We start from the raw sequence: 72,089 nt of genomic DNA on the forward strand, positions 1-72,089 counted from the left end.
GCCGAGGTCTGATTGCGCCAGTAACTATCAAAGCTTATATCGCTGACAAGCATTCCTTGCAAGATACTCGACCATGTCATTGATTCACATTTATACCCAAGCAGCACAATGTACTGAAAATCCAGTGCAATAGGGGGTGGACGGTATGTGTCTTATCAACGTTCTTTAGTTTTAAGAGTCTGCTAAAGGCCTTCCACCTACCCTTCCACCCCTATTGCTCTGTACTTTCAATACATTGTGCTGCTTGGGTATCGAAGCATCTCGAAGACCACTCTTTCTTCTTTTCATGTAAGCATGGGTTCAGAAAGAATTTTTTTTCTGCGAACCGCAAGTGGTTTCTTTTATACATCACCCTCACCTGGTGCTAGATCGGGGATCTCGCACATTTTCAAAATCATTTCATAAGGTATCTTACCATCCTTTGCTTCGTGTGATGCGTAACTTACGGTATTGATAACAACACTCTTTCTTGGATCCATTCATTCCTTTCTTACAGCACTCAATATGTTTCGGTAGACGATAATCATTCTGATCTAGCGATGAAAGTCACTCAAAAGGTTGGCCAGCTGTAGGACTCGAACCCACATCTTCTGGATTACCGGTCGAGGGCTCTACGAATTGAGCTATGCGAACACACCTGCCTGTTCTTTCTGAGGTTCCACAAGGCTCTCTCCTTGGTCCACTGCCTTTTCTTATTTACGTTAACGACTTACCATGTAATCTCTCATCCAGCATTCGCCTTTACGCAGATGACTGAGTTATTTATCGGGAAATTAACGATTTCGACGTACATTTACTTCGCACCGATCTTGATGCTCTTTCCGAATGGTGTAATACATGGCAAATGGAGATTTATCTATCTCAATGCAAATGCATGACTGTCACGCCATCTAACACTGTCAATGTGACTTACTGTATTAATAACATTCATCTCGAACCAGTGTTACATTACCTGTTATATGTACCTTGGTGTCTTCATCGCCAGCAACGTCTCATGGAGAACACATATTGAGTACATATCTAACAATGCTTCCCGCACTTTAGGCTGTGTCCGGCGAAACTTCTCCTCCGTGCCTATGCATATCAAAAAGTCTAAGTCTAAGTTTTTTGTCCTCCCTAAACTAGAATACGCAACCTCCGGGTGGGACTCTAATCATGACATGCTCATCCGAACAGTTGAGTCAGTTCAGAAACGGGCTGCTCCATTTATCCTGGAAAATTACAACCGCACTGCCTGCTTGTAGTCGACAAAAAAAAGAAATACAGATTGCCCTTCCAGATCTGTCTGTTCGCAGCAAAATGACACGCTTGTGCTTGTTCCCGAATTTTCCGTACATACTAAGTGGCCTAGGAGGGTTAGTTGGCGGCAGCAAAGCGGCATTTCCCATGGTCGAGGGTGAGACCCGCACGGCGCATGCAGGACAAGACTTGCGGAAGGCGGCTGTTGGTGATCTTCGAGGGTTGAGGCAAACACGACAATGCCATCAATGTAAGAAAGACATGATGTCCAGGGACCGAGAACATTGTCAATCATGCGTTCGAATGTTGCTGTGCATTGCAGAGCCCAAAACGACATTACCCTGAATTGATAGTCCAGTGTTGTACCCGCTACCCGAAAAAGGTAGCGGAATATCGATACGCGCTACCCGAGCAAAATGTAACGAAGTCCCGATATCGTTACGCGTTCCTAAAAGTAGCGGAATACCGCTACCGTTACACATAAAAAGCAATGCGATACTTGGTGCGATACTTTTCAGGAAAGAAACGAACAGCATAGTTCATAACATACTTCAAACGTCTCAAAATAATATATAATAAAATAGAATAAAATATCTCGAAATAATAAATAATCAAATAAAATATCTTGAAATAATAACTTGACGTGCAATGGATGTTATACGTAGGTCACCTGAAGGCTACAATTTGGAAAACCGTTCTTACAGGTTTACTAGAAGCCGCTTTTGTCGATATTCCGCATATTTTTTTCTCTTTCTATAAAGCAAATAAAGCACAAAGCAAGCCTACTGCGAAAAGCTCTACAGCGTTGTTACAAAAAGAACTGACCTTGCCCGGAACGAGAGGTTAGTAAACATACCTTGATGTCAATGAAAAAATGGCTAGGAAGCAAGCGAGCTGGTGAAGATGATGCATAATGTAAAACCCCGAGACTAGGGAACACGAAAGGACAGACACAAACACGAAGTCTCAAACACAGCTGAAAATTTTACTTCACATACAAGAATCATATACAACCAGAGGGAAGGGAACAACCAGTTGAGGACAAAAAGGGTCAGTTCGGGGGAACAAGAAGTCTGATCCAGGCCGGACCGAGGATTACGAATGGGTTGCTGACACAGTTCCCACAAGAGGTTATGCATAGGGACTCTCTCAAAAGTCTTCTGTGGGGGTCCAATTCAGAAGCCTTTACAATTTGTTTCATCCCATAGAGGGAAGCAATCTGAGCATTCTTTCAAATGCTTGGCAATTTCGGAGTTTGAGGCTTTATTTTTTACTTTTAATGAATGCTCTCTCAAACCATCCCTCAAATCCTCGGTCCGGCCTTGAGCAGACTTCTTGTTCCCCCGAACTGACCCTTTTTGTCCTCAACTGGTTGTACCCTTCCCTCTGGTTTTATATAATTCCTGTATGTGAAGTAAAATTTTCAGCTGTCTTTGAGACGTCGTGTTTGTGTCTGTCCTTTCGTGTTCCCTAGTCTCGGGGTTTTACATTATGCATACCTTGATGTGCTTTCTCAAATTGGACGTCACAATAGACGATTCTAAAGGCTACCCTAATTTTTAAAAGATGCGCGCGCCACTAAGCGCGCGGCGCAAAGCAGCATGGGAACTTTGAGGGACAGTGGAACTTGGAACTCCTTCGGTTATGGTTTACCCAGGCTGACGCTGCTGCTGCGTACACCGGGATTGTTGTTCTTCTTCTTCAATCTCCGCCTCTGCAGTCTCGTAATACTTCAAGGCGCTCAAGTTCCCATGAGCCCTCACGTGCTGCAGGTGGCGCTTTCTTTTCTAAAAAGGTCTATTGTCCCATCCTACAGTTGGCGATACAAGGTCTATTGTCTCGCGATGTGAAGCCCCGAATTATTATTATTTTGGACGTTGACTTCCTTGACGCACAGATACGCTTTGCCACCGAGAGCGCATTGTACACATCTGAACAGCACGCTACCGTTTTATTTCTCCTCCTTATGCTAAAAGATGCTTGCTATAGCATGGCTTGGTCCCTCCATTGGAGCGAACAGGAAATGGCAGCGCTCAAACACCTAAGCGTGATGCAATATCATGTGGACCCAACCCTGTGTTAAAAGCAGAGGTCGGCATTTTGGCACGAAAGAACTCACGCTCACGATTATCTGATAAGGCGAGCGTGAGGATGATGCAGACCCACGCTCACGCTCGGGCTGATATGGTGCGTGATCGCTGTGCACCATGAGCGCGATACTGGATCGCACTCATCCCCTGGCCACTGTTTATCGCAATCAGAACGTCGAACGAATGAGTTAATCGCGCATGCTGCGATCACCATGAGGGTGATTGCATGAGTGCGATCACGATATCAGGCAAAGGCCGATTGTGTGATAGGCATTATGGCACTCACGCGATCACCATGTAGTTGCGCTGTTGGCATATGGCACCTTGCACACAGCAAAGGCAGGGAGGGCGTGAATTTCCTCTTGCGATTGTGCATTCGGGCCAAAAATAGGCAAATCAAATATCGCAATGGCAATAAAAAGCTGTTCGAGCCAGGGTGTGGGTCCCTTGGGCACTGGTTGTGCAGACAATAGGTGTTGCGCCACTGCTGCAGCGAAGAATCATGTCTGATCGCGTTGACGAGCTCCACACCATGGGTGAAAGATGAACGATGAAAGATGAAAGTCACTGAATTCTTCTTAGGCAATTTGAGGCTTTGTATGTATTTGTCCTTTCTATGTTTTTCCAGCCTCAGAACATCAGTTCTCTCATGACCATGGGACACTTTGCTGTCCCCGATTGGCTGCAGGACCACTTCAAATATATCGGCAGATCTAGTGATGGCGAGAAAACATTTATGCTGTGTCTCCACAGTAACACGCGAAAGATTGGAAATTGAAGAGCAGTGAGAAATTTCCAGCACGGTCAGAGCACGCTGTGGACCCTTCCACAGCCCTCGGCATCCACGGTGTCCTTGATACGGCGTTCCTGGTGCCTGAAGTTCGGCAGGCGTCTCAACTTGACGAGTACCTTGCGGAGGACTGTGACGAACAAGATGTCAGTACCTTTTGGAAACACAACACCAGTCGATATCATAAGATGGGTCGTCTAGCGGAGCAGCCTCAAGTGCCTAAGAAATTAATGATGAAAGATGGAAGTCACTGAAAAGTCCTACAGCTGACTAACCTTTTCAGTGACTTCCATCTTTCATCTAGCGGAGGTCTGCTTTGGCATACCGGCCACTGCCGGTGGCGTCGAACGCCTTTTTTCGGTGGCCGGTGCAATACAAAGGGCGCGACAATCGTTACTTCTCCCGACTACAGTGGAAAAAGTCATCCTCGAGGCGGAAGCGTGAATGGGGTCAAAAGGGCAGGAAGCCGGAGAAATTCCACGGCGCAGCCATTAAAAGCTCACTACCCTACACGTATTTCTCAAAGTCAATGTGAGGATGTTTCTTCCATCATGTATTTCCGCACGCTGAATAAATAATTGGTGTTAGAAGCACAATGGAGGCTACCGATTATGACAGATTCCCTTACTGACGGGTCATTAGCCCTCTCGTCACCAGTACGTCTACATGCCGAAGCAAAGTGGGGCAAGCAGAAAACGACACACACCACCACATGCGGACATTCCAAAATTCTAGCATCGTGACAACAGACATTTGGTCACCCGGCAAGAGGTTCACAACGACACAGTCATCGGGAGATACCAAAAATTAGAGATGTCGGAGCATGATAGCAACAGTTGAGAAAGCATCCAAAGACGAGCGCTATGCAAATATCGCCTGTTATACTTGAATTTTATGGGCAGGGGCATGTTGAGGGTAGACAGCAGTGAATGAAAACCATCAACCATAATATAAAACTAATCAGAATGGGACGGAACACACGGCGTTGCGAACGCGCCCAGAAAGTGCGCGCTTCCCTATACTTTGCGCTTTTGCAGAACATGATCGCCGTGATGAGCGCGATCACGCCATAATCGTGCTCAGGGAAAACAGCCTGATCGCAATCACATTGTAATTCCCGTGAGTGCCTGCAGAGACGCAGAGTCGTGATCGCAATACAGGAATCGCGAAATACAGATTACTGCCGTGAGCCCGATCGCGATCACCGCAGGTTTTCCTGGTGTTATTTCAACGCGCCGGGATAATCGCAAGGGCACTTGAATGACGATTGCAATCACAGCCACACTCATCCCTTTGGTGATCGTGATGGCGGTTAGTGTGGGTTATCGCGATCATGCCTGTTTTCGACGAGGTCTGGTTAAAAGCAGCAGCTCCATGACTCATAGCTATGGGGGGGGGGGGGGGGTGGCGACTCCACAATGCAGGTAGGAGTGACCTCTGTTTCCGGACAACTCGAACCATACACCAAATCTCCAAGAAGGTTAATCACAAATAGGAAACACGTTGACGGCACGGCTTCTTTGTAAGATAACGACCGTTGTGCCCTCCTTTTGGGCTTTTTGCCCGGTATTCGTAGAATGGACCGTAATATTGGTCAGCTTGTTCGAAGGCACGCCGAGTGGGGGCTTGATGATAGGTCGTATTCGAGTCGTCGCGAACTTGAGCTCGGAAAGTAGAGGTAGCGGTATCACTCACAGATTGCGTTACCGCAAATTTGTAACGGAAGTACTTCTTTCCTTACCGATTTAAGAAAGTAGAGCGGTGTCTCGTTCGCTACCGAAAGAAGTTACGGATACGGTAGCGCCACTACGTACAACACTGCAAATAGGGAACACGTTGAGGGCACAGCTTCTTTGTCAACGACCGCTCTGCCCTCCTTTTGGACTTCTTGCCCGGTCTTCGTAGAATGGGCCGTAATCTTGGTCACCTTGTTCGAAGGCAGGCAGAGTGGGGTCTTGATGATAGGTCGTATTGGAATTGTCACGAACTTGAGCTCGAAAAGTAGCGGTAGCGGTAACGCTCAAATGATTGCGCTACTGCAAATTTGTAACAGAAGTACTTCTTTCGTTAACAATTTAAAAAAGTAACGAGATCTCTACTCTGCTACCGAAAAACGTTACGTATACGGTAGCGCCGCTACTATAGTAGCTGCGTACAACACTGATTGATACAGCCCGTCGGGGTCACAAACGCGTTTTTTTCAGCATCCTTGGGGTGTCTACCTCGATTTCCCAGTATTCAGAACGCATATCGATGGGGCACCCTGGAGACAATCAAGGGCGTCGTCAATACATGGCACAGGGTAAGTGTCTGTTTGGTTCTCTTTTTGAGCTTCCGGAAGTCTATGCAAAAACGCCCGTGAACGTCGAATCAGTTATCATCCCTCACATTGCATGACAGTATTATTTACATTGCAACACACAAACCTTTTTATTTAGGTTTGTCAGCAGTCCGTTGTCGTTTCCAAAGTTGCACCAGCTCATGCAAACTCCGCCCTGGTATAACGTGTCTCCTTGCGTCAGCATGACGGCGTCTGCAAGGCAGGCGCTCACTCGGAAGCATCCCCTCCAAGTTTGGAGGAGAAGGGTTGATGCGGAAGAAAGTGCAGTTCATGAGAATTGAAGTGTTTTGTTTCGTGTTTCGTAATTTGAAGATATAATAATAATACAAATAAACAGTGATACTGGCTTTTATGCTTCCTTTTTGTCCAAGTAAAATAGGCAAGGTAGGTCACCAAAAATGACATTTATTCCCTGCAAATGTCACATCTTCCGCAATGTCAACAGCGATTTTGTAGCTAGCACTGCATACACGAGGTGGTCGAGCCTGCAGTTTGGGCTATTTCAGGGCTTTGATTGATCCGGAATAGTGAACGCACAAGTATTCTGAAATGTGGGGTTACTTGATCAGTCTCTACACCGTGGGCTCCACGCGTAGCATCATGGGTGGGTGCTGTAGCATCATGGTAGGGACCGTGGGTCCACGAATAGCGTTTTCTGGGTGCCTGCTGCCCTGCTCGACTTGGGTCAAAAGCACCCTGATAAGTCACACCGCCGCAGTCACAAACACAGACAAAAGGCACACACAAGACCGAACGAATTTCAACTCACGACTATTTTTACTGTTCAATACACACACACCCTTAAATACCAGCGCAGGTACACGTTCCCCAACCCATTTCGTACTTGTCGTTGTTGTTGTTGTTCGTACTTGTTGTTTCGTATTCTGCACTTGTCCGTATTTGTTCGTCCGTTTGTGTGCCTTTTGTGTGTGTTTGTGGCTGCGGCGGTGTGAACTTGTCATGTACCGACTTTCCCAACTTCGGACTCTCAGTGCATCTTGATACATTTATAACATCCATCTGAGAGGTTAGGCGGAATATTTAAACCGCGAAGCAACCTGTCAAAACAGGCATTTATAGAAATGCTTGCGCCGCGTTAACACGAGCGTAGGGGGCAGCTTACATACGGTGGCGATAGAGTTGCCCTGTCGAAAGGGAAGTCACCTTTTGTTCCAGGCAATTGGAGGCGTTGTACAAGCCACGCTCCATGTATGCTACACTCATGGGCGTACCAAGAAGGGGAGGGACGGGGGTGATGGGGCCGTATCCAGTCCTTGGAGCTTCAAGGTCACTTGTGAAGATCGTGCACTCTTCGTTCATATGTTACGATTTTTCTCAAATTTCATAATATGAACCTCTGAACGCCCGCACAGTCCGCGCATCCGTCTTGAGGAAAAGAAATGAGTGGGTTGCACACTTTGGCCCTCCTCTGGAACCACTTTCCCGCCCCACTTGGAAAACATCCTGGGAACGCCCGTGCCTACAGTCCCCCAAACACACGCTCGGAAATGGTTGCCCATCATCGTCGCCGGAACCTTGATGGCGTCAAAAAACATACATACATATAACCCTTACAGGGCACTTGGTGGTTGTGGTTTTGCCCCCACGTTGATCGCATTTCGCAATTTAGTTACATTAAGTTACCATTTTCTTTCCACTTTGCAACTGTATAGTGCTATATCAAATCACATCTGTCTATTGAAAATTATCGCGCTGTCCGAGGACGTTTCGCTATTGCGACAAGTACTAGTACTTCCAAACACCGATCCATACTCTTCCCGGTATGTCTTTACTTTTATTGCACGGTCAACAGTTCAACAGCAGAGCGATACCGCCCTGCACAAAACAGAAACATAGGACCAGGAAAAGATATATAACGGCCCCTTTATCATTACCAGTGAATGCTAAAGACGTAACAGCACTTTTATACCCCCCTACTCTCTTTGCCGTAGCTACGGGTGGTGGATGTTGGGTGTGGTCGCCAGTCGATGTTATGTTTATCAGTGAGCTTAACAGACATGTTGACGAGCTTCATGCCTTCCATCTCCAGAAGGAGGATGTTGTTTTCGTGCGGGTGAGGTCTCAAAAAGCAACCCGGAAGGTAAAGCGTCACCTAAAGAGAAACTTGTTATGAAACACATAGTCAGATTCAGTACTCATTGGCGGGTAGAATCCCCTTCGGTCCTCTAAGACACGCTCCAGCAATGTTCCCTAATGTCCTCCTACGTTGCCCCTGCCGACACCCTGCCTGGCTGACCTTTCCCTCGTTCCTTTTCTTTGTTATCATTAAACATATCCCCCCCCCCCTGTTTTCTGATACGTGCATGAGAAACAGGTACGGTACATACGTAAAAGATACCCATGTACTATGTTCGGGACAAACATGTGTCTATTTAGCTGTGTCAGGATAGCCGTGCTTAAGGAATCGTTATTCTGCAAAATTGCGCGTTCCTTGGGACCGCGAAAATGGTCGGCGATAAGTACTGAGTCATGATCCCATTTCTGTCTTTCTTTTTTTTTTTCTTCTTTTTCTGTTTTCGTGGAATGAATTGACGAATTTTGAAGGCTCCTGTGTTCCCTTGTTTTTGCTTTTAATAAACGTTTCATGATAGGCGTCCTTGAGCGATGCCCGCGTTTGTTTGTTTGTTTGTTTTTGCTTTTAATGAATGTTTTATGATGGTTTGTTTTTGCTTTTAATGAACGTTTTATAATGTCTTGATTCATCGCCTGTTAGGCGCGGACTTCGAATGGCGAGTTTGCTGCGTCCTTGAGCGATGCCCGCGTTTGTTTGCTTTATTAAATATATGGAACACGCGTTGTTAGAGTGATCTTGATAAGACGTCCGCGGAATCGTTGCGCCCGTGTTTGGGTGATAGTAGGGTGTTCTTTGGCGTGTGTGTGTGTGCCTTCCCTTTTATTGAGCATGTCATGCGATTCGTGTGCGATGCGCTGTGGACAGGGACACTGCCGGTGAGAAGTATACCCCGTTTTTGACCCCACATGAAGATCTGATGTTGAATGCGGGGATGCACCTGCTGTGACGGTAGAAAATGCGCGGGCGGCACTGAGAGCAGCTCTAGTATTTTTCGAGCAACAGAACAATATTTCGCAAGTTAATGTCATGAGCAAAGGTTTGCAAGAACTGAATGCGTGTATTGGAATGAAACAGATGACGATGGATAGTTTTCTGTTTAATGGTCAATAAAGATGTCCTTTTAGGATCACTCTGGGTTTTCGTGTTTCACTTATACGGTTCCCCCGCTATCCGGACATTTTCACAGGAAACGGAGCCGTCCGGATAAACGCGGGTCGACCTTACAATGTAGAAGTACTGCACTCATTTCATTCGTGAGCCCACAACACTCAGCAGAACTGTCGCGGCCTTGTTCTAAAGAAACACATACTCCTAAAATACAAGCTAGGGTACAACGCGTTGTGCTATAGTTATACTCTACGAGCAGGAAATAAATACCGGTTTCACCTACGAGTATTCGCTCGACAGGAAACAACATAATCGAGTGCAGACAGAAAAGTCTCCGTTGGGCATCACAGCTCGAGCTGCTTGTGCTGAAGCGTTACTAGTTTTGGTTTGCTGAGGGGAACCTATTAAATGCGGTGAAGAGCTTGCAGTTCACTCACGTAATTGTTAGTGCCCCAACGCGGCCCATTGAGTGAAGGCTGTCTTACAGTCCGACGCAAAGGTTCGTCAGTCGCCGCCACATTCCGCGCCGCCCGCGAGAGTCCGTCACGCCGCGCTTCGCCGTTGTCACTTGATCGTAGCCCGACGGGATAGAGCGAGGCGACGGCACAATGTCATTTAATTGTATACGTACATGTCCCGACAAATGTTTACGGAACAGACGAGCGGTGTATTTTCTCCTCGGTACGACCCCTTGCGGCAAGCGGAAGCTCGCGAAATCACGCCAGTTCACTACCTCAGAGGCGTAAACGACTGCGCTCTTGGCGACACACTGCGGTAGTTTCGGCGCCACTTCTCTTGAATGTGCCCTCGAAGTGAGTTGGATTTAACTGTTGTGCTCGCAAGCAACACTTGTCTCAACGATTGCGAAGACTGGAAGCTCGCCGCTATCGTCTTGCTAACAAAGATGAATCATGGTAGCAATAGTACTTTACGGTGAACTGCTTTTATTGGAAAACCGCGATACGTGGAGAAGTGAAAGAACGAAATCTTGTAAACAATTGCTTTGTTATGGAACTCAGTTGTGACCAGCTGATGAACAGTTGACGCTGACATTGATAATTGATTGATTGATAAACAATTGACGTTGAGTCACGTGCTGTTGGCGAGCGCAACAGTTAAATCCAACTCACTTCGCGGGCACATACAAGAGTAGTCATACCGAAATTACCGCAGTGTGTCGCTAAGAGCGCAGTCATCCACCCGACTGAAGACTGAGGCAGTCAACTGGCCTGATTTCGCCAGCTTCCGCTTGCCGTTAGAGTGTTGTCCCGTGGGGAAAATACTCAGCTCGCGTGGTCCGTAAACCTTTGTCGGGACCTGTAGCACTTTATCACTTTCTTTATTTATCAACACGTCCCCCGCCTTCAAATCTAACCTCTTCATCCAATACCTGTTGCATTCGTCGATTGATGATACGAAATATCGCTTGCCTTAAACAATAATTAATAATAATAATTTAATAATTGGGTGTTTACGTCGCGAGACAACTGAGCTTGCCTTAAACAGTGGCATAGGATAATCACCGTATTTGCAACGTAATTGAAGGTGGAGTCACAGAGCGCACGGCTCTGAAGTTCGCATTCTTCTGCACCTGTTCAATTTTTTAAATCCCTGTCATCCGCCCGACCTGTTTCGTGCAGTCTCTGATGATCATTTGCGGCTTCGAAAGACAAGCACAGTACATTGTAGTCGAAACTAGTACCGCGACGTCAGAAGTATAGAGACGTGCTCTACTCGTTGTGCGACGGCTGGCGCAGTCGCGCACCGCTGTCGTGGCACGTTTCGCTTCATACCGCCGAACTATCCCAGGTAACACATGGTGCGCTAGTATACGTCTAAAAATGGGCTAACTTGAGACTTTAGGGATACCGATAAATTTAGACGTCTACAAGCTGTTCATAACCCTATACATTATTTAGACGTCTAACAAGGGGTGGTCTACGAGGCATGGCAGAGATATTTCGCAGTAGACGTCTGCCGTTAGCCGCCTAAAAGCATGTCACATGTTGGACACATTTAGACTTGCATCACAAATTTATGCAACCATTTTCACAGGAGCTATAACACAACGTTCCCTCTGTGATCTGAGAAAGATTATCAAAGCAGTTTGTTTTTGCTGCTGTCATAACAGAGCGACTACAAACCGTGTGTCGTGCAACCGTGAGGCTCAACGTGATTAACTAAATTCAATTGTTATTTGCACTGACCCCGTGAACAACCTAGTCTGAATAAAGTTGCAAGCAGGCAAAAGAAAATGTGACTGCGCAAGAGTGCTGCAATGAGACGAAAACATAAGCGCGAAGAAGCCCGCGGCCCTCGGCGCGCCAGTTTGGAAACGGTGTCGGCAGAGGGCGCCGCCAACAGCGCTGCGCAACGGTCAGTGTCCAAACTTGTTCGCTCGCGTTCAGGTGGCTTCTGGAGCTCACGCTCGCTACTGAAGTGTTTCGAAGTTTAGTAAGTTTATTTCTTGCTCAGCGTCGCGCGTATGTTTTCTTGCAATCTGTGGGTCAACTGGACAGTTCCGGCATACTATCCTATGCAGTGAACGATATCGTTAAGCGAACAACGAGCGCTGCCTTTGCGGCGAGTCAACGTCCCTTTGTTCTCTGGACTTCAGGTTTCATGGGTGAGTTTTCTTTCTTTTTTGTCCTTCGCTTTCAGATTTGTTCCTGCTTGTGTTCACAATCGCATGCAGTAGAGCTCTGGAGCACAGCAGCTGAATATCGTTTTCTTTCCCTGCAGAATTATGTTGCGAATGAGTGACGAGCACAATGGAGATGTGGGACTGAGCTAAATGTGTTAACAAGATTGTCGTTTGGTTACGTTCAATGCTGTCTGTTCAGTGTGGTTGCGACGAACAATATGGAGATGTGGGACTGACCTATGTGTATGTTAAGATTCAATCGTTAGGATACTTTGTTGTCTCGGGTACCACTTGGATTCACGTCTTTATTATTTTTATAGGTGCTTACAGAGTCATGGAATGAAGATCACGATTACTACGCCTGGCCTGTGAGCCATTTGTTGGCCCTTCAGCTCAGCTCGAGCTACGATCACATTTTAGGTAAACAAAAACAGTTACCTTCAGATCTTACTTTCAGATCTGTTGTTTCCTTGTGTTCTATGTGCTCAGTAATGTGACGCTGTCTGCTCTTACTACTCTGTGCTGTTGTCACTAATCTGTGCTGACTGTGTTGCAGTGAAATATGGGTGCAGTGAACATTTTACCAGGGGCGACAAAGTTAAGATTGTTGCATTTGTTTTTAAAACAGTGCGTACGTTGAGCAGTTCTTTCATTTGATATCTGGCTGTGCAAAACCGCACTCATTATGTTGGCCCGCGTAGCTCATGCTTTCATGCCTTTATTATTTTTATAGGGGCTTCCCGACTCATGGGTTGAAGGTGACGAATACAACGCCTGTCCTACGATGATCCCATTTCAGGTAAGCAAAAACCGTTACCTTTTCAAATCTGACTGTGCTGTTGTTCAATATTGCTGGATTTCTATGTGCTCGCTAATCTGATGCTCGTGTGAGTCTCTTGTAAATACTTTGTTGCCAAAGAGCTTCAGTTCCAGTTGGAGTGTCTGAACTGCATCGGATTCATGTCATTGATGCCGTGTAAGTGCAGGCTGTCAGAATGATTATTTTTGAGATTCAGTCACACAATTTCCTTTTTAGCATGTGCGAATTTTGATTGGCAGAGTAGGATGTGTCACTTCACGATCGAGTTAGTAACCTCATCTTCCGTCTCTGAATTGTCAGCCGGGAATCAAACGGGTTCTGCACAAGCAAAATATGATCCGACGTGTATGGATAGGGAAATACTTGACACTTGCATAGTGCCTGAATAAAAAATATGTATAAATTTTAGTTCTGCAGTAAACAAGCTGCATCCAACATTTTTACATAGAGGCATTTATAGTGATATCACATAGTCTTTTCTATTTACAGTGTACCACGGAAACTTTCCTTCCGGCTTCTCACAGCCCTCTACCACCCACACGTGTGTAAAGTACTGGTTGCCTTTGGAGCACTCAAGCATGGACCCAAAGACAGAGGCAATGCTTGCAGCTACCAGTGATATAAGTGCTGCGATTTGTGTACATGTACATTACTATCTACTTTGGAAGAGAGCCTAGATTTGTTGGTATGTGATTGTGCACTGAGGTGAGGTGCTCACGATATTCGCTAACTTGTCCACGTGTTTGGAAGTCAATGTTTGCACGGTATGTTCATAGAAATAAATGTTTAACCAAATTCCATGCTGCCTTTGTAAGACATACTGTGCATGAACCACACTGCCAAAATTTAGGTATAAAATATGTATAATTTTAGACATGATGCCTAATACATGTCTATATGACGGCTCAGTGGATAGATAAGTACTGTCCCATTTTAGGCGTTTGGTCTAAAAAAGGTCTAAATCGATGCTACAATTATCCGGTTATTAGCTGTATTTTAGCGTAACGTTAGCTGGGCTAGGGAAAGGGGGACGGATACGGAGCAATAGGGCTACTTCGTGAGACGTCTAATAGACAGTCCCAAAGTCTACATTTAGATTTCTTTTAGACGTATACTAGCGCACCATGCGTTGCCTGGGATAGACTGAACGACGGCCGCTGTCGTCGCGTAGCGGTAGACTGTGCGTCATCCCGCCTAGTTCCATCGGACTGTAAAACAGTCTTGAGAACGGCTCCACAGTCATCAGTTGCCATGCTAAATAGCAGGTATACATTCACAATGAAAGGGAAAAAAAAACTACAGCAATGAGACATTCCGTATCCATTCAAACGGATCGTGCGGGGGGAGGCACCAGGGGAGAAGCGCGTACGCCGAGGAGGAGGAGGAGGAGGGGTGTCGTTGGGAGGAACCGAGAGGTCTGCCTGCCTGATTAAGCGGCATGTTTCTCGGGAAGGGAAAGGTGGTGGAGAGGAGGAGAGGAAAGGGTGAAGTGGAAGACCGAGCGGAATTCGCTCGGGGGGAGGATAGCTGCGTCCATGGGCCGACTTCAGGGGAACTGTGCCGGCATACGCCTATTACACATCTGAGGGAAACCCAGGAAAAACCCCAGACGGCACAGCCGGCCCGCGGATTCGAACCGCGGACCTCCCAGTCTCCAAGCGCACGCGTTACCGCTGGGCCACCGGAGCTGGTAGCGCGTACGCCACCCAGATTATTTGCAGCATTTCACTAACAAGATACAGGGTGTCCACGCTCTTTCATCCTCTCGTATTGGGGACGAAGGAAAGACGCGTCTCTAGAGATGCGCAATGAATAAAATAAAGAAAAAAATGGCGTTCCTTCACGAATTTTTTTGCGGACGGTCTATCGAACGGATATTTTGTTCTCAAAAAGGCTTTGGTATCTGGTGACCGAAGAGATCAGATGTTCTCATTGGAGCAACTTCGTAGCTTTTATAATTAAAAAGTTAATTATTGAAAGTTAATTAAGACATTGCCTTAGGAGCCTGTTAATGCACCCCTAGGGAGTGCCCTTCAGCATATCCTATATTGCAATTGATTACATCTCGGAAAAAGTGATTGATATATTTTTAGAAAATCTGTTCACACATAGCGTGGACACCCTGTATGTGCTCGCTACGCCTGTTCACTTCAGACCCTGTTTCAAGGGAAGCGTTTCGTGTACAAAATGACATTTTTATAATGGTCAACAATTTCCTATTATTCGAATTTGGGGGAATGTGTTGTGGTTCTCCAGCAGCAAGTGCAGTTCATATTTTAGACAGAGGCAACATTTCCTTCAGTCTGAGGAATGGAAAATTTTGAGGTGTGTTGTCGGCAGTGCAAAAGCTCGCAAATGGTGACAAAGGTGATAGAGATGACGTGGGCACTTACACGCTTAGCTCAGCTAATTGCGCTGACCGTAGACTCGTTGATTGGTATGTGCTTCATACTCATTTCTTAATCAGTATGAAGCACATACCAATCAATCGCCTATTGACTCTTCCGAAAAGTTTTCGTATATGCGTACCTGCGGTCCCCTAGCTGACCAGTACCTTCCCAAGTTGAAGCCGTTAATGAAAGCAACGCCCTTCGTCCAACCTGTAGGGTCTAGGAACGTGTCGAGAGTATCTTCGCCTTCTCGAAGCGTAAAGCGACCGCTGAAGAAACCAGGTGTTGTACAGTTATGTTCCCAGTTGTGCTCAGGGTTGTTGATGAACTTGATAAGTTCGTGCACCTGGGAGTCTATGGTGATGGGGACAGCTTCCATGACCCAGTGGGTCAGCATCTTGTCATCTAGTGTGACGTGATGCAGGATGCCCTGCAGAATGAGAGGAATAACTTAGAAGGGGAAGAGCTTGTATCAGGAGGCCAAGTGCTCATCGTAGTCTGCCGGCTTCTCATGGTGAAGTATATGGTCCCAGGAGAAGATAAGTGTATTCTCTAACCGCAACATGAATGAACATGATCTTTTTCCACGACAAGCCATTTGCACAATTGTACAACATGGGTGACACACCTAGAGCTCTGCACGGGCCGACTTCTACTGCCCGACCCGGCCCGGGTGCGTCGAGAAATGGCCCGGCCCTCGCTCTTTTTATGCGGCCCGGCCCGGTGGCCCAGTGAGTACAGCTCGGCCTGACAAGAGTGCAGGCCTGGCATCTCCAGTTGTGACTTACGCCTTAATAGAAATTGTGGTTTAACACGGCAACAGCGCAAGACCAAGGTCCAGAACGCGCGGAAGCACGGTATCGTCACCCTACAAGGTTTTGTGCAGGTAGATGATTGTAATAATAATTGTGAGTACATTAGGAATAATTGTAGGTAGATGATGTTGTGGACAGCTTCCTTCTTCAAATCCCTACCTCTCACCATGCTTTGAAAGTCTGATTGTGAAAGATGTGAGGAGTCATGAACACTGCGAAGTGGCCTTCTGAAGATTCTAGAGGGCCAAACCATACGCGTAATGCAGTGTCCCTTGTTTATACTTGCAAATATATGCACAGGGATGACGCAAGCACGTGATCATATAAACCAGGCTTGCGGAGTTGCCACTCCGGAGTTGGAATGTGTCATGGTTGTGGTCACTCGTGGGGAAAGAAGCAGCTCGTGGAAGAACGCAGAAGGTGTAAAGGTGTGACGTAACGGGCACGGACGGAGGTGCACGGGGGATTGTGTTCTGGAAGCGAAGCATTCCTGGCTGACGGTCGGCATCGTCTTGGGGTCCTACCGCCTGGCTCTGGGTTTGAAGGTCCACCTGGTCCTGGGTTCCTGGTTCTGGCTGCGGGTCTGCACTACCAAGTTCTGGCTGCTGGTGTGCTCCACCGGGTTCTTGCCTCTGGCTCTGGTTGCGTGGTTGCTGGCGTTGCGATGTCCGCCCCCGAGGGTTACCCATGCTCACAGTAAAGTTTCTTATTACAACCTTGTATGACTCTGTCTCATGCTGGCTTCTATCCGAACTACCCTGAGGGCTCTGGCGACCACGTAGGTTGACTCACAGTCTGCCGCATCACAGAATGATTCCGGGATCATTCCAGATTTATCAGAGCGTGGAAAGGAATTGGAATGGAATGACGGGAACCTTCCTGGGAATGGAATTGGGATGGAATGGTCTGGGTGCTCCGGTGGTATTTTTTATTTCAACCCACTGGTTTTTGCCCGCGCGCCCTTTGCACACTCGCCGCACCAGCACATGGTCAAGAGCGAAATAATATTTAGAAATAAATATTCAGCGAAAATATATTTAGCGAAATAATATATAGCTAATTAATATATTTAGACGGGCCTCCTTTTTCCTTCATTTCGAAAATAATAATACATGGAAGCTCTCCGCGGTCACCCAGCTTCAGCAAAAGTACAACGAGTATTTTCCACAACTTTGGATTATAATGACAGCACAGCGAAGTTGCTGTCTTATGTTATCAGGCACCTCTTTCCAGCCCCATGTTTGTGAACTGGAACACATGGTACCCCTGATCAGCAATATCAAGATTGCTCACATGTCCGAATTAAAAAAAAACAAAAGAAAAGGTTAACAACAAATAACTTTATTTTGGCTTTGGAGGGTGGGAAGGTTCATCGCCACGGGCGATACCTACCCCATTGCTGGTGGGAATGTGGGGAATAAAATAACGAGCCCCTTCACAATAACGATCGAAGTCCGATGGTGTGCAGAAACATCAGAAGGGCTTTGAGCGCAGAGCGTTGCTGTGCTGGATTAGGCCAGGGACCAAGCAATTTCGAGGGGCATTATTATCGAGGGGAAAAGGTTATCATCACAGTTGGTAGTGTATCGATGGTGTTGTGGTGTTAGGGTTCTTTCTGCACCTTGTCTTTGTGCTTTTTCCGTGCTGGGTATAATGCCAAATGCTGGGTACACTGCTGGGCTAGCCAGTACAGTTACATTTTTATTTATTTATTTTTTATTATTGATGCGATTAAAGGAAAGGAATGAGGTTGCCAAGCCATTCCAGGAGGAATTGTAAGGAATGATATTATCACAAATCTCCATTCCTCGGAATGGAATTGCAATGGAATTGGTGACCCCATTCCGCAACCCCGATATTAACTAATAGTCCCACATTGTAGGTAGTAATAGTAGGGGTAGAAACTACGGCAACATTAAACGCCGGCTCCCCCACCACCGTCGCGTCTGGTCCTTTCGCGTATTTTTTCCCGCTTATCGGCGGGGGAGAACAGCGCGCGCGCTTATCGTAGCGTATTTTTCAGCCTGGGCCGACTTCTTTCGCCATTTTCCCACCTGAGCCGACTTCACTCACATATTTTTTTCCCGCTACAACAGGTGTGCGGTGGGCGGCTTACATGCAAGCATAGACATGCAAAAAGGAGTCATACACAAAAAGTATAAGTTCAAATATAATTATTATTGCCAATTGTAATGCCAATAGTGCTGGGAATTGTAATGCCAATAGTGGTGCCAATTGTGATGCAAATCAGGTGAAGGAGAAAAACCCAGCCGAAAAGCCTTCACCACCTGCAACAGAAGAAATAAGACTGAAGACAGTACGTGTAAAGAATATACATAATTTATGCGCTATTATTATTTCAAGTCATCAGATTCTGAAAGAAAACATAACGTCAACATTCATCACATTGCTTACCAATTGTTCAATTACAGAGCCCCGCACCAACGACCTGAAAGATGACTTGTTATTATAGGAAACTACATTCGCATTCGATAATACATTCAATATTGCGGCCACACTGGATAATCTGAAAAAGACACATTTTAATATCAACAATAATACTTCCATTATAGCAACAATAATCTGAAAGAGAATCTCATTTGATATTCTACTTTCAATAATACATACATTGCAGCGGCAGTGGACCCCAATAATCTGAAAGAAAATCTCCTTTATTATCATATTCATACATCATTCATTCATTCATATATAATACATACAATACTGAGGCCACATTGGATAATCTGAAAAAGGTACATTTTAATATCAACAACCATACTTGAATCTATGGAAGACCATGGGACATGAACAACAAGAACGACATGAACACAAGAGGAAATAATATCTATAACACTACATTTAATCAAATAAGATATTCTTAACCAATACGACTACAAACAAAATTATTATAAAAGGTCTGAGACGTGACCAACATCATTGCGATTGCGGGATTATAACTACAAGTGCCGATAGATGTAATTAATTGTGAACAGCAGAGACCCTGGAAGACCAGGACACGAACGACAAGAATGACACGAACACAAGAGGAAACAAAATCTAAAACACCACATTTAACCAAAGAAGATATTCTTAATCAATACGATTACAATCAAAATTACAAGTTTTATTATAAAAAGTTTAATATTCCTATACGTGACCACCATAGTGGAGCTTTAATTACAAGTTCTGATAGATGTATGTAATTAATTGTGAACAGCAGAGACCTTGGAAGACCATGGGACACGAATGCAAGAGGAAATAAAATCGATAACATCACATTAAATCAAAGAAGATATTCTTAACCAAACAATAGAGGAGAATAATCTATCATTTTAACTATCCTAAAATCATCCTCATCACTTAATCTGATCGAACACCATACAATTTTCGTTCTAAGAGACACTACAAACCTTGCTTTGTTTTATGAATCCAGCACCGAAAATATGTAAATGAACTTCACCCCGTAGCACGCTCCTAGCCAACGATCAGCTCTAATAATATCTGCACTGACTTGTTGAAGACGGGAGGCGTACGCCTGTTTTGTGAGAGTTATGAACATTTCGAGCACAATAGGAAAGATAAGTCGATTATTCTAACAATACGCAACTTTTAATTAATCAATTTCCTATTAAGTGAATAGCATAGACATAAAGAAATAATGAGAAACATCACAATCAACAGCTAGCATTAATAGAGAGCCAAACCTGCAACTCCTAGCCAACACGTAAACAACAGATACATACAATAGCGAAACAATCTATCAAAACAAGAAACATGGCGAATTTAATACTGTGAATAGCACAGACTTATCGCTAAAGAACACAGGAACACTCTAAGCGGCGCCACGTAAACAACCGAGGAAATAATCTATCATTGAATCATCATAAAATCATCTTCGTGACTTAATCTAACCGAACACCATAGAGTTTTCATTCTACCGAACCCTACAAACCTTACTTTGATGGAGACATCCAACACCCAGGCACCATGACAAGATCTCAGTTTTTCTTCAAAGCTCAGAAACATATTATCTCTCTGTCTATACGGCCAAAGCACTGCGCATGCTTTTTCACTCAAAGGGTTGAGAGCTTCTTCCTTTTCCCTCCTCAGGCAAACAGGGTGCTCTGGAGGTCAGATAAGATAGTACAAAGGGGATATATTTTATTGTGCAGTGCAAATAGTTGTTGCCAATATTATTCGCGGGGATCACTACCTTTTTGCATCCTTTCTTTGAAACGGAAGTCTTTCGTCAAAGTGGATGACATAGTCGGCTGTGTTTGTACAGAGGTGATATTTTTTATTGAACATGTAGAGAAACTCCAAATTATTAAATGATAGCAACAATACTCAATCGAAAACAATGAGAAACAAATTTAATTTAATCAATTTTGTAATATTTTGAAAGTTCTATACAGATGAACCTGGGGCCATATTCCTTCTTCCAGCAAACAGGGTGCTCTCGAGGTCAGATAAGATAGTACAAAGGCGATACATTTTATTGTACAACGCAAATAGATGCCGATATTATTCGCGGGGACCACTATCTTTTCGTATCCTTTCCTTGAAACGGGAGTCTTTCGTCAAAGTGGACGACATAGTCGGCTAAGTTTGTACAGAGGCAATATTTTTTATTGAACATGTAGAGAAAGTGCAGATTATTATATGATAGCAACAACACCCAATCAGTCATAAACGAGAAACAAATTTAATTACATCAATTTTTGTAATATCTTGCAGCAGAAAGTTCTATATACTCGTAGACGAACCACACCGAAAAATCAAATGTGAAACACAACTGAGAAATGTGAGGCATTCCCAACTCAGATTATTTAGTAATTTCAATCGAGTGATCAATTGAAACAAATACAAGACAATAATTATTTCAGGCAGTAACTTTCTAAGTAAGCGAGAAATATTTAAAAGTTTTCCTATAGAGGAAATCGACAGACACAATTAATACATCATGCATGCATAATGCCCAACTCATAGAATATCAATCGAACCTGAAACAAAGTCAAAACAATAAATACAAATCATTTCTAAGCAAGCAGCGTGAATACACCACAGAATCTGAACAGAAACTTGTCATTTCAATGAATAAACAAGATGAACTAGTGGGTTCAGGCGATAAAGTGAGTGATGGATGAAAGCCGACGACCCCAGCACCAATATAAAGTTATGGAAGGGAGGGTTCTAGCATGGTCTTGTACAGATAATTATTGAAAGCACACATTTTTTGCTTACGCATCACATCTTTTTGTAAATCAATATCCATAACTCTCATGGCAGGTGATATTAATAATATTCGAAATAAAAAATGAATTCGAAATTTTTAATCGATAAAATGAGCATAGATATACTTTTAATTAAGTGTAGACGCGTACTTGAAAACAGAAGAGACAATCGCCCTACATTGAAGAGATGGACAGATTTTGTATTCGCTACCATAAGTCAAGGGAAGATGTGATAAAAACTTATTCGAAAAAGAAGAGCCGCGAAACGATTCCATTTTTGCTGCATTTCAATACGTCCTAGACATGGTCGTATTCGGAGATATGGTACAAACTACAGAATTGAAGGTGCAAGCTTTTATATGCCGCATCTACAATACTTATAAAAATATCTGCACATCAACGTCGGAAGGACCACTGGGATTGATGGCGGAGTTTTTTAGGCTTGCTAACGAATAATTGAAATACACTAGACCAGATGTAATTGTCATCATTGCAGTGGACATTGCATTCATCAAGAAAGCAGTGAGATCAAATTGTCATATACAAGCTGTCTATATCGCACGATTCATTACGGATTTGTTGAAATTACACATATCTCAGATGGAAAGTACATAAAATCTTATCACATGATATGTTTAACTACCACGGCAACGCAATTATTTTCTTCTACCAGTTCTTGCAACGATGTCGAATGAGCAGAAGTTCAATATTGTTGTGCAAGGTCTGATGTATCATCACTTATTGAAACTCAACGAACATATCAACTGAGGCGGACCACCAGACGATTTTCATCTAATACTGTCTTGTATGCCATTCAAGAATCTTTATACAAAGAAAGAAAACATCAAGAAGAGATTGTGCAAGTTCATCGCAACAAAGTGCAAGTTGCTGAAGCGATACAAATGCGGCGACAATGTATCGATTGCATTAATCAACGCTGGATTCAAGCGACCGATAATAAGACATCATTATGTAATACATTCCGAACTCATCAATCAAGAAAACAAACGAAAACTTCGAAGATTGAAATAGGACAATTGTAATTTATCGGAGTAAACAAGCATATAACTGAAATAATAAATGTAATCTTCGTCATCATTATAATGAATTGTACGCATCACAATGGCAAACACTTTGCATTTAGCATGCCTAGACTGAGAACAGTGATCGCTAAGGAAACGAATATTCCACACTGTGTGTAAGAATTCTCATATGGAAGCTGACCATCAAATAGGTTTTACCCGGCTACACTCTGTAGAAGTTCAACACCCGAAGGATAGAATTGCCGGAAAAGGATCAGTCATTGAAATTTAGAGGCATGATACATCAGTCTATGATTACAAAAAAGGATCACTAAACTTATCATATTTCATGCATAAAATTGCACAATGCATGTATATTTCTCAAACAGTTGGACTAGCCCTCTTATGCATGAGCAAATGACAAATGTATAATTCAAAGTATGTCTATAACAGCTTTTGACAATATATGTTGAAAGGAATCTACTATCAAATGCCGCGATGCAAATGGAGGATTTTACAAGCATGATGTCCTGGCGAAGTCTACATTTCTAATCAGTAATCTTCGTAACACACGGCACACAAACGATATGAAATAATTTCCAAGTGACAATCACATTTTGGGAGAAGCGGATTACACAACGGTCATCAGAAATGCTTAACCAATATACAATGAAGATGAGCATTATGCATAAACACAATGGAAAATATGTTATGTTAATTATAACAAGCAGATCAGCACAGGTCACACATAAACGTAGATCCAATTCACAAAATATACCCAAGGTTTCCCGTAGCCATACTGAAAAACTATCACCTTATTTTAGCGTCATAGCATCCGGGCACTACAAATAGAAAGGTCATACTTAAATTTTATAAGTTTTTAGCTCATAACGTGGTAAAACGTAAACTCCACACTAAAGATCATTTTCTTCTTTAAGTTTTCAAAATTTGCACGCTATTTGCTGCATTTTTTAAAGGTATAGATTAAAATGTTGTGCATATAGTCACACATACTATACAAGATATTTGATTGTGGCTTAAATGCTAAAATTTATCGATTCACATTCAGGAGAAGTGGAGACTACCACACATCAGTAAGAGTTCAATTAAAATTTGAACAGGTGTTGCGATTCACGATCAGTGTCGTAGAATGTGTAATTTCACAATACGCAAGCTTTAGCTCGCTCACTTTGACAAGCACTCTTTCATGATGACAGAGAATTTAATCGAATGGATTGATATTTTCTATATACACTATAACGTAATGCGAATTCTCTATGTCGTGGATATTAAAAGTTACGAATATTTTTCCAACGAAATTTACTTAAAACTCGGAGAAAGGGTCACCCGCGTCCTCGAAGATATTTCGGCAACACGCCCCCAACCACGTTTCCCCAACCCCGTACCCGAAACCGAATGCGATTCGGCGCCCGACGCATTGACGCGGTACCGCACGCGAGCGTGGTGCTTTTTCCGGAAACGGGTTCGTCGACGCGGGTGACCCTTTCTCCGAGTTTTACGTAAATTTCGTTCAAAAAATATTCGTAACTTTTAATATTCACGGCATAGAGAATTCGCATTACGTTATAGTGTATATAAAATATATCAATCCATTCGATTAAATTCTCTGTCGTCATGAAAGAGTGCGCGTCAAAGTGAGCGAGCCAAAGCTTGCGTATTGTGAAATTACACATTCTACGACACTGATCGTAAATCGCAACACCTGTTCAAATTTTAATTCAACTCTTACTGATGTGTGGTAGTCTCCACTTCTCCTGAATGTGAATCGATAAATTTTAGCATTTAAGCCACAATCAAATATCTTGTATAGTATGTGTGACTATATGCACATTTTAACCTATATCTTTAAAAAAATGCAAGAAATAGCGTGCACTTTTGACTTTGAAAATTTAAAGAAGAAAATGATTTTTAGTGTGGAGTTTACGTTTTACCACGTTATGAATTAAAAACTAAGTATGACCTTTCCATTTGTAGTGCCCGGATGCTATGACGCTAAAATAAGGTTTTTCAGTATGGTTACGGGAAACCTCGAGTATATTTTGTGAATTGGATCTACGTTTATGTGTGACCTGTGCTGATCTGCTTGTTAGAATTAACATAACATATCTTCCATTGTGTTTATGCATAACGCTCATCTTCATTGTATATTGGTTAAGCATTTCTGATGACCGTTGTGTAATCCGCTTCTCCCAAAATGTGATTGCTACTTGGAAATTATTTCATATCGTTTGTGTGCCGTGTGTTACGAAGATTACGTGATTAGAAATGTAGACTTCGCCAGGACATCATGCTTGTAAAATCCTCCTTTTGCATCGCGGCATTTGATAGTAGATTCCTTTCAACATATATTGTCAAAAGCTGTTATAGACATACTTTGAATTATACATTTGTCATTTGCTCATGCATAAGAGGGCTAGTCCAACTGTTTGAGAAATATACATGCATTGTGCAATTTTATGCATGAAATATGATAAGTTTTCACAAAAGATTAGTGATCCTTTTTTGTAATCATAGACTGATGTATCGTGCTTCTAAATTTCAATGACCGATCCTTCTCCGGCAATTCTGTCCTTCGGGTGTTGAACTTGTACAGAGTGTAGTCTGGTAAAACCTATTTGATGGTCAGCTCTGATTCCACATGAGAATTCTTACACACAGTGTGGAATATTTGTTTCCATAGCGATCACTGTTCTCAGTCAAGCCGTGGTAAATGCAAAGTGTTTTTCATTGTGATGCGTAGAATTGATTATAAAGATAATAAAGATTACATTTATTATTTCACATTTATTATTACATTTATATGTTTGTTTATTCCGATAAATTACAATTGCCCCATTCCAATTTTCGTTTGTTGTCTTGATTGATGAGTTCGGAATGTATTACATAATGATGTCTTATTATCGGTCACTTGAATCCAGCGTTGATTAATGCAATCGATACGTTGTCGCCGCATCGTTTCAGCAACTTGCACTTCGTTGCGATGAACTTGCACAATTTCTTACTGATGTTTTCTTTCTTTGTATGAATATTCTTGAAAGACGTACAAGACAGTATTAGATGAAAATCGTCCGGTGGTACACCGCAGTTGATATGTTCGTTGAGTTTCAATAAGTGATGATACATCAGAGCTTGCACGACAATATACAACTTCTGCTCATTCGACATCGTTGCAAGAACTGGCAGAAGAAAATAATTGCGTTGCCGTGGTGGTTGAACATATCATGTGATAAGGTTTTTTGTACTTTCCATCTGAGATATGAGTAATTTCAACAAATCCGTAATGAATCGTGCGATATAGACCGCTTGTATATGATTATTTGATCTCACTGCTTTCTTGATGAATGCAATGTCCACTGCAGTGATTACAATTACGTCTGGTCTAGTATATTTCAATTCTTCGTTAGCAAGCCTCAAAGACTCCGCCATCAATCCCAGTGGTCCTTCCGACGTTGATGTGCAGATATTTTTATAAGTATTGTAGATGCGACATATAAATTCTTGCACCTTCAATTCTGTAGTCTGTACCATATCTCCGAATACGACCATGTCTAGGACGTATTGAAATGCTGCGATTATGGAATTGTTTCGCGGCTCTTCTTTTTCGAAGCAGTTTTTATCACATCTTCCCATGACTTATGGTAGCGAGTACAAAATCTGTCCATCTCTTCAATGTAGAGCAATTGTCTCTACTTAATACTATACTTAACTACTATACTATACTGTCTATACTTAATTAAAAGCATATCTATGCTCATTTTATTGATTAAAATTTATTCATTTTTTGTTTCGAATATTATTATTATCCACCTGCTATGAGAATTATGGATATTGATTTACAAAAAGATGTGATGAGTAAGAAAAAATGTGTGCTTTCAATGATCCTATGTACAAGACCATGCTAGAACCCTCCCTTCCATAACTTGATGTTGGTGTTGGGGTCGTCGGCTTTCATCCATCACTCACTTTATCGCTTGAACCTACTAGTTGATCTTCTTTATTCATTGAAATGACAAGTTTCTGTTCAGATTCTGTGGTGTATCCACGCTCCTTGCTTACAAATGATTTGTCTGAATTATTGTTTTGACTTTGCTTCAGGTTCGATTGATATTCTATGAGTTGGGCATTATGTATGCATGATGTCATTATGGTGTCTGTCGATTTCCTCTATAGGAAAACTTTTAAATATTTCTGGCTTCCTTACAAAGTTACTGCCTGAAATAATTATTGTCTTGTATTTGTTTCAATTGATCACTCGACTGACATCAGTAAAAATAATCTGAGTTCGGAATGCCTCATATTTCTCAGTTGTGTTTCACATTTGATTTTTCTGTGTGGTTCACCTATATAGAACTTTCTGTTGCAAGATACTACAAAAATTGGTGTAATTAAATTTGTTTCTCATTTTTGATTGATTGAGTATTGTTGCTATCACTCAATAATTTGGACTTTCTCTACATGTTCAATAAAAAAAATATTGCCACTATGTCCTCCACTTTGACGAAAGACTTCCGTTTCAAGGAAAGGATACGATAAGATAGTGATCACCACGAATAATATCGGCATCTATTTGCGCTGCACAATAAAATATATCGCCTTTGTACTATCTTATCTGACCTCGAGAGCACCCTGTTTGCCTGAGGAAGGAAAAGGAAGATAGCTCTCAACCCTTTGAGTGATAAAGCATGCGTAGTGCTTTGGCCGTATAGACACAGAGATAATATGTCTCTGGGATTTGAAGAAAAACTGAGATCTAGTCATGGAGCCTGGGTGTTGGATGTCTCCATCAAAGTAAGGTTTGTAGCGTTCGTTAGAATGAAAACTGTATGGTGTTCGATTAGATTAAGTCACGAAGATGATTTTATGGTGGTTCAATGATAGGTTATTTCCTCTGTTGTTTACGTGGCGCCGCTTAGAGTGTTCCTGCGTTCTTTAGCTTTAAGTCTGTGCTATTCACAGTATTAAATTCGTCATGTTTCTTGTTTTGATAGATTGTTTCGCTATTGTATGTATCTGTTGTTTATGTGTTGGCTAGGAGTTGCAGGTTTGGCTCTCTATTAATGCTAGCTGTTGATTGTGATGTTTCTCACTATTTCTTTATGTCTATGCTATTCACTTAATAAGAAATTGATTAATTAAAAGTTGCGTATTGTTAGAATAATCGACTTATCTTTCCTATTGTGCTCGAAATGTTCATAACTCTCACAAAACAGGCGTACGCCTCCCGTATTCAACAAGTCAGTGCAGATATTATTAGAGCTGATCGTTGGCTAGGAGCGTGCTACGGGGTGAAGTTCATTTTTTACATATTTTCTGTGCTGGATTCATAAAACAAAGTAAGGTTTGTAGTGTCTCTTAGAACGAAAATTGTATGGTGTTCGATCATATTAAGTGATGATGATGATTGTTGTATAGTTAAAAGGTAGATTATTCTCCTGTGTTGTTTGGTTAAGAATATCTTCTTTCATTGAATGTGATGTTATAGATTTTATTTCCTCTTGCGTTCGTGTCCCATGGTCTTTCAGGGTCTCTGCTGTTCACAATTAATTAGATACATCTATCAGAACTTGTAATTAAAGCTCCACTATGGTGGTCACGTATAGGAATATTAGACTTTTTATGATAAAACTTGTAATTTTGATTGTAATCGTATTGATTAAGAATATCTTCTTTGATTATATGTGGTGTTTTAGATTTTATTTCCTCTTGTGTTCGTGTCGTTCTTGTCATTCGTGTCGTGGTCTTCCAGGGTCTCTGCTGTTCACGATTAATTACATACATCTATCGGCACTTGTAGTTATAATCCCGCAATCGCAATGATGTTGGTCACATCTCAGACCTTTTATAGTACAACTTGTAACTTTGATTGTAGTCGTATTGGTTAAGAATATCTTATTTGATTAAATGTAGTGTTATAGATATTATTTCCTCTTGTGTTCATGTCATTCTTGTCGTTCGTGTCCCATGGTCTTCCATAGATTCAAGTACGGCTGGTGATATTAAAATGTACCTTTTCAGATTATCCAATGTGGCCTCAGTATTGTATGTATTATATATGAATGAATGAATGATGTATGAATATGATAATAAAGGAGATTTTCTTTCAGATTATTGGGGTCCACCGCCGCTGCAATGTATGTATTATTGAAAGTAGAATATTAAATGAGATCTTCTTTCAGATTATTGTTGCTATAATGGAAGTATGATTGTTGATATTAAAATGTGTCTTTTTCCAGTGTGGCTGCAGCATTCAATGTATTATTGAATGCGAATGTAGTTTCCTATAATAGTAAGTCATTTTTCACGTCATTGGTGCGGGGCTCCGTAATTGAACAATTTGTGATGAATGTTGATGTTATGTTTTCTTTCAGAATCTGATGACTTGAAATATTAATAGCGAATAAATTATGTATATCCTTTACACGTACTGTCTTGAGTTTTATTTCTTCTGTTTCAGGTGGTCAAGGTATTTCGGCTGGGTTTTTCTCCTTCACCTGATTGGCATCACAATTGGCAATAATAAATATATTTCAACTTGTACTTTTTGTGCATGACTCCTCTTTGCATGTCTATGCTTGCATGTAAGCCGCCCACCGCACAACTGTTGTAGCGGAAAAGAAATTGTGAGTGAAGTCGGCCCAGGTGGGAAAATGGCGAAAGAAGTCGGCCCACGCTGAGAATACGGTACGATAAGCGCACGCAAAGTCCTCCCTCGCCGATAAGCGCGCGAACTATACTCCGCACACGCGCCGCCCGCCGATAAGCGTGAAAAAATACCAGACGTGGACCGGACCAGACGCGACGGTGGGAGGCTCCCGGCGTTTAATGTTGCCGTAGTTTCTACCCCTACTATTACTACTATTGTACGGAATTGGCTATGTGGCCCAGCTGGGCTCACGGAGACGGAGACACGTCTGTCGGCCAGACCCAGGCCCGGCCCGGGGGTGCTGGCATGTTCTGTCGACCCGGCCGGTGGCCCGTGCAGAGCTCTAGACACAACTCTCATTTTGGATGAGCTCAGACTTGAAATACCAGGCACGTGCAGAGAACCAGTGACGGGGAACGCTTGAAGTACCGAGTACCCAAGTACTATTATAGTGACTTCACTTGACTTTTACTTTAGGTACATTTCAAACTGTGTACTTTATACTGAACCGTATTTACACTACAATATTTCAACTGTAGTGCTTTGCCGTAGTGCTTTGTAGTGTATTGCGTGTTAGCGTCGCGAAGCAACTGTACCTATGAGGGCGTACAGACGTTGACAAATAGAGAGAGGACACCAAGCTGTAGGTGGCACGGCTTACTGTGCGTCCATGACCGACTTCACAGATAACTGTCAACATTTCGGCCAGGCCAGGCCAGGCCATTAAACCTGACTACTCTCTCCTCATATCAAGAAGAAGTAGCCTTCTGTTCATCGTGAACCACAGGTCATGATTTCACACAATCCACGTTTGGAGAGTGCCACACAGCCAATGTCTGCAATTTAACACAGCCCACGAAGGATCTCTGCGTTTTTTCCTCCAACTATATTCGGGACCACTCAGATGACTGTGGAATATCGGCGTCTCCACCGCAACGTAGGTTGTCAGAGCTTCACCTACTATCCGCTAAGACTAGAGAAAGCTCGACCTGCTGTACTGGTTAGTGTTTTGGAATTACGCGGCCGGGCCCGGTAACGCTTTGCGGATCTTTGCGGATCTTTGCGGACCTGGGCTGGACTTGGGCTTGACCATCACGGGCTCAGTTTCTGCCCGGGCCCGCACAGTGCCGGGCCTATGTCGGGCTTGAGCCAGTGGTACGCCACTGTTCGTGGTGTAACACAGGCTACGGGGACGACTACCCATACATTCGTCATTGATATGATTTGCGTTCTTTGTTCAGGAGCTGGTGTACTGATAGTTGTGGTCGAACTTGTCTGAAATGCAAGAGGGAGCCAATCCGTGTGCGTGGACTTTCGCTTTGATGTCAATGCATAGAAATCCGTCGTTCGTGAGGGCATCATAAAGTGTGAAATATCAAAAGTATTCATTTGAAAGGGGTTGCAATGGTTGACGATATAACATCGTAATCCGGTGGTCGAGTTCCGGCGGTCATGAATTTGATGGACGGGTCCTACTCCGATGGTTATGTTCCCTAGACTTGTCTGGGAACCTGACCATCAAACCCATGACAATTTATGATGTACCTAAAGACGGCTGAAAGACGTTTCCTTTACGTCATGACGTACGGCGCAACCGCCAGGTCCGTGCTTGCCAACAGTGCAGCTGCCGAAAAGCCAATTGATTCGCTGCTCGAACCCAAACTTCTGGTAAGTGTTACTTGCTGCATCTCGCGTTCCGACGACTTTCCAAGATCCTCAGTCGGAATGATGTGCTGCAACAGGTCGCTCAATCATCAGATTAGGTGGTCGTACTGATACTCCGCCCCTAGTTGTAATTTTAAAGTGTAACTAGATCTCCTGCTGCTCAATAATGTTATTTAATTGTACCAGTCCACTGACAACACGCGTAACCGCGCACGCTAGGAATTCACTCGCAGCAGCAGTAGCTCTAGTTTCTTCGCGACATTCGTTCCCGTACTGTTCTGTTGTAACGTGTTCTGTGGAGATTTCCGCCTGGACGAAGCGTTCCCGTCGGCAGCGCTCTTGGGCAGATTATTCCCGAAACACCACTGCGCTCTTTGGCATGTGGCAGTGGAGGATGACTATTATATTTTCACCTAGATTACCGTGGGCGGTTGTGTACAACATTGCCTGTGGCGATGAGGCACCCCAGTCGTCACTATCGAGAGGCGACCGTCTATATCCCACTGGTCGCGTGTTGTTGTCCCGCAACAACAAAGCTCGGCGTCGCCACTACGGCAAAATAAAAATAAAACATTCAGCGGAACACACTTTTGCCGAATCATATTTGTGTGTTTCCTTACCTTTTGCCCACCTATATTTTCACCGTGGTTGACCCTCCCAGCGTTTTCGACAGTGATGGTCAGTGTGTCTCCTTTCGACACTGAAATCGTTGCAGGCATGTCCCGCTGAGGTTCGAGGACGCGGGTTGAGCTTCCATAGGTGACGTAAGCTCGGTCACGAAACCGAGGAATGCTGAGCTTGGACGTTCGATTCGTCGTAAACGGAATCGTAGTAGTGTACATGACGTATCCGTAGTCCTGTCCCATTGCTTCAAACCCCATTGGCTGGACAGACTTAATCGATTTCAGCATGTTTATCCTTCTGAAATGCTTCATGGTGCTTATCAAAGAAGGCCCGCATGACATCTTCACACTTCCATAGTTGAGCTTGGCAGACGGCACTGGCAAATCCGTCGGACGACCTACGCCGTACCTGCGGTAGTTAGTGTCAGTTAGTGCGTCAGTCAAGTTAGCAGGCTATCGCCTATCTACTGAGTCTTCTGAGTAGATGTGTCAGTTAGTATGTACTCACCTTGAAATGACATCGACGATGTCAAAGTACAGATCGGTCGGATCCCCGGCTTCAGAGAGCGGGGCTGCATAGTCGTAACTAGTCGTTTGCGGTGGAGGATGGGCGCCATTGCTAAACCCGAAGTTGGTACCCCCGTGAAACATGTAGAATATGACAGATCCGTTCCGTTTGAGTATTTCTTCGAGCGTTCTGACAAATACAGCATTGTCAATTCTTGCATGTCTATCTCCCCAACGATCGAACCAACCGGTGTAGAACTCGCCAACTACAAATGGTCCTTTCCCATGATTTGCTTCTTGAGCAAGCTGCCATGCTTCTTGAACGTCAAAACCAGGTTTAAAGTCCACAGTCGCCAGAGCTCCCTTCACGGTGCCGTAGTTTAGTGCTTCCTTTTCCGCGCCGTCAGTTGTAAACAGCGGTACGTGAGGACCTAAATGCAACCTCCATACAGTGACGAGATGCTTCATGTAGGAAAAGTCATGTGCTAAAGAAGTTCCATACTCGTTTTCAATTTGAACCATGATAATCGGACCTCCATTGTGGTACAGAAGAGGGGCAATAAGTGGTCCTAAGACACCAAACCATTTGTCAACCGCAAAAATGTAAGGCTTGAGCGATCTCCGAAGTGTTCTCTTTGCATTCTTTCCCAGCAGCCAGTAAGGCAGACCACCGTTCTCTCGCTCTGCGCATATGTATGGGCCGGGCCGAAGTATGACTAGAAGGTCGAGTGACTGCGCTGTCTTGATGAAATCTTCAATGTCATACATGCCGACGAAGTTGTAAGATCCTGGTTGCGGTTCATGGCCGCTCCATTCCACGTATGTCTCAACCGCGTTCACACCGGCGGCTTTCATCTTGCGCAGGCGGTCCTTCCAGTAGGGTTTCGGTACTCTGAAGTAATGTATGGCACCGGCAATGATGCGGAAAGGTTCCCCGTCTTTGAGGAATACATTGTTTTGATAGTCGATGGTGAAATTTCGTTCTGGAAAGAAACGTGCTCATGATACGCGCTTGATACTGGATACTGGATACTGGATACGCGACGAGGCTACAAGCTGCTGCACAGGGTTTTATTGCACGTTAGACATTGGCAAAACGGTCTTCTACGTTCTAGTGCACACAGAGGTTGACCGTGGCATCGGCTAATCAGTGCCAAAGTCGTCTGTGCTAAATATGGCCTGTTGTTGTTTGCTTCAGCGAAACACCGCAGTCCATTCGAACGCAGTAGGACTGGCAACTAGAGGGACTACGCAGCTGAAAGCAGTTCATTTCCGTGACTCTAGCAACTGCATACAGTGTGTTTCGCTAACGATGTCAAACAATAATAAAGTAAGAAAAGCACGCATGATAAATATGTGCGGGCAACGTTGTTCGCTTGATATTCTTTTTACAACCTTTTCATTGTGTTATGTCGTTTTAGGTTAATTTTAACAGTTTTTGTGAAGTCAGGTCGGAAAAATTCCAAGTTAAGTGTACTTTTTTATTCTACTAATTAAAGCCCGTGTCGAATATAGTCCATTTCAGTCAAAGACAATTCATTGTTCAGAGAAAATCCCTGCGAAATTAATGGCGGAAAAGAAAGCAGTTCGACGGCTGCTGCTGACGCTGGCGGGGTCATAATTGGGTGTCTTAGTTTTTTGGTCCGACGAGACGAGGTTGACAGGCCCTCTAAACACTTCTTAGATACTACCAGGCTTGTGCGTTACGTGACACAACGTCAGCCATGTCACCACTGCACGGCCGACGCCGCTTCGAACAACTTTTTCGCTCTCAGCGAAAGCGTGCTGTTTCCCACGCTTGCATGCTTGCAAAAGACCTGTCAAGAGTATTACTTTGACATATTTATCCAAATCAACTCAAGGGCAGGCGTTGCTAGCTTCGGGTATTTTGCTGTAAGTTCGCTTAAAGGGTGCAGAAAGGTTGTACGCATAGAATTATCCTACAGAAGGTCGTCCCAGGGTATGCTTGTAAGTTATTATTTAAGTGTCGATGAACGCAGGGAACGTATAACACAATACAGCATCATGTAGATGAACGACAAATTGACATAACGTAGAATATTACATGGCATACATAATAGTTAAACCACGTACGTCGAGCTGCACCTCACTTATTGTTAACGTGCACTAAATTTCAATGCATTCGCAACAGCCATGTCGTTTCCTTCCTTGCATAACCTTCATAACGTTTAACACCCTTTTCATGTTGACTCACAAGTCATAGGGGTCTCCATGTACATAGTACACCAGTTCTTGAAGTCTTGGAGAGGTTTCAATTACGAAATGACTAGCTACATCCCTCCGATACTAGACTGCAGAAACAGTGCGGTATATTCCCATCGCAGTAGCTTACCAGCACTCGTATAATTGCAGCAGCTTAGTAGAACTCCAGTGTGCATTATGCTGTGCTAACTAGGGCCCGGAAAGTTATGCACAAAAGCAGTTGAAATCGGCAGGCAAATAGGCCATTAACAACAGCAACATAAGCAATAAAATACAAAAAATAGGCATGTTAATTTGGTACACTCTTTGGCTTTGTTGACGCTTCAAAAGGCTCCATCCAGGAAAAAGGGCTTCACTACCGTACAAGCTTTGACTTCTTGCACACGAATGCTGTGCCAGCCTGGAACCACGCGATATAGAATACTACTTTTAGTTCTCCGCCCTCGAAGATCTCTAACGGCTAAGAAAGGCAAAATCTTTTGATCAAATACACATGAACCCATAAATCGAGAAGTTGCCCGTCAAAAAGAACTTGTTACAGTGTGAAAAGTGAACTAAGTTAATAACGAAGTTCTTCGGCCTGAAATGTAACTCGCAGTTACGGGGTTACTTAAAAACAAAGAACGCGTTACTTCCAAGTTACTTCGGAGACAACATAGCACCACACAGGTGCAGCCCGCGTGAACAGTTGAGTTCGACCTTGAGATGCCTGCGGAGGAGTGCAACACGCTGAGATCGTTTGCGTTTATGTCTAATAATTCGAACGCTTTGCATCTTATTCCCTGTGGCCGCATAATGGTTCAGCTTCATTTCAATGGCAGCGGTTCTCACTTCCTGAATAGAATAATGTTATTGATTGAATATCACGTTTTATGTCATAAAATGCCATGAAAGAATCTGAGATAAAGCAAGAAAATAAGTGGACGTCAGTCAAAAGCGAATTAGAAGTAACTTGGAACTTAGCTTAAGTTGCTTTGGCAGAGTTACCTGAAAAAGAAAGGAGTTCCTCTGAAAGTTACCACGGCGCAAAAGTACCGAGTTAAGTTACAAGTTATCAAAAAAGGAACTTATTTACAGTAACGAGTTACCTCGAACTCTGCATGAACCCCTTCTAGCAAATCAACGAACTGGAGAAAACCAAACGAAAAAAAGGAAAGAATACATGGTGAATCCATCGGTGGATCCGACGGAAATGCGCCAGCATTAAAACCTGAAAACCCTTGGGAACTGCCCTTCACAAACGCTACACAACCCTTCACACAACCCTACACAACGCGAACGTATGGTCCTCTTGGACCAAAGTGCCCTCATGCTTCGAGAAGCTTCATGCTCACTATGCTTCCCGTAAACTCGCATTCGCAGCACGTCCCTCCCGTTGTGCTTTTCCTGCGGCATCCCGTAAAGCGGGATTCCTTTCCTGTCTCTTACGCTTGGCCTCTGCGTCTTTGGCTAACCGCTGTTGGCGCTCTTCGTCACTCTCTGTACTTCGCTTTCGTCGCTTTGCAGCAGCGCCCGTAGCGAAACGAGCTGTCTCCGACTCAGCTTGGCGGCGCCGCCTCGCAGCCTCAGCCTTCTTCCGCGGCCGCTCATCCAGCATAGCTTTCATGGAGGAAGGAAACACAGGAGCGGCCCCTCCGACACCTTTGCATCGGGACGCGCGTAGCCACGGTAGCCACAATCGCATTGCATTCTGGGATGCTCCTGTTTACCACGTGATCATTCAAATGGCCCCCGGGACAGCACGGCGCGACCAAAGCAGACGAGGCGAGCTGCAGTTGTGTCACAGTTCACATGGCAGTGTTATGTTGAACGCGTGTTCGGATGTTTACTCAACTATTAGAAGATCAGACACGGTGAGCAGAACGCAAAAGGAGTACGCAGGACTGGAAACATCACGTGTGGCAACGGTGACTTCCAACGTACGTACGTTTCTTGATTAAGTGATAAAGACTACTGTACCCAGAACACCTTCATGAGATTTGAACAACAGCAGGGGATATGAAATGAATCTCTGGCACAGTGTCGGGTCCCAAACGAACGATTCAAGATGACTGAAACACACACAGGCGACGACAACAACTGATCGTGTACTTCTGAATAAAACGTGTTCCCGTGACAGAGCTGCTTTCCGTTCAACGAGAGCCACAGCCGGGGCAGGTACACATTACCATACGTCGTTTCTATGACGGTGCTCACATTTTCAAAATAAATGACCTTCGAAAAGCAAAATCACATGGAGAACAGCGCGAGAAACAAAACCTTGCAAAACCGAAACTTTAGAGAGGATCACGTGGTGTAAGGACGTAATGGCGATGTTTGCTTAGGCGACCGCTAGAGGGTGGCTACGCTAGTCTGGATGGAAGAGCCACTCCTTGTGTTTCCCACCTCCATGATAGCTTTCATAATCCATGGCGCGCCCACGCAGACACGCCTGCAGCTGTCGACCACCACAGCTGAACTGGCGGTACGCCGCGTCGCGCTCTCCTAACGCCCTCTCCTCCTCTCGTGAAAAGAACGCATCGCAGAACGAGAGGACGTCGTGAGGTATCGTACTCTCCTGCACGTGACCAGCAGCACGTGACCATAAGCGGCGCGTGAGCTGCGCAGACAAAAATTGGAAAAACGATTTATGTAATTAATGAGGCGAAAATGCGTGAGCATTAAACATATTCTCTTACGTATTCTTTTGCGTTTTATACGTTGTGTTGCGTTTTATAAGTTTTCTTATCATATGTTGTCTAAATGTGTTCTCTTATGTAAGGAATGAATGAGACAGATACGTTATTAAAGGTTGATTGCGAAAATTTTTTGTGTCATTCATCTTTATTCCTTCGCATTGAGGCACGGGGATGAGGTCTGAAGACCAGTAGCCATCGATCTTAGACTGAGGCTGTAATCGTTCATGTAGTGTAACGACCATGGTTTTATGGTCGTAAGTAATTACTGATGTACTTGAAGTTCGCAGTAGCTCACTGATCATACAACGCCAAGTAAATGCATGTTTTGCGATCTCTGGACACAGATCGAGCAGGGATGGCCACGTGGATGCCCACCTTCTCGCTGACCAAGACAACGAATTTAGTGTTCTCCAGATCTTGATTAAAGCCCAGCCCTCAGCCGCCGCTTCTAAATGACGCTGCTTCTCTTCTTCAATCTCGAATTTTCGCTTCTGACGCATTGCCGCAGCATATGCTTGTCTGTGACGCTGAATGTCCACATTCCCAGAAAGCCGCTGTCGCTGTCTCCAAAGCCGCTGCTGCTCAACCTGACACGCTGGGCGGGCGTCTGCGTCGCTAGTCCAAGGCACACACTCCATCGTAGTACAGACGAGGCGTACGTCACCTTCCAGAATCAATTTGACACATCTCAGCGAACACAAGTGCAGCCACTTAGAACACCATCTGAGAGCGTTCAACACAAGTCCGACCTCTTCTAGCGGCGCAATTGACAATGGCCGCGCACAGGCTCTACAGCAGTCCAGTGCTACCAAGTTACTTCCGGCCGTCCCTCCAGCCGAAGCCAAAAAACCTCCAGATTTTGACCAAAGACCCCTGTTGATTGAATTTTTTTCAGAAGTCGATCGCATTATTATAACCATGCACTTACTTCTACGTTGACATACACACTTGCATGAGGCATAGTTGCGTGATAGGAACTGCTGCTGTGATAGGAAATTAAGTCTGCTGTAGCTGTGCCAAACACGAACATGACATGAACATTGTTTCAGAAGTTCGAGTGACATGGCGAAGAACTGCATTCACTGATCTGAGAGACTGATCTGCACAAGATCTGATTCACTGAGAACGAGTCTTCCCTCTACCAGTACGCATGCGCAGCATGCGGGTATGGGATGAGGAAGGGAGGAGAGCGGTTATCTCCGAGGCATACACATCCACCAGAAGGTTACGATTCTCGAACTTTGCGGTACAAATGCTAACGCATTAAAACGAAGACAAAAAAAGGCACGGAACCTTCTCCACGTCACGCGAGGATCGTGTCCGCGGCAGCTTTCTCCGACTGTTTTTAAAACACACCGCAAAGCGAAAGTATTTTGCATGATGACTCCTGGTGGACAGCTTCACAAACAAGGCAGGTTTTGGAGCCATGTTAAATGACACCTCATTGCTCCTTTATGATATCCATCCCCAAATGATCCGTAACTCAAAAAGCGCGTCTCAGGAGCGCATCACTTTCGACAACGGAGACCTATCTGGGAAGGAAGGCGGTTTATCTGGCACGCAGATCGGCACCTAGTCCAGTCATCTCCATCGGTCCAGGTCATGTGGCCCTCTGACGTGAATTGAGAGCTCTACCAACACCACCAAGATAGTGAAAGCCTGCTTACTCGTCGGCGTGACGTAGCAACTAAGAGTCAGCCAATCAGGATCGTGTGTTCAAACGGGGGTATAGCCAATGACGAATGTGCTTTCAGTGGTCGTAGCCATGGAGACGAAACACCGTCGTCTGCGATTAAATGTCCCCGCGTGCAAATTGCGAAAATAAAAATAAATAAATTGAAAATAAAGCGCAAAACGGTCCCATATCTTTCTCAATACTGATTTTCTGGAATTCGTGTTGCACTTTTTGACAACAGGCTCAGGTCTACAGGTTAGGAGCTTGCTGCGATCATATCAGAGTTCTTGAACTCACAAACAGAGAATCGCAGTAGGAGAGAATTCCGACTCTATATAACCACGTAGTGAAGTGGGGAGAGGAGCCAATAAGCAGGTCTTTTGTGTCGAGGTGGCGTTGGCTGTACTCCCTGCGTTCACGGTCGCCGCGGTTTCGGTTCATCTGCATATCAAAATCCGGGGATTGATATCTTAACACGCGTATCTATTTCATGAGTTTCTAAACGTGGAATGGCTTTCAACTACGATACTCTCTCATTCCGCTGTCTCGCTTTTGTCCGAAATCCCCTAATTAAAAAGTTGCTTAATGGATTTCTGGTAATTAGTCCCGTTGTAGTTGCATACTTTCTTCGAGAGGATGTTCGCCATCTATGCTCCTCTCGTACAAGCGCAGAAAGTTGGGCTAGTTGGTGAGACAGCATACTGCAGCTGTTGGGACGCACCCAACGGTCTTCCGCGTCCCAACAGCTGCAGTATACTCCTCTCGTAGCTTTTTTCGTAAAAGTTGTGCAAATGAAAAAAAGTGTATATCGAGGCTATAAACCTCAACCCAGCCAATGCGTTATCACAATTGTAATGCACACTGAAGTAGTTTTAAACAAAACTACTACAATGGGAAAATACCGCACTATTTCTGCAGTCACAGAATCAGAGGGATGTAGTTTGTTATTTCGTAACTGGAACCTCGCCAAGATATCAAGAACTGGTGCCCTGTGTACATGGAGGCCCCCATGATCTGTTAGTCAACAAAATAACAAAGTGTTGCACGTTATAAGCGTTGTGTTGATCAACTACTGCAAGGAGGAAAATGACGTGGCTTTGCAAATGCAAGGGAATTGAGAGCAAGTTACCAACCAGTGAGGTACAGGTAGACGTACATAGTTTTACTATTATATATGCCACGCATAGTTATTCTGTTTATCGTTCATCGATGTGATGTTGTCTAGTGTTATATGTTCCGTGCATTTGTCAATATCTAGATAATAAATGTCTCAGCCTCATCCTTGGGACGACCTTAATTTTCACGAACAACCTTCCTGCACCCTTGGAGCGGACTTATAGCAAAACGTACCTTAAGCTAACATCACCTGCCCTCGCGAAAAAGAAAACCTGTCCATGAAAGAGGTGTTCGGAGCAGCGTCTGTCGGGCAGTTCTGACGTTGCTGAGGTCACGCCACGTAACACACAAGCCTAGAAGTATTTAGGTTCTAAGACATGTTTGGTGGGCCTGTTACCCTCCTCTCGTCTCACCCGAAAACTAAGACTCCCAATCGTGATCCCGCCAGCGTCACAGTGGCGGTCCCAAGGGGAGGGGCGGTCCCCCCCCCCCCCAAAGTATGCGCTGGTCTAGTTTTCGTCTCTTTCCCTGTGACACTCTCATGGAGAGCGAGGAGGGCGCACCCCCAAACTTGTTACTCATAAGACTTCCCATCGTCTAGCATACCAATCCTTCCCGTTAACCGCAACACACAACAGACGGGACCCTGCTACCAATCTAGTAATAAGAAGTATCAACTTGTGCGCCTTCACTTTTAATACAGTGAAGCTAAGCAATATTTACCAGCATTGTTTGTGAAATGTCACACAGATGTTAAACAAGCCGTGTCCGATTTCAATATGAATGACTGAATGAAACAAAAATGAAACAGCTGCCGAGTACTATATGGGCGGCTCGATGTTAGCTAGGTCGACATGAATGTGGTCCAGGTAGAGTACAACAGGCTTTATGCTGGGCACTATACTTAAAATGGATTACCAATGATAGGATTTCGTGCGAGAAAAGGTTTTAGCCCGTGTCCAGAATCCTCCTCCCCCCCCCCCATTCGCACCCAAATGGATAGCGACTGGCTAAAGTATGGCAGACGTCCCCCCCCCCCCCAAAGTATCACCCCTGCAGCGTCAGTGGCACCCCTCTAACTACTTTCGATTGGGCTATTAATTTCGCAGTGAGTTTCCCTGAACAATGAATTGTCTTTGTTGGAAATGGACTACGTGATATACATGGACTGCGACATCTAATTTTTATTGTTAGAATAAAAAGTGCACTAAACATGAAAAATTTCCTATCTGACTTCACGAAAAACTGAAAATTAACCTGAAACGACATAAAAAGCTAAATGAAGACGCGGAAAAAACTATATAGAAGCGAACAACCTTGATCGCATATTTTTGTTTTTCATACTGTTTCGTAGTGCAAGAAAGCCTTGAGCTTGAGGAGCGTGAAAGACGACTGGCACACGGCTTCACGATTTTCCTCTCCGTATTCGCATTGTTTTCTTGAATAACTTTAAGACTTCTAGGCTTGTATTGCCAATTGTGGGATATGGGACAAGCGCAATGCCGGTGCATATCACACCTCCAAAACAGAACGATAGTACTACACAAAAATGTGGAATTGGGCCTGTTGGTACTGCATGCCGGATTAAAAGCGCTAAAAACAGACAAGGACGACACACACGGAAGGCGCACTAACAACAAACTTATTTGACATGAGACGCACGTACTATAAAAGAGCTCAAAAACTCCCTCTCCTTTTCCGTTAAGCCAATAGACGGACAGCGCCTTCCGTGTGTGTCGTCCTCGTCTGTTTTTAGAGCTTTTAATCCGGCTAGTACTACAGTAGTAGTAGTAATAGTAGTAGTGTAGATCGGTTAAGTTGGAGCTCATCTACGCGGTGCAGGGAGGTTCTGCAGCGGAGGACATACTTTCCGGTGTCGTAGGGACCGGCTTCAGGAGCATAAACGCAGCCGCTGCCGTTCATTTCGACCTCTGTGGACCAACAAGGCTATTTTTTTGTCAGGAGTCCATTGACAAAAAAGAAAGAAAAAAACGTGTTTTTTCGCGAAGCAGTGACAATTCTGTCCACGAGCGGTTGTCCTAGCAATCCCTCTGTCGCCATTGCAGGGGGCGCTTCGAGACTTCGTTTATCCTCCGGTTCCTTCTCCTCATTAAATGTTCCGTTGCTTCCACTCTTCTTCATTAGATTATTTTTTCCACTTGAAAACAACCACAACGTTATTTTTAAGATGAGGAGTGGAGCTTTCATCGCCAGGAGTGATACCCTAAGCCATCGCTGCTGGTGATGTGGGGAATGAAATAATGAGCCACTTCATAATAAGTATGGAGGTCCTATTCTCTCCAAAAGAGCTTCGAGGGCAGAGCGTTGGTGGGCTGGATTCGGCCCGCGTCCAAACAATTTTCATAGACATGGTACGAGAGTCCAGATGACTAAGAGACCCGGAGAGTGCGATTCGGAAAGGTTGGCAGACCAAAAACAGTCTTGGCTAGTGCGAGTTTTTCATGTGTGACACCCGTAATGCTAAAGAAGGTAGAAATATACTACCTGCTCATTTCCTGCACGGCGGTGCCTTGTTTGTTTGTTTTTTCCCGTTCTCGTTCTCTACGTCCCTTATTTACGTCGACATAAAACATACTTAACGGAGGTTCTCGAATGGATTCCTAGTGATATGTGGGGTCCGACACAATGAGAAGTTTTGGAAACGCTGTTCTAGAGCATCGCAGTGACAGGATCCGGGTGAGTCAACTTGTTTCAAGCGGTAACGCCACTGCGCTGTAAAAGCCACATCGAGTCGCATTTGATGGATTAATGCAGAATCTTGACGAGAAGTGCTTCGTGGCACGCGGAAAACTAGCGTTCGATCAACTCTTCTCATCATAGATGGCTGGAAAATGTCGGTTGTCGACCTGAACTATCCAGCTATGCCTTGAGAAAAACTACAATTCAAAATCGTAAGACAACCTTGTCTCGGCCCGCAAAGCATTCCTCTCCGCTTTCTTTTTACCGTTTGATGACTAACGTATCAGGCATCATATTCGGTTCTTTAGAGCCGGCAAAGCGGCGTTCCCTCTCCCCTCCCTGTGTCTTCGTGTTATATATTTGTACCTCGGTATTGAAACTTGCATTGCTGGTTTTGAGCCTTCCTATATGTGTCTTCTGTTACGTCCCCAAGCTCAAAGTTTTCTTCCGCTATGAATATTTTCACCAACCAGCCGCCAGTGCTCAGTGCGCGTTACTGAAGCACACTGTGTGCTTGTTGTGATCGAAGGGGGCTACTACACTCTAAGAAAAAAATGATAAATTTTAGTCCTCTTGTGGACTAAATGCAAAGTGCCATAAAAATTTGTCTCTGTCGGGAGTAAATGCACGGAATTAAATTAATGTCACAGAGTTGGGACTGCTTTTAACGCTCTTCCCAGGTGCATAATTTATGCGCGTCAGTGAAAATACTTTGAATTAAACTTCAACCGTAAAACGTGCTCGACGAAAGTTTGCGGGACACGCTCTGGTACACTCCTTCCCCAGAGTGACACGCTAGCAGCGAATGGTACCGCACGGACTTGCAAACAGGCGAGCGAACTGATGTTCTGAGGCTTGAACACGTACAAAGGACAAATACATACAAAGCCTCAAAGCCTCAAGCCTCAGCCAATTGGTAGAGCCCTGGACCGGTAATCCAGAAGGTGTGGGTTCGAGTCCTACAGCTGGCTAACCTTTCCAGTGACTTCCATCTCTTTCATTGCAAACCGGCGACTGCGTTACCTATGCATATGTCTAAGTCCGTGCGGTCCCGTTCGCTGCTACCGTGTCACTCTGAAGAAGGTATGCGGAACGTGTTCCGTAAACTTTTGTGCAGCACCGTACAAGTACGACAGCTCCATCCGCGCAGCAGCTCTTCATTTTGAGCCGCTTCCATATGGCGCGACATGGCGCATGTCTCAACCGCTCTTCGTACCCCACCGTTATCTGCACCGTTCCGTTCATGCATGGGGTTTGCACATTTCGCATTATAATTCTGCCGTTCTTTGATGATGATGATTAGGGCTGTTTGTCACATCGACAAACATGGCCATAATGCGCCAAATGCTGGTGAGTACATGAAGATGTCTACGTATACATTGATTTTGTTGTAATATCGGGAAGTGAGGTCAATTCTAAACATATTTACAGTTGTCTATCCCAAGGTAGCCAAATCAAGACGTACCAAAAGCCCACAATATCCTAGTTCATGTGCACACCATGTTTTCTGCGGTGTACTGCTTCGCGAGGTCACAGTGATGTTCTCGCAACCGGTTCTCCCCGCACGCCGCTGCTTGTATCAACGAGGCTCGTCATAGGCTAGGAGGCCCAAATCTCCCCCATCTCCAGTGACTGGAGTCCTTGGCTACACGTGCGAGACGTGTGACGTAGGTGCTTCCCGAGTACGAAGGAGAGACTCGCGCGGTTTATGCTCTTTGAATGGAATTGTTTCGTGGTAAAGACGTTCGCTAGAAGTAAGTGAATTTCATAATTGGATATCGTGAGCCACGTTCTTTCATAGAGCATAATAATTCGAGCTGTGGAATTCGTGGAGCTGCTTAGTGCCGCTTTAATCCAGAGCTAAATAGTGATAGTTAAATAGTGATGTGATGGTGCAATTCATAAATTATCTGTTTTCATCTGCGTTTTTTTTTTCGTTGTATTTTGTTAACCTATGTTATGTAATTATCGTTTCTTTTTCTTTCGTTTTCCGTCTCGTTTCTTTTTTTGTCACTACAGGAAGCACATTTCGATCTACCAGCAACACTACCACCGGAAAAGAGCCTCATTTAGAATTTCTTTAAGAGCTCGCCGCTATCGGCCTCACAGGAGGTAGGTGCTGCAGAAGGTACCGTACTTACCCGGAAACCACAAACGTAAAAAAGAAGCAACAAATGACATGAACATTTGTTGTTTGTCTGTGTGTTTGTTTTCACTATATAGCCACGTTCTGTACCTACGGACTACAAAAATTATAATTCATCGTATATCGTATTATAAATAAGTCCCGTCCAGAGACTTACTACGCAAAATATAAATCCTATCAGCAACAAAACGTGGTCCTATAAATTTTCTACACAAAAAAAAAAAAAAAGACTTTTCCGGATTTTTCTAGAGTAGTTGGCGTAAGCGGAAGCTCTGACTTCCTTCTCGTACCAATAGGGCTCGTCCCCGCGTGCTGCTTACCGCGTTCGAAGACTGCCAGTAGCTCTGGTCAGAAGACAAAAAACAAACTTCAAGGAGCAATGTTCCCAGTGGGATTTTTACATTAGGTGCACCGTGATGTCATATTTGTAAAGAATATCCGAGGCCGGTTTCACGGCAGTTCAGGCGGGCAGGTCCCATCGACCTCCTGGATTTTCATTATTTTTTTATATTTAGAAGCTCATCGTACATGATGACCAACAGCGGTAAAACAAATAATTTCTACGGAATAGTTTTCGCGGAAAAAAATCGAGAAAATCCGCCCCTGAATTCGGGTGTTTCAGTTTTGCCGTGTTTGCGCGCGTATATCTCCCGAGCCTTAAAAGTTACTGCAGTGAATTTTTTTTATGCTTTAGTATACCTACAGGCCAGCAGTCCGAGCGCAAATTTTGGCGCACAGGAGGAAAGCTCTGTGATATAAAAAATGTCGAACGTGCTCTCTCGCGCAGTTTTGTCCCAACTTCGAGGTGTGATTTCTCTGGCTGTAGATATTACTCACTGCCATATTTGGGATCAATTCGCAGAGCTTTTAATGCTCTTTCATCTGATATACAGGGTGTCCCAGCAAACGTGTCATTGAATTATAATAAAAAACTGCGCCACCTAGAATCATGCGGTCAACGGCCTTTGTTCTTATTAGGTTTTTGCCACCTTGTAAAGTTAATGTCATGTACCCCAAGTTTAATTATGCAAATATTTGCGAACTGAACTCAGAAATTTGCCAAGGGAAGGTCACTTTTTTACCCCACCAATATGAAGAGCGTGCCGAATTCACTCAAATTCATGATAATTGGCAGTGATATTCACGAGCTATCCCATCGGAAAAATTACCGAATATCATGCTTTTCGGAGCACCGGACCATAACGCGCGATGTCTTTCTGAGCGCAATCGCTCGCAGTCCGACGAAAGGAGGTTCTGAAGCCAGCCCACAGAGTGATAGTAAAAAAAGTAACAGTTCCTAAAATTGGGAGAGGGAAAACATTATCCCAGCGAAAGTCGGACGTGATAAGCCATGCCTGCGTTATCTCTTTCTGCGATGCAGGGGTGGGCTGGGTTTCCAACCTCCTTTCGTCGGACTGACACAGACTGCGCTGAAAAATTCATCGTGCGCTATTCTGTGCGACCTCCGCTAGTGCATGATGTTGAGGTTGTAGTGATGAGTTTGAGCGTCCGTTTCTCAAAAAGGCCCCTTCTTATTTCATTTATATTTTGCCAGGACATGGCCCGATGTTAGGCCTTTCATCTTACGTAAAAAAATTCTGCTTCAAAAAGTGTACACTGGCGATTAGCGCGTTAAAACGCGGCCCTAGTCTGCGTGCTACCTGTCGGAGCCCGGCTGCCGGTACCGCTAATGGCGGGCCTTCTGTGATGTAGTACAAGAAAGGGACAACTTTGTGTACTCAAAAGTGGTAGCTTATGTCGATATATTTACAGGACTGCGAAAAAGCAGTATTTTGCAATGACAGCGACAAATGATTTCACCCACTTTCTATGAAAACGTTACTCTTCTGCATTCACTGTCCACGGTACTAGGTATGAATGTTTCTCGGCCTCGACTTTCCAATGCTTACTTTGTCACGCATTCGAACCTTGTATGCCACTTTGATGTGGTATACGTTTACCTATTCCCTTTTCTTTTGCGTTCGAAAAGAAGCCACGTCCTCAGCCCGTACATGGAGTAAATGGACGCGCGTTAGATGTTTTGCCAAGCACGTTATCATATCTTGTGACTCTAAGATGACGTCTTGCTCGAGTGAACGCAAGTTATGCGTCGTGGCTGGTGCTTTATTGTTCCACCGATCTGTCACACGCACTTTTGTCGTGGCCTGTTCCTGATCAGCAATGTCGCGCTCGCAAAAGTAGATTTGGAGAGCTCATAGAGCCTATGCCGATTTTTAAAATGGCTCGCAACTCCATCTGACACGTAAATCATTAGCTGCAACAGGAACATTCTCGTCAAGCCATTCCTCAATAGTTATGGAAGCCAACACTGACCGTGCTGAATCGTGACACAAGCCTTCGCTCACAACACCAAAACTGTGTGTTTCCGTGCAGCTGTTACCGCACATGTGAATATGGAAATCTGTTTTCCCCAGTGGCACGCTTGTATTTCGCTAGGCATGGCTACTGTGCTGTTTTGAGCGAAATAGAAGTGCATTAGGTGCGTCTCTCGTATGACTCTGCTCTGAACGCCTCTAGTATTACTATGACAAATGCGAGAACCCGCCCACTTCTCTAACTCTGAGAAGAACTGTACTGCTCCAAGTTCAGCACAGAACACGCGTTTTGTGCTAAAAGCCCTCTGCATAACTTGTAAAATGAAGTAAAGCAAGCTTCGCAGGAACTTGGGGGAACCCTGGAAAAAGCTACTCCTGACTCCATATTTATTTGTCCAGTATTGGTATCACCGTGTGCGGAGCTTGAAAGAGTGAGGTTTTACCTTCGCTGACCATTGAGTTTGACCTAGCCGTTGAAGTACGGCTTTACGGCAACGTAGGATTTCATTCAGATGCTTTGTTGGAAATAACTAACTCCCAGGTGTGAATTATTTCTTGAGCAGGACGTGAGAAACTTGCTGAAGAATAGCTCAGGTACAAGGCCAGACAACCTTGCCCAAACAAAGGGAGCATCGACTTGAGGCCCGCCATCCCGCGGTATCGGCAGCAGGGCTCCGACACGTACGCACGCAGACAAGGGCCGCGTTTTAACGCGCTATTCGCCAGTGTACGCTTTTTGAAGCAGGATTTTTTTACGTAAAATGAATGGTCTAACATCGGACCATGTCCTGGCAAAATATAAATGAAATAAAAAGGGGCCTTTTCGAGAAACGGACGCTCAAAATCCTTGTTTTTTCGAAATATACCTTAACATTTTCCTGTTTCAGCAGATACATGTAGGGGATGTATGCGCAATACATATATCAGATGAAAGAACATTAAAAGCTGAGTGAATTGATACCAAATATGGCAGTGAGTAATATCTACAGCCAGAGAAATCACGCGTCGAAGTTGGGACAAAACTGCGCGAGAGAGCATGTTCGACATTTTTTATATCACAGATCGTTGCTCCTGCGCGCCAAAATTTGCGCTCGCACTGCTGGCCTGTAGGTATACTAAAGCATAAAAAAATTTCACTGCAGTAACTTTTAAGACTCGGGAGATATACGCGCGCAAACACGGCAAAACTGAAACACTCGAATTCAGGGCCGGATTTTCTCGATTTTTTTCCGCGAAAACTATTCCGTAGAAATTATTTGTTTTACCGCTGTTGGCCATCATGTACGATGAGCTTCTAAATATAAAAAAATAATGAAAATCCAGGAGGTCGATGGGACCTGCCTGCCTGAACTGACGTGACACCGGCCACGAATTAATTTTGTGATATTTTCGCGTCACATAGAGAATACCTCAAGAGAATACAGTGTGAGGTTGCAAGGACAAATTCGGTAGGATTCCGAAGACATTGGACTCAGTCCATAGCGAACCTGTAAAGTAATTAATCAGAAGTGATCTAACTACTGTAATTAATTGTGTTTCTAGTAAATAATCAGATCCAGAATTACTACATCAAATATCATAATATATCGTAATTTGCAGTGCACTCGGAATCACATTTCGGATACATCAGGATCATCATTGGAATCGGAAGGGGGGTGCGACCTCATCTCAAATGTTGTACCTCTTTCACAATGTCCGCGATTTTTACACACACGAAATATCAGATAGACAAGGTTATCGTGGAGCAACGCTGGCGCAACAGTCGAAGCCAGCGCATAATCCGCTTCTGGGCGTGTTTGTTGACATTCATCGTCGGCTATACGTTGGCACCGCTACCAACCAAGAAGGTAGCGAAAATGTTAGACATGGGTCTTATCACAGGTTCTGTAGCGCATCCCTAGTATTCACGACAGACTGTATCCATGTGACAACTTAAAACAATCTGCAATAGCACGCCTTTAAAAAATGCGATGAAAGCTGCAGCTTCAATAGTGGAAAGTCACAAGTCATCTGATGATGAGGCCACTCAAATACTAACATTTGTATGTGGCAAGAACAAAAGTGCTGCACCATGGGAATTTGGAAAGTCAGCCTTCAACCGACTTAAAGCCTTCATAAAACATAATGTGGGGCTTCCCAGCGCTGCTCAAATTGGGCTTTTTTTTTTTTTTTCACTCTCTCACTTGGTGGTATACTCCTGACCAGAAGTCGTGATGGTGCAATGAAACAGAACTTTTAAGAATACTTTGGCTCTGAAGGCCAACGGACCTTATTAGCTGACGCATGAGCAGCATGCCTTCACTACACGACGAACAAATTTCGTTTGTGTTTGGCATGGCTTAAAAAAAGGTCAGTTTCACTGTGTAATTTTGTAATGTTTCTTCTAAATGGTAAGCAATGTTTCACATCAATTCTAATACCCTCCATGTGAAAAGGACACCTAATCCATCGTGCGCCGCGATTCATTGGTCCTTGTGTTCGCTTTTCGTCCGTTTCTAGGCTGGAACCACACCGGTACAGTACACTGTGCTGCGCGAAAACGACGACCTGAATTGTAAGCAGTCTTTTTTATGTGTTTCATTTAGTACACCGGTTGTTTGCCTTTTCTTTAGGTGTACAATAAAGTGATATAGCAAAAACATGTATTGAAATGAAGTGTAATTGAGTTATATTTCCTAATTACGTTGATGGACGAGGAGTTGTCATCGTAATTCAATTACAGTCGACCCCCGTTTATCCGGACGGTGCCGTTCCCGGCGAAATCGTCCGGATACCGGGGCATCCGGATAAATGAAATGACCGAATAGAAACGTCCTACAGAGCAAGGTTTAATTAAAACACAGAAATCTTGTCAATGACAGATGTTACATAGTAGTGTAGGCACTCGATTCCTGCAAACTTTTGCTAATTGCATAGAGCTGGAGCCACGCTGTTGCGCTGCTCGAAGAATGTCAGTGCGGACGCGAAGTGTCAATGTCGGAGCCTTGTTTCTCACTGGCGTCATCGGCACCGTCTTGCTGCACATCATCGGAGGCAACAGCAGCAATCACACCGTCATCAGTCATAGCTGCACACGCGTCATCATCCTTATCAACGTCAACGTAGTCGGAAACCGCAGCATCATCTATGGCAGTCGCAGGGAGCCTCTGCATCAGGGATAGCAGCTCAGCTAGGGGAATGTCTTCATCAGCCAACGGGCCATAAGCAGCAGGCCCTCGGGTTGGAGTTTTCCCCTCTAAAACCGGACAGTTACTCGAGATATTTCCAAATGACTCGACTGCTCAACGTGACCCAACGCACACAAATAGAAAAGGGGGTCATCGTGCACGGTTGTCTCCCCTACGGAGGAATGTAGGTCCCTGACGTGTGACGGGAATAACCCCAACACAGCGAAAAGGGTGACGAAGCGGGGTCAGCGTCTCCTTACTCAAGGTAGTCCGGATATCTGAAGCTGGATTACAAGAATTTTCGACTTTCGTTCCCTGGAATTCTTGTCCGAGTCCGGAAGCTGAAGTCCGGATAAACGAGAACAAAATACATGGAGGAAAATCGAAAATCCGTTCCCGTGCCTTTTGTCCGGATACCGCGGTATCCGGATAAATGAAGTCCGGATAAACGGGGGTCGACTGTACTTTTCAAACGTAATTTTTTACAGGCCTGGTCCATAACGACACTATAAAGAGAGCTTCGATTGCATGGAAAACCAAGTGGCCCCTTTGCAAGCATTGTTCAATGGCACCGTAAACAGCATGAGCGTTGAAAAAACTAAAGGGAGAGGCTCGTGCCCTCCTTCAACCCCCCCCCCCCCCCCCCAGTGGGAAAAACGGAATAAGGGTGTACCGCCCACCTATATACGCTACGAAAGCCGGTCAGTTGTGTGCGCAGCTCCCCTTTTACCTCTTCCCTGTTACAAGTCGAGGACCTCATTGGTCTGTCTTCCAAATACGGGCCAGATATTTCTGGGCCTGTTGCATGTGGTTCATTCTCAGGCTCATTCTCAGGCTCTATGCTTGCCGGTGTGCTAATATCGCCTTGTGGATGGACAGACACTTCTTCACACACTCGCAACGATTCTCTCTTTTTATTTTACATTTTTTAGCTGGGGCTACTGTACCGACGTTGGTTATGGATTCGATCAATAGACCTTTCCCTGTTTACAAACAAATGACGTCAGATGGTACAGCAGCGCTGCCAACTTGGTAGATTGGAAGTACTATAGTAAAAGATCAATTAGCCATAAGAGAGACACGTTTAAATATATATATTTTGATATTGTAAGGTTTTTTTGTCTGACTTCTTACATGTTATTAGTTGTATGGTCTTGTTCTGCTCCAGAGTTGTACGTAACTTGTTACACAGTAACCAGTTACTTTTTTTTGTAGCGAAGTGACGACCTAGTTACTTTTCTAAAAATTGTAACTAATAACGTATTCAGTTACAAAAATTGGTAACTCACGTTACTCGTTCCTTTCCTCCGTTTACGCTCGGCTTCAAGATAGACGACATGGTCAATTACTAGGTGGAAATACTTGACATTCCGCACGCTCCTAACATGAGGTGACTTTTCCAGCTGGCCTGAATGTTCAGCTCCTGGGAGACTCTGGTTGAGAGTCATTGTTTCGTTGAGTCCTATAGGTGACAGGCATGACGAATGCCGCTTTCCGGTCGTGTCATTGACCGCGAAAGCATTCTTTGAAAAATATCCTAGATTTATTGTCTTTGTATGTGAGTGTGTGTTATCTCCCAACTGCTGCCAATGGATGCCTAGAGTAGCTAAACTCGCCTAAATTCCGATGCTCAGATGGCACTGTCATTTTCTACTGATTCGCCGTGTTCTTCTAAAGTTTGTTTACCTGACCTGGACGACGAGATCTTGGGTTTATTATATCCAGCTCGTGCTTTAGCCTATAGCAGCGTATCCCGAGAAGAAACCTTAGCGTCTGTATATTTTCTCTCACCTCCAGGCTTGTGGGCTCCTGTGAGGGTCACTTGTTGGATCATAAGATAGCACACATGATAATCACGTCAGTGTGGCTTGGGTTGGACGTGAAGTTCAGAGTGAAGGCGGCAAACGCAAGGCGGGAATGTAGAAGTTTAGTGTCTTCTTTGCCTTCCCAAACCAAATTTGCTCAGTACGTCCCACACGTCGTATTTAAATTTCAAGCGTGGTCAGGTAAGCGTCCCCAATATTTTTGTTACCTGTAGCAGTTACCGTATCAAGGATTATACGTTAAAGGCACTGCTTCTCACTGATCAATCAATATACTTCGTGGTGCCAGTGCCGTGTAGTCAGGAGATAGCCCGCGAACTTTGGCTGATTTGATGGTTTACAACGGGGGGGGGGGAGGATATGTTTAGTACAAAAAAGAAGGTTCGCTATGCAAAGAGCCAGCTGATAGAACGGCATAGAGACTTTGGTGTAGCGTCTATCAGTTCACATACATGCACAACTGCGCTGACGCCGTGTAACCTGCTAAAAGTGGTCAAAAATAGCGGAATAAAGGCAGCTCGTGCAATCGAAATTGAAAGAAAACAAAAGGAAAATCAGCCTAGATACTAATCACGCACTTCCCGTGGCAAGGTTTATGTGTGTGATGCAAAACACGTAAGCTACTGGTATACATAGCGACTCTTACTTTGCTTTACTGCACATTCCACGATGCAGCGTAGCTGCAGATCAGTATCAGGACATACCTTCTGCGGCGAACGGGATGTCCGCGGCAGTAAGACATTTATCCATTGTTTTGACCCTTGACCACCACATTTCCTTTCCTGTTTGTCTATGTTTGTTTCTGGCTCTCCCCATAATGAACGATTAGTGCGGCAGCTTAAATAGCAAACAGAGAGAAATATAGAGACAACCAAGAAGCCCAAAAAGCTGACTGCGAAAATTGTTTCCCAGGACCAATACTACAAGTAGTACTGCCCCACGACGTCGAAAGGCACTGGCATTCCCTTCCTAACAGAAAACAGCTACTGTATATTGTTGTTCCCGCAAGCTTCCGAAAATTCGAGAGCCCTGCTAGCCTGTGACTCAAAAAGAAGGGTGAGTTGTTTAAGTGTAATTCGATTACGCACAAAAATAACAGTGAAGCGAGGCATTGTTTGAGATATTAACTCTCAATCAACGTAACGTCTATGTTTCTTACAGGCAATGTAACGTCTCTGGCACGTACCACAGGAACACTGAATGACATTTGTCAGAAACAAAAGGTGATCATTTCCCTTCCCCAAAATGCTGACTGCCTATGTTACATGGAGAATTCATTGCCAAATAGACAGAAATGCGCGCTTTTCAGATATTGGCTTTGGATTGACCTACTCAATGCCTCAAACCAAAATCAATAAGAAACACAGACGTTACGTTGATTGAGAGTTAATAATCCTAACAATTTCTCGCATGAGTGTTGCTTGTGTACGTAGTCAAACAAGACTTATACAGCTCACCCTTCTTTTTGAGTCACAAACGAACAGGACTCTGAGAATAGCGGAAGGTTGCGTGACAAGCAATGTGTAGTACCTGTTGTACCCGTTTTCACTTAGAAAGGGGTCTTGCTCCATAGGTAGATCTGCTTGATGACAATACACACATGCCAGTACCGCCGGGCAGTACTGGTCCTCGGAAGTACTTTTATGACATTTCGACATGACTTTTTCGGACAAATTGGTTTTCTGTATATTTCTCTCAGTATATTTTCTCCGCTTGCTTTTTAAGCTGCCGTAAACTGCCATGCTCATTGTTCGTTATGGGAAGTTCCAGAAACGAAGAAAGAGAAACACTAAAGGAAATGTGTGGTGGCCGAGGTTCAAGACAATGAAGAAATGTCCTACTCCCACGAACTCCCGTTAACCGTGGATGGTGCGCCCTGAAGGTGATCTCCTGAAAGAAGAAGAGTAACTATATACCTGTTGCATTTGTGTTGTGTTTCGCGTCACACATGCACACGAGATAACGTGTGTTAACACATGCAACGGTACAGCGATTGTAAGCTGCGAAACCCGCTTTTTAGCATTTTTGGATGGAGTCCGTATTGTATAATGTCTATTGACACTTCTCAATACATACACGGTGGCCAATTTAGAATAGGGTGTCAATAGAATTTGTATGGCCCACGTATATACAACAGTACATACATCGAAAATCAGTTTGAAGGACGTAGAGATTCTACACTCTTAAAAATGAACTTCACCGCATAGCACGCTCGTAACCAACCATAATCTCGAATGATATCGTCATGTGCCCTGATGTGTTGAAAACGGAAGGCGTACGCCTTTTTTGTGACGCTTATGCTGTTCACAATTGTCACAAAAAAGGCGCATGCCTCCCGTTTTCAACAAATCAGAGCAGATAACGATATCATTCAATGTTATGGTTGGCTAGGAGCCTGCTATGCGGCGAAGTTCATTCCTAAGAGTGTAGTTACAGAAGGCAATAAGCTGTGAAATGCAATATAGGATGTCAATATAATGCATAGACCCAAACTAAAGAGTCAATACAGAGTCAGTGTTCATTTTCGTAAGGGAGTGAAACAGCTGTGTCATCCGTCCGCGTTGTTTTGGTTTCGCGATGTCTACTGACTTCATGATTACGTCACGGTGACGTTTTTTTCGTAGGGGCAAGGTATATCTAAACTGGTAGCGAAAACAAGCGAAAATACCAAATCAGACCCATCGGCAAGGCCACCAGCAAGAGGCGCGAGCGATCCTGGGTGTTGACAGTAGAGGTACGGTTGTAAACAGAAAAACTTTACAACATGGGCGTGGCTTGTGTGTGTACTAATAGGTTATTCATAATTTCAATGTAGAAAAAGCTTTCTGTTGCCCGCTCGTGCACATATACGAGATCATCTACCACTCCAGTACATTTCCATATCCTGCTCCTTTGCGCATGTGTCACAGTTGGGTCTGTTTATCCGTGCGTCTCTGTATCCGTACGACCGTACCGTGTGTCCGTGCATTGTAATACGGAGTTCGTACACTCTTTGGGTTAAACAGGAAGCGACGTTCACATCTCCGTGCTGTAAACCAAGGTTAACACGAGTGAACAGATGAATACAGTGATCCCATGTTGCTGGGCCCTCGAAAAAAAGATTTCGTCATGGGACGAGCGGCCATGATGGTGTGAGTGTTAGCAGGAACCAACTGTGTACCAACGATGTCGTGTTTTGTTGCAATGGATCTATAACGGCCACTTATTGAATAAATGCAAACGTCTAATCACTAGGTATACGTATAGCTCTAGGTGAGAAATTGGCCTTATGTGAGCCTTCCTAATTTCTCTATGGTCATCACGATGCGTTTCTGTTTGGAGTTGTCAAAATCTGTGATAACTGTGTATTTGGAATTGATATGATTAATTAAATCTGATATGCTTTATTTTTCTATGTTCTCATCTGGTATTGTTGACTGGGCGCGGAAAAGGGAATACAAGGCAAGCGAAGTGGGCCGGGCCAATGTAAACGTGCATGGATAATTATGCACTACTTATTATTCATACTAGTGACGTCTCTGACGTCATTTATTTACAATCGTAGTAGTCCGCGCAACGGATAGATGGCGCTGACCGTCTCTATCATGGCGTCATTCTGAAGACACATGGGCCTATTGGAGTTACGCTACCTGTTTAAATATACCTTGGTAGGGGCCTACTCCGCGACGACTTTCTTGATCGTGACCGGAGAACAATCGAAACTCGAATCGAAGATTCGAAAGAAACTGTTTGGAAAATTTATTGCAGTTCCATTCAATTCAATATTGATTCAGAAAACTAAATGCATCTCAAGCAGAATTCTGTAAAACTACCGGTACAAAATGACAGAAGTTCCCTCAAGTAGCTCTTGAAAATGTAATTATGGCTATTAGCTCTTACCAAAACGTCAATTGCCCTCAGCAACATGTTATAGGTGATTTGTCTATTCATAATGTGGTTTATTGATTATTATATTATATATATTATTATTATATTTATTATATATATATATATATTATGGCTGTAGTTCGTCACCGGGACCACTCGTTTTTAAAAATTTGTGAAAGCATTTGAAAGGTAAATATTGCATACAAGTGAAAGAAGTTCATATATTGAATCTAAAGATGTAAGAATTATAAAATATTCTGTTTTTTATAGGCATTTCAACAACCCCATCTGATTCACTTTTAGCGCATGAGGAGAAACACGGGAATGCTAAGCCTAACGGATTCGAAACTCGCAAGAGAATTGGGCTAAATCACCTCACTGTAGTGAGGTTAGGTTAAGTGAGGCTCTACAGATTTGGGGGGGTCTGGGGGGTCTGGGGGGCACCCCCCCCCCCGGCACACAGTAGGCGGTGCGGGCGTCGAGACTGTGCCTCGGGTTAGGTCAGAAGGTCCATCAAGAAACGGGCGATAAAATTTACTTTTGTGCGTTTCACGCAATATACGAGGGTCATTCCTGTTGAATTTCGTTCCTCCTAATTTGCTCCTGCTTCAGATAAAAACATCATTTACCTTGTTATTTTCTTTAGTTACAAAAACGAGCGGTCCCGGTAACGAACTACATCCTATATTATTATTATATATTATATATATATTTATTTATTATATACTATTTACTTAATTAGTACCGCGTAAAAATAAATCCAATGTGACGACGTAAGCGCAAGAACTAAATCCATATACTGGCATAAGTGCACTATACTGGGCATTATAACTGGACCTCCTTCACAGCCCTCTCAATCCTCAACATACCTTTTTTAGACGTTTTGCTCTGTTGGCTGTCCGCATCCTCCTGCTGTTTGTGAAGTCTTTGTGATACTTGTTTGTTCACTTTATCCGCTCCGTCTTCAGGGGCACTTCCAAACAAGCTTTCCTTAACGTGGCCTGTCCTCCACAGTTCGATGGGCGAAGACTTCCCCGTGGGCCATTTAGCTTGAAGAATGGCGCAACATAGGACGAGGATAAGGATAAGCAAAGAGCCTCGTTGGTACACCTTCCTACTGGTACGGGTGCGGGATTTCATCTTGTCTAAGTCGAAGGAACGTCGAAATAGGATAAACCCTCGCGCGTTCTCTTGCTTATGCCTGACGACGACGATGGCGGTGCTGATGGTCGGTGCTGTTTATTTCTTCAGATCACTCAGTAACTTATGGATGTCGGTGCATTTGGATACGAAATGCACATTCGGACCTGTGTCTTGTTCTTATTGCGTGCATTTGTTTCCCTTTAGAAACCTTAATCTTTCTGTGTAAATTTCTCTTGTTCCACTTTTCAGTGCTGCACAGCGTTTATTTCTGAAACGATGATCAGATATGTGGTGGTGGTGGTGGTGGTGAAAGGGCTTGCCGTTGTCGGCCAACGGGCAACGTGGCTATGTGGGCAACGTCACGACTGACGCCATGGGGAAATGTGCGTCTTGGTCCGACTTCGAGGGGAACTGTGACGACATATGTCTGAAAGCGTCTGAGGAAAAACCCCAGACAGCACAGCCGGCACCGAGATTCAAACCCGGGTACCTCAGATAGGCTCAGATCACTTCAAATCGCAGGCTGGGACTGGAATAACAGCTACCATGGCCAACGGGACGACATACAGCGGGTGTGCAAAGGTGACGAACGCTTTGGAAGTGTTTGAGAACAATCCGTAGGACGATAGAACAATTGAGACGAAAGTAAGGAGTTTGAGACAACGGGCTTGTACGGAATTTCATGTGATCTCGAAGTGATATGGAAATACAGAGGACAGTGGGTGAGCAAGTCGTGTACAAGTAGTAAAGAACATTGCGAGAACATGCATGGAAGTGTACATACTGTCGTAGATGTACAGGCAGAAGTTATATTTTAAAAAAAATGGAGAAAAAGCTCGTGGCTTAGTGGCTATAAGGTTGAATGCCTTCAACATGGCGCGCGATCGAATCTCGGCACCGGCTGTGCTATCTTAAAGGACCATTAAAGTGGTATCAAACATGGCCAAAAACTGCTGTCATCTTGTAAAGTAGTATGTGAAAAGCATTCCCACAAAATATTTCTGTTCAAAGTTGTTTCACCACGGTGCAATTAATTTGGAAAAGTCGCTGCCGCGGTGACAGGCCGGAGCGCTCCAACTGCAGACCACACCCACTCTACTGTGACGTTGGTGGTAGAGAGCCCCTGATTCGTTCGTACGAAAAACCGTCTGCTACGAACATTGCGAGCCGTTTCTTGCTGACTTCTAGTCTTTATATGATTTAGATCACGTTTTCTAGAAAAAAACAAAGCATATATGCGGCCTGAGAAAATAAGATTACGATCACAAGAGTAATATATCCGTGGCTTCTGTGCAATCTCAGAATTCACAGTAGCAGAAAGCAAGCGATGGGGGCGGTACTGTGACGCCACCTGTTAGCCACTGAACCAACTGCGTGGTGAAAACGGTCGGACAGGCTGCACACTGTCGGGGAGCACGGGGTTTTCGTTGTACAAACGCAGTTAATTTCGGGCTGCACCACTCGTTCTTCCCGTGGTGTCCGCGGTCCCAAAAAATCGTGGTTGTGTCGTGGACAGCCTTCAAACCCTCCGTTTCGGACATCACGTAGCCGGCGAACGCATGGCGTCTCCGAAGCGGTAGCAGACACTCCGCCCTGCGCGATGTTGCTCACCTCGATCATGTGATCCCAGGTCCAATGAGGTTAGATGGGTAGAAATCCAGCGAACCGGTAGAGATGTAGGAAGGGAGTTGCCTCAGGACAGAAGCCGCCGATATTTCGAACAGAGACTGTTCTTCTTCTGGGCACCGTCCTCATCATTGGCATGGTATTTAAAGGGTTAGGTGTGACGTGTTTAAAGGTTCATACGAATTGTGGGTCAACAGCCCGGAGGGAAGAAAGGGTCCGTGCGGGCTTCTACGACCGGAGTGAATGGCTGCTTTGTTAGAGTGTGGAGGGGATTATGTCAACGTAGTGATCTAGGCTACAGACCCGTTACAGAAAATGGAAGGTTCACGAACACGTGGACGAAACGGGACAACAGGCAAGAATTGGCAAGCATAGCGAAAGATAAGGAGGTTAGTGGTTACGTGGGGAAAATTCCAGAGCGAGCAAAGTTTTTTTTTTTTTTTAATAATATCTGTAATACAAAGTTGTGGCATGCAATAAAGAAAGCAGAAAGCAGCTTTCTGCTTTCTTTATTGCATGCCACAACTTTGTATTACAAATACTATATAAAAAGAACTTTGCTCGTAGGATAGAAGGTCGCGTCCCCCCAAAACCGTCGCTTTCGGGCGCGGCTTTGTTCGCCCCCAGCTACGACCATTGGTGGCGCTGTCGAACACTATGACGTCATTTGTTTACAAACAGGGAGATGTCTATTTGTGAAGACCCTGAAGAGCATTGTGAGGAGGGCGTTTAGCATTCGCGGGGAGCCGTGTTCATCCCGTATGTTCACAGTATCTTCCACAAGTTGAAGATGATGGCGGAGGGGATTGGGGACCAGGGTACTTTTTAGTACAGTGGGTATAGTGTACAAAATTCTACTGTCCTGCGGGCAGTTTTACGTCGGTCAAGCGGGCCGATGTATTACAAATATGTTAAAAGAGCATAGAATGTCATTTCATGGTAATGTCTCGGTTACCTTAAATGGACGGTCTCGTACACCCTGGCCCATCCACAAAGCGTACCATTCGATTCCTCATTGCTGGAAACGTAATACTGTGAATTCGCTCGTCCAGAATCGTCACGGTTGTTAAATAAACGAATTAAGTTGATAAGAACAGCGCCAGCACATCGCGATTTCTGTTGGCAATAGCGATATCCGCTACGATGGCAGACCGCTTATTGGATGAATAAATCGTCTCCTCTCACGCCTTTTTGCAGCGGTGAGAGCAGACGACTTCCAAAAGGTGCTCGAGGATCACGGCGACGGCAATAAATTTGCTGCACTTGGTGTGGTCAAACGAAAGACGCGTATTGTAAAATGTCGCCGAACAACAATGTCAATACGTCTCGCATCTTCTTCGAGCTGGAGTTCACGTGGATGACTCCACCTAAGGCAGTTGACGCTTATTTACTAACTTGTCGTATCGTTCGGTATTTTGAGCACTTCTAGTTCGTCTTACCTGCGAAAAGAATTCCGTAAGGAAGTGGTGGAAACGTAACCCGGGTGTATAACAAATATTTTGTCGACGACAATATGTCACGAAAGTGGATATAGAAAAGCACCTGTTGGGAGTCACATATACTCGAAGCATGTTCAACAAAAGGTCTGATTGTCACACGCGTGCATGTACTCCGCACGTTTCGTTCACGATGCATATGAGGTAAGAGACGTTCTGCGAGCACGATATGTACGAGACGGCGCCGGATGCAGCTCAAACTAAAAGTTGTCGACCGGCCGTCACGCAGTCAACTGTTAGCGGCAACGGTGTCCAAAGAACTGGATACGCAGTATTGAAAGGTAGGTATTACTTTGTTGATAATATCCGAAAATGATGTGTACAGAAATTGTCGGCACCGCACGAAACGGCAGTCCCGCGTACCTCGGTAGTATTGCGAGAAGGAAGTGCTTGATCCAGCAGACCACATCAGTTTGCTTTGCATATAGCCTCTCTAAAGTATTATCCCTACCAGAGCAGTATATCGCGAAACTATGCTCAATAATGTTGTCTTGTACCCCTTCAGTAACTTACACTAACTGATGAGAGTGGCACTCCTTCCTAGGGGCCTTAAACAGGTACAAAAGGTGCACATTTCTTTGTGTTATATTATTGGAACTTAGTCAGTGAAAACTCCTTGCAATTACTAACGCTTAAAAACAAAAGGCACTTGCATACGGATGAAATATTCACTGCACTCTTTCGCATTTTAGCTCCGCCCCGCGCTCTAACTTTACGTCATTTTGACGTAGCGCTTTCCCCACCAATTACGATTGAGTGTTCCACGTATGATTTTATTTCAAATGCGAAATTGGACTAGATGAACGTGAATCCTCTTCTATTCAAAATCTAAACAGTTGCAGCCTCAAACTGAGAAAGAAATGCGTTTAAGTTAGGTATCATACGCGCACTACGTTTTCTGGGTAGTAGCACGCAGCACACCACCTGCGCGAATGAATATCCGGGACTACAGTTTCGGAATCTTAGGTAGGTGCGCGATGGAACATCTTCGTCATCTTCGAATGGTTCCGACAACTGGGCTGCCGTACTTTGGTTTGATCCACGCGGCATCGCGTCACCAGCTCACGTGGTACAGTAGATAGCGTGCTGGCCATGTCACGTCGTGACTGGGAGGAACCCGGGTTCGAATCGCGTCATGTGATAGCAGCCCAGCTGTTGACGTTTGCGCCAGCCGGAGATGTTGAAGATGTCATGACGTTGAATTTCGGAACCACGGAGCGCAAAACGTCGTTTCACACAAACAAACTGAGCGCTCCGACTCACAGCTGATAACGAAGTATGTTTATTGGCTGGTAATTTGAAACGTCATAAGCGCAGCTGGGCCGCCCGATTGGACGGCAAAACACTACGTAGCCATGTGACGTATGCGTTGTGGAGAGAGGCTCGCTGGTTACTCATCTTTGAAAGCAGTTGTACGGGTCAATGAGCTGGCACGAGCCGAACGAAATGTACATTTGGGTATTATGAGCTGCGTTCTTTCATGGGGTATCATTATTTCAGAAATGTTTGGTGGCCTGTTTACGGCCCCTTTAATGGCTCACAAATATAACAAATCAAATTCGCAGGATTCACAGCTCTATTTAATTTTTCCCTGCACATTGCTGATGTGAGAAAAGTATTGCATAATATAAATATGTAAGTTATATCCACAAATCAGTGTTGTGATTATATGATGTTCAAGCAGAAAAAGACAAGACAACCTTGTTGACAGGACAGGACGACAGGTTGCTCAAAGCTTGCTGCTGAACATCATTATGACTACCCGATACCAACAACCCAATTTTAACACAGTTAGTCAGTGCTGTGGACGTACATTACAATAAGGGACAATAAAAGATGACTACATAAACACTCAACTCCCGCAACCTTTATAATCGACGTGCTGGAATATGCTTGCAACTGCTGACAGCGAATCAACATCTGAGTCAGCATGGGCTCATGAGCACACCGGTGTAATATGAGCAAAAATAAGTCTGACGAGATGTCGAACAGTTGCAAACTGCTGTTCCATCTTACAAATTTGTCGTGCACGTCCAGGTATTTTTCATATTTTTTAAACATTTCCACATTCATATTCAACGTGCTGTACATGTTAGTGTGCAACCCCTGATATCGAATCAAAATCTGAGACAGTATGGGCTCATGAACGCACCGGTGTAACATGAGCAACAATAAGGCAGACAACATGAAGTTGCAAACCGCTGTTCCGTCTTACAAATTTGTCATGGACGTCTAGGTAAGTTTGATATTTAAACAGTTGAACAGTCATGAACACACCGCCATAACATTAGCAAAAATAAGGCTGTTCCATCTTGCACATTCGTAATGCACGTCTAGGTATTTTTTATATGAAATATTATAATCATCAATGATGACAAGGGCTCATTTGATGCAGAAGCATGGTCTTTTATGCAGATATGTGGGATGTGGGGATATGTGAGATGTGCAGATAGGCCAGGGGAAATTAAGACGTTGACGTAGATCAGCTTATCCTTGATTTTGTCATTTGCTCCAGGTGTAATGACATGAATGGAAAGCCTTCACTTATCACGTTGACAACCTCCTGCCGCTTGCGGGAATGGATAGAGAGAGAGCAGCTTTCTTCAGCAGTCTATCCAAGTTCTGATACATATGACGAAATGCCCAAGTCTGAAATTTTGCATAACGTACCATGAAACACACATTTTTATATGCAAATAAAAAGCTGCGCAACAAAAACAAACCTTACAACACCTTTCAGGAGAATATAACACCATGTGTACGTGACGGATCGAAACAGGTTCCAGATTGTGCGCACAACACATGCTGGTATTGGCGAGCAGTGGCTACACACACACCTGCAATGTTTGTACAATTTAGAATGGTGTCACGATCAGGCGGAACATATATACGCAAAAAAGTGCGATTTTATGGATGAGTCTTACCCGTCAATCGATTCCGGATCATCCACTACTTTCACTGGCTAACCACGTTGTTGTGGCAAAGGGTCGGTAGCTAAAGGTTCATCGACGTCCCTGGTTCTTCAATCGATCGGCGCCGATGAGTTCATCTTCACCGCTTAGTGACAGGGACCCGTCACTATCGGTAAATTTGCTGTCAGACATTACGACGTCGCGCGTGACAACTTCCAAGCGCAAAGCGCATACACCTCCGACTATATTGTGCATTGCGCTTCGGTCGCCCAATGGGCGACCTGCCACCATAAATACTATAACAACGTCACATGTGACGTTGCATGCGAGGGAGTTGAATCCAGCTGCGACTTCCGTCGTCTGCTGTCACGGCATATTTCTTCAAATTTCTCGAAAACCACTTCGTTGTTCTGGATGAAACTTCGCGACTGTGTTTCTGTAGCACTCTTGAATATAATTTCAGCTAAGTTTCGGAATCGCTCGATCTGTACGAGACCGTCCCTTTAAAGGACAACGGAAACGATATTTGTCCATTGCAAAAAACTGTCCGAACAAGGTGTGAATATTACGTAGAATTATGGTGCCACTAGTATCTTGCGAGTACGCTGTACGGATGAGCATATTTTTGACGTCTACGAGTGCGCTGGGCCGCCCACCCGACACGATAGCTCCTGGAGCGCACCCGCTGCAGCAAAGCATTGCGGGAAAATATGAGGAGCGCGTGACGTCAAATATCTCTCGCGCTCCATGTGCGGCTGCCGGTGAACGGTATAAATACGGCGAATTCCGAATAACACTCGATTCAGAGATCTCGTGGAAGTTTGAAGGCGATATACACTATGAGAGATTGGTTCGTACTACAGCCCTGCACCATCCGCGGATGGAACCGGATATCCGCTGATATCCCCACCATACTTGCAGGTTCGGATGTAAATGTAACACTTTCTGCGGTGTGCGGATCGGATGCGTTCGGCTCGAGGTCGGATGCGGATGGGATGCTGATGCGAAGGCAGCGGATCGATAGCGGATCGGATGTGGCATACCGCGTATCGTAATTTTTCCACCAGCAATTTATTTGTTACGCGCACCGACAGCGAGCGCATGCTCGGGTTCACCTTTGACCATATATGGCCAGGACGGGAGAGGAGGCATTCTGGCGTCTTGAATGGCACGAGCACCGGCGAGGTAGCGTTCCACGCATTCCAGAAGTCTCTCCATATCGCGTTTGTTGAAAGGTTTACCTTTGCTTGTCGTCGTGAGTCCTTCCGTGACAGCATGGAGGCATCCGAAATTACACCAACATGCTTCCGGTGGTCTTTACGCGTCCTTCGAAACGTGCGGATTTTGCGGATCGGATGCGGATGGTGCGTTTTGCTTAGCGGATCGGATGCGGATATAAACTGTTGCGTATGCTGCAGATGCGGATCGGATGCGGATAACGTGTACGCTGATGTGGATCGGATGCGGATGTCAAAAATCTCGTCAGTGCAGGGCTCTAGTTCGTACCTGCTTCTTCGTCTCCGTTTTTTCCCCCTAGCGACGTACGCCAAAACGCCAAATGGAGATAAAGATCTGTGCCTTCCGTTTTCGTGAAAATACAGAAGGGCCGCTCCTTCTTTCAGCCTGATGTACTTCGTTGACAAGTCGAGGCTAATGAGCACCTCGTCAACAATATGTCTGAGCACTACTTGTCTTGCTTCACCTGTCTGCAAGTAGGCATAGACGGATTCGTGGCGAGAATAAGATTCCTGTCTTTCGGAAACGACTGAAATATGAAGTCATCAAAAAAGTCAGACATCAGCGGAATTTGAACTGAGCATCTCTCGATTGCCAGTCGAGCGCCAATGGCCAATACGGCCACGGAAACAACCACAGACTGGTAGAGCGTGTTTGTTCTGAAACATATCCTGGCCGAACGCAAGGTAAGACAATCAGCAATGTAAGCAGCAAGACTCTCACCCCTACAGAGAATGAGATCACCTTCCTTCGAATGGATTTTTGGGGCCAACCTCGGTAGTGTTGTCTTTGTAATAAACGTCAGTCGATGTTTGACGCTATGTTTGTGCTGTCTATCCGTGTGTCGTTCGTGCAAGGAACATTATGTCCTCGCGTTGCTGAAAGGAAGTCGACAACATGCTGTAGCACAGCCAGGAAAGACTGCACAAGCACGTCGCGAAAATCAACCTCCGATCGCAAAACAACCGCAAAACCAAAGTCAGGAACTCCAACAGGAGAGGCAACGTGCGTCACTTCCGTGGTCTGCTACGGCGGCGCGGCGACGCTCACCAGGGGCTCAGAGTGCTCCGCGGCTGAATTTTATATCGCGATTGTGGCGGCATTTCAACTGATATACGTAAATCTAAGTCGAATTCCGGATTGTTTTGGTACACATCGCAATATGAGGCAAACAGCTTTGCAGCTTATTTTCGCTTCCGTCGTCCTTTAACAGAACACACCGGCAGATGTGAGTGTGGGCCATTGCTAGAAATAATGGTGCCGTGATGTTACACGTAAGGTTTTTCTGCCTATATAGAATATGGCGACATGTTACCCGTGCCGCAGGGTATAGGACTGCGGATAATTTCGACAACATGGGGTTCTTTTGAGGTGCGTCGGAAATCCCCGGCACGCGGTAGTGGAGGCAATGTTTCCTGCTTATGTTGCTTTTCCCAACTATGGAACTACCCCATATCCTGCATACATGGTAGCATATTGCTGTTCCTCTTTAAAAGCCAGGCTGTGTCTGTGAGTGCTGTGTATTCAAGTTGTAATGTAAAGTTATTACATGCCGAAAATTCCATTGTGTCCTTCTATGCTAATGAAGTTGACTCCAGCAAGTACCGAGCAGCAGGTACCGAGCAAGCAGGTACCGAGTACCTTGACCAGCAAGGGATGACGGTCAGCATGCTTGGCAGAAATAGGTGAAGTCATGAGAAGGACTCATCTATCTGTGAATCATCGTTTTGACACGTGGCACATTGCAAGAGAGCCACATTTGCTTTGTAGCACACTGTCATAACACATATGTATGCTGTCCATTGGTTGACAAGATATTTCCTATTAGAAGGGGTACAGCTGGGGGCAAGCTATGCTGTTGATCACATCTTGTAGCTTAAATATGTATATGCTTTTTGCACATTTCCTAACAATATTAGCCTTAACAGGTATAATTATAATTTCTGCTTCTCCTTGCTCAGGCCCCAGGAAAGAGGTACATACAGCAGCACTGGTGAAGCAACGTCTGGTGCTACAATAATGGTGCCACAGTATCGTAAACATGCACATGCGTGCGCACATGGACAAGCAATGATAATGAAAACCTCGTTCCGGTAAAATGGCTCATGATACTCTACGCATGTCATGGATATTTGGATCATAACGTTGCTTCGCATATTAATGAACATCAAGGTCACCATGCAAGATGTGCACATCAAGCCATTGGGAAGCAGCTTTTGCCCCACGAAGGTGATTTACAGTATTTCAAGCTAGCAGCGATTACTAAGCAATTGTCCTGCATTCCTCACTTACAGGAACTGGAACATTCGAAGTGTTGTAGGGGATAGTGGGTGTACTTCCCCTTCTGAAAGACATCCCGCCATTGTGTGCACTAAACGTTGCCTTGTCTCAGTGCTGTTACCCGGTCATGTATCTAAGTATGCTATGGTAAGTAGGTCATGTATCACAACACCGCTTCCACCTTATCTGTGTGCCACATATTGTATCAACACATGAGGAATGTGTGAGAAAACTACTGAAACAGAGAATTGCATTGCTTCGTTACTGCACAAGCCTGTTCTGTCTGTTTTAGGAATTCTAATAATGCTAATTTTCATGTCAGGGTATGTCCAGGAGCTTTCTGGTGCTCTGCTCGATCTCTATGGACGATGGCTGTTCATGAGCACCCGAAAAGAAAGAAGAGACTACACAACGGGGGCTCACCGCAAGAGTTACAGTGAATGAGTCACTACAACGCTAACAACTCTGCAAGGCATTAAATGCAAGTGGACAACAGAAGGGCTTCAGTCAACGTGTACAAACAGTCTCATACCTAGGATTTTTAGTTTTTGGCATTTCCTTCGCCATTAATCGGTGGCTTCAGTAGAAGTGTAGGGCATGGGGAAACAAACACAAGATTTTGGTGCACACAGTAAATGGTACTCCAGGTTCCTTAGCCATTTTTACTACATGAAGTGCCAGGGAAAAATCAAAGGGGTTGGGACGCTTTCATAGATGTGGTTTGTTACATCGATCATGGGTGCATCATGCATTGCGCTCCATAATGTTGATCTGTCTTTTTTTTTTTTTTTTTCATGTGTCATGCTTTGCGAGATAAAAGCTCTCGAACAGATGCCTGACTAAAGCACGAATGTCAAGGACCTCAGAGATACAGCCAATTCCACTGATAGCCCTAAGGTCTGTGACGTCAGAGCTGCTTGAGTTTTGCTATTCAAGGTGCCCATTTTCTACGCTCTATTCCAACCTTGGTTTGTAAAACACACATTGGTACGAAGAAGCTTTTATGTTCATGTGGGATGGTGGTGTTGCAAGCCCCTTCACTGGTTTGTGGGGAATGACCTCATTCTGCACCTAAGACTTACCACAGAACAGCTCAACTGCGCCTGTATTCTGTTCATCTTGCAGTGTACTTGTTTACCTGTTGCGAGGGATTATGGGGGGGAGTCAGATAGGTTTATGATCTCTGTGTATTCAATAAAATTATGGTCTATTCAATGTTACGTATAAAATTACAGTATCTGTGGAATGTGTGGAGATGTGCATTGATTCAAGAAGTAACTCGGCTCCTGAAACCAGCATGCAGATCCAGATGTAATACTGGTGTAGATGGTATATGGAAGCAACTCATTTTTTTTTTATTAATGTGATGGCTCATGGCTGCACTGCACTAGTAAACCAGCCGAAATAAGGTGCAGGATATCCCTCATTGCCTAAAACGCAGCGTGTTCATTTTCAGTTACAGACCGTATCATCTAAATATCGGCGAAATAAAATAATGCGTATGAATACAGCGATCGACGGGGCCCCTCCGCTAAGAAGCTAAGACGAGACTATCCCTCGGAAAATAGTGAGCCGGAACAACAACTACGCGAATGACGATCAGATGATGTGTTTCACGGCGACAATTCCGGTACCATCCCAAGCAGCACAATGTACTGAAAGTCGAGTGCAATAGGGGTGGACGGTATGTGTCTTATCGATGTTCCTTAGTTTCACGAGTCTGTTCAAGGCCTTCCACCTACCCGTCCACCCCTATTGCACCCGACTTTCAGTACATTTTGCTGCTTGGGATAACTCAGTGCATGTGGGATAATATATGCGAGTCAGAGAAAGCGCTGGCACAGATAACATAGCGGATGTGTCCAATGCATCGAGTTTCCATGCGCTTCATCTTGAGATGTAAAGATACCTCTACTTCTGCAATGGCAGTACAGGCACGGCGACAAACGCAACACGTTACATGTGCCTCCGTAAGCGTTGTTCTGTCTCTTGTGCAGCGTGTTCCTCACACTAAATGAATTATGCTGCCCTAACAAGTCGACGCTTCCTTATACGGCGTTTACCTATAAGTGTAACTACATTGATCGATACACTTCGCACAATCCTTTTAATGTATCACTCGTGAATGTCAATCGCCCCATCAGCATCCGGGTCCATTCACTGCCTTAAAGGGACCATGAAATGATTTTCGCCAATTCCGAGTACTCTGCCAAGAGCAGCATTCAGGGACACCCCCTCTGAAACCCGGGTTGACCTGATAGCAGAGGACTACGCAAGGAAGCTAAGTTTACAGGGTGGTGCGTGAGTACGTGAGGAGGAACATATTTGGGAGGGAGAGGAGGACATATCTGAGGCGAACAATTCCCTTTTCGCGCCCGGACCTGATAACAACACCGATTACACGCCCGGGAGCTTTCGTGTAAGATAAAGAATAAAACGTGATGTATAACTGTGGGAACGAGCATGAGACTTTCCAGATACCGGGAGATTGCCGGATGAAATTGGCAGGTTGGCGCCTGTGATAGCCTTCTGGACGACAAATTGACTAAATATGAGTTCTAAGGGTGCAGCAAGGACAACAGCTACGGTCCGCAGACGATACACAGACACGTAATTTTATGATGATACCGTCAGTGTCAAATTGGTACAAAGAGTTATTACGAGCTAAAACAGAGGAAACTGACAATTTGCGCCAGTGAGTGGCACTTGCGCGATGATTTGGCAAATTGTCTGAAGTATATAGATTGGGCTGGTTGGTGTAAATTCACAACTGACCACAGAACAAACACGAAACAACAACAGAGCGACTTGTGTGTGACCTTGTCTCCTGTTTGTCCTTTAGTCGCTTGAAAATGAACGATTTCACCAAAAGCTACTTCGCAGGCTGTAGCAAGGGAAACAGGTATGGGCCGCTGACTGATAGCTATTAAGCATGGATATACAGACTACTTAATTAAATGATGACGTCTTCGATATCATGTTTATATCCAGAGTTATTACTAAATGAAATGGAAGATATGGACAATTTGGCGTCTGCGAGTGGCAATGATTTGATCAAACGCGACTTCGTTGGACCAGAGATTTTGGTGCAAAACTAAATACATTCAGAATCGAAGGCGTGCATATTCCCAAATCCCTGCAGTGGGTAGGAATACAGAAGGTCACCGACACACGAGGCGGTGAAGAAGTGGAAAACACTGAGTGAATTTTATTTTAGTGTATTTACAATACTGTTTACCCATACTTGGAGGTATAGTCGCAGGTGAATAGGCCACACGGCAGTTTACAACAACACAGGAACATAAAATTATGACAGATGTTGCAGTTTCTAACTTAACGTCCCATGTCAGTATTGCCTTCCGCAGGTAGGAAAATGTGATTGGCTGAAGTGTGGGAAAGGAAAATCAGTAACGAAACCAAAATAACATGAAAATGAGCTTTTTTTCTGGGGGTTCATTTTGAAACGCGTTCGTTTGAAAACGTTATCGCATCTGTGAATGACAATGCACGTATGCCGCCCCCCGTCTGGAATGGAAACATTTCCGTGACGTGATCCAGGGGGTGAAAGTATTTCTACCGAGGCGACATTCGTCCCTTACAACTACAAATGTAGGGTTCATCGGATGCACCGTACGGATCTTGTTGTATTCAGTTTTTTTTATTGCGTGTTAGCGCCGAGAAGTGACTGCGTCTATGAGCGGCGTACAGACGTCGACAGATGTCGCGATCCGTTCCTTCAATCCCAGCCTATACATTTCAACTTGATCTCCAATGTTTATTGTAGATTTCCAATAACCAGTCCATGGATCCATGGTATGAAGACTGGCATGGTATGAAGTATAGCCTGTATAGGGGATTAGAAACTGGAACAGGGTAGAATATCGCCGGTGGTGATTAGAGACCCCAACGTCAAAAATACAGTTGTTCATTAGCAGACTTGGAGATAACGGTAAACAAGTGCTTTCGCGCCCTCGAGTACATTATTTATATCTCGCTTAAGATTAAGCAATGCTTAGGTCAGGGTAATCAGGGCTCTCACACACGCGGGCCGCATGTGCATGGCTTGCAGTCAGCTATTCTGTGCCCCGAGGGCTCTTGACCCCCCCCCCCCCAATAATGAATTATTCGGAATGAAACCAGGTTTTCAGGCATTGTTTTTACCCTTGATCGATGTAGTGCTGCTCCTGTCGACGTTGGGACGTACATTCACATTCGAGCAGTTCTTGTGACTCATGAACCTCAACAAGTATTTATAGCGATGTGGTCTGATCGTGCATTTTGATAAACTACTCTGTAAGTAATATGATAATAGGGTAGTAATAGTGGAGACAAGTGCAGGGAATGGCATCGTCTTAATTATTACACTAAGTTTATCGGTTTGCAGCATAGCAGCAGCCTCTCCGGATACCATGCGTGAAAAACTATACGGAGCACAGAGAGGCGCAGATAAAAAAAGGGAGAAAAATAGAGATGGAGTAGTTATGTACGAGGGCCATTGTGTGAAAATTTTTAATTATTTCTCCCTGTTTTTTTTTCTTTTTCACGTTGAAAATGCAAGCAACATCAACAATACAGTGTGTAAACCGACAATTCAGTGCTCCTGAACGTTGGGATAATCGTTCGTGAAGAACTATGTACGAAGGACTTGAAACGCCTTTCAAATTTTCAACGTCTCATTTGGATAGGAAGCTCATTTTTTTCTTTTGGTGTGTCGAGTGAAGTTTTTCATTGACGAATTGTATATGCGAATGCCTAATAACTATACCGCTCAGCTGTTTACGCTAAGGTACTTTGCTATAATTGCGGTCCTTTCCAGGGGCTTCATTACCCCCCCCCCCCCCAGGGAGGTGTACACTCCCCTTGAATTTTTCCAACCACCCCCCTGTAATTCATGAGATTTCCTGATACAGCTTGCCCAACAATCCATACACCCATAGTATATATCCAAAAAGATATACCCGCTATGATTCGCTCCACTCGAAATCACGCAGACATCTTATCATGCCGGGTATACCGCATCTTGGCTTCTATGCGCATTGATGATAGTGCCAGCGCAACAGCAATGACAAAGAAGAAATTGTCGTTGCTCTTCGGCGCTGATACGAGTTGCGCAGCGGACTAAAAGCTGATACCTGCCGTTTGAATTCAGCATGAGAGAGACGCGACGATATGGTAAGGAAAAAAAAATTGCCAAGATACGGGGCACAAAAGTGAACTTGCCCGGCAAATCGCCGGCAGTCTAAACATTTACACGGCAGCACACACCTACGAGCACTGGTGCGAAAGTCCGAGGAAAAGACATCATAGATGAAAATATATATCCGTTACGAAGCCGTTTGGATTTCACTGTTCATGGTAATCAACCAATTTTTCTCTAAGTGCAGCATGCATAGAGAAGTCCATGATTCTCTTGGCACGTCTACCTGCAAGAAATGACCTACAGTCTCCTTCTGAAACATTGCATCACTTGCCAACTTCATTGAGAAAAGTGAAAAGTAACCTTTCTGCAGCCCCAGTGATGGAAAGGGCATCCAAGGAATACACCACAAAGAGTCACTGGTGTATTCTGCATAGCGAAGCCATTATCAACGACTTCTACTAGACCCCTGTACTGAGATT

At 44.4% G+C, this 72,089-nt stretch overlaps 1 protein-coding gene and 1 long non-coding RNA gene across 2 annotated transcripts; one reads left to right on the top strand and one right to left on the bottom strand.

The window, feature by feature from the left end:
* Positions 1-8,241: 8,241 nt before the first annotated feature.
* Positions 8,242-56,977, bottom strand: LOC135373497 (beta-galactosidase-like). The gene is made up of 5 exons (XM_064606675.1): positions 56,647-56,977; positions 32,048-33,029; positions 31,537-31,948; positions 15,656-15,946; positions 8,242-8,573 (listed from the first exon to the last, which is right to left on the bottom strand). Exons 1-5 carry the CDS (start codon positions 56,915-56,917, stop codon positions 8,385-8,387), a joined length of 2,145 nt encoding a protein of 714 aa, XP_064462745.1. The 5' UTR covers positions 56,918-56,977; the 3' UTR covers positions 8,242-8,384.
* On the top strand, positions 12,037-13,880 carry LOC135373498 (uncharacterized). Its single transcript, XR_010416495.1, has 5 exons — positions 12,037-12,288; positions 12,405-12,549; positions 12,627-12,726; positions 13,040-13,105; positions 13,616-13,880. It is a non-coding gene; the product is annotated as an uncharacterized LOC135373498 (long non-coding RNA).
* Positions 56,978-72,089: the final 15,112 nt, after the last annotated feature.

Source organism: Ornithodoros turicata, unplaced genomic scaffold, assembly GCF_037126465.1.
Source record: "Ornithodoros turicata isolate Travis unplaced genomic scaffold, ASM3712646v1 Chromosome25, whole genome shotgun sequence".
In the NCBI taxonomy this organism is placed as follows: domain Eukaryota; kingdom Metazoa; phylum Arthropoda; class Arachnida; order Ixodida; family Argasidae; genus Ornithodoros; species Ornithodoros turicata.

Excerpts from the sequence above, each read along its gene's own strand:
- LOC135373497 (XM_064606675.1), bottom strand. The coding sequence starts at position 56,917 with ATGAAATCCCGCACCCGTACCAGTAGGAAGGTGTACCAACGAGGCTCT. Across the intron at positions 33,030-56,646 it reads GAGCAAAACGTCTAAAAAAG|AACGAAATTTCACCATCGAC; the intron begins GTATGTTGAGGA and ends GTTTCTTTCCAG. Across the intron at positions 8,574-15,655 it reads GGTCAGCTAGGGGACCGCAG|GTGACGCTTTACCTTCCGGG; the intron begins GTACGCATATAC and ends GTTTCTCTTTAG.